General features: G+C 40.0%; 1 protein-coding gene and 1 pseudogene across 4 annotated transcripts; both read left to right on the plus strand.

The window, feature by feature from the left end:
- The first annotated feature begins 11,093 nt into the window (after positions 1-11,093).
- On the plus strand, positions 11,094-15,557 carry LOC107794576 (putative apyrase 7; annotated as a pseudogene).
- Positions 15,558-27,044: 11,487 nt separating this feature from the next.
- On the plus strand, positions 27,045-36,346 carry LOC107794575 (uncharacterized). Of its 4 annotated transcripts, none has more exons than XM_075255006.1 (11): positions 27,045-27,345; positions 28,836-30,339; positions 30,448-30,635; positions 30,741-31,764; positions 31,857-31,934; positions 33,007-33,286; positions 33,368-33,567; positions 33,752-33,828; positions 34,881-34,982; positions 35,800-35,986; positions 36,071-36,346. In XM_075255006.1, the coding sequence occupies exons 3-11, from the start codon at positions 30,583-30,585 to the stop codon at positions 36,155-36,157; spliced, it is 2,088 nt and encodes a 695-aa protein (XP_075111107.1). In that variant the 5' UTR covers positions 27,045-27,345; positions 28,836-30,339; positions 30,448-30,582; the 3' UTR covers positions 36,158-36,346. The 4 variants fall into 4 exon arrangements, with proteins under 4 accessions (XP_075111107.1, XP_075111108.1, XP_016472557.1 ...); XM_075255007.1 differs by having other exon boundaries at positions 27,046-27,345; positions 30,736-31,764; XM_016617071.2 differs by having other exon boundaries at positions 27,046-27,345; positions 30,148-30,339; positions 30,736-31,764.
- The last annotated feature ends 35,743 nt before the right edge of the window (positions 36,347-72,089 follow it).

Here is a 72,089-nt window from a genome sequence, read left to right on the forward strand (position 1 = left end):
CATTCTCATTAAAAATAGCAGTAAGAAAAGCGGTAAAGACTGCAAAACAAGGATAAACATACATAAGCTATGAAGTACAATCCATCAAAAGTGAATCACGTAGAATACTGATTCATAGTAAATTCTAGACCTTCTTGTGGGCAGAGGTTGCAACCCATGCATAGAATTTACTAACTTTATTAGACTAGTAAACCAAAATACATAAAAATTTATCCGTACCTGTGGGCATAAGATAATTTTAACTTAAAGGTTTACTATCTCATTCCAATTAATATCACCAAAATGATTACCTCCCTGTAGGGCCGGGTTACCATTTAATAAGATAACTAGACTAAAAAGATATCATTATAACCTTTAATCACTAAATTATGTGATTAATTAACTCAATTTCTTTTATATTAAGTATTCAAGATGTCGTGACTACTCCTAAGTACATCACATAAAAGAAAACTTAAAATGACATCTATGTAATTAACCTTAATAATCAACTTAAACAAGTGTTGACTAATTTGATATAAGCATAACGCTATACCTAAGGTTATTTCTTATGATTAATTCACACATTATAAAACAAATATGCGTAAAAGAATAAAAAAAGGAACGCAACTCCAAACATAATGGAGTATTGTTCAGGCAAATTGCTTCAGGTAGAAAAACAAATACATCTAATCAATGAATTCAACTTTAATCCAAAATAAAGTTGAAACAAAAAATTGTAAACAAATAAATCAGATCATAATTTATGTACTTAAATCTCTTCCACAAATCTAATAATTTATGATTTAAAATATAGTGAAGTTTAATACGAGAATGAGTCAATGGCCCAACTTCTATTTTAGAGGATATATCATATTTCACATCTCCTTTAGAGCTAAGCATCTTACTTTCGAAAATGCTCTCTAGACACACTCCCACAAACACAACTGTTCAAACATGAATCCCACATACTTCTCGTCTCCATCTCCTCATCCACTCTCCGCCACTACCAGTGATGGCCCCATGAACATTGACCCTCTTGATTCCCCAACACAACCTACTACCCCAAACAACTCCTCCTATCTTAATACACTAATTTCCAACAACACTGCACCACTTCCCCTTCAACAATCATACTCCCCCATTCCAGCTTTAGACCTCTCCGATGAAACTGAAGCTCCTACTGACCCATCTATATTCATTCCACTTTCACAGGAAGAGAAAAACCATCTCTATGCTCCATGGCGACATGTAGTTATTATCAAGGTCTTTGGTCGCAAAGTGGGACACCAATTACTACGCCCAAAAAATCTATGCACTATGGAAACCTACTGAGAATCTTCCTTTAATTGATTTAGGTTCTGATTTTTCCTAATAAAATTCCAAAAGGAAGAAAATAAAATTCGCGCTTTACATGATGGCCCGTGGTTTATATTAAATCACGTTTTATTAGTACGTCAATGGGAGCCAAAATTCATGGCCTCAGAAACGAAATTAATATATTCAGCAATTTGGTTGCGTCTCCCCGAATTACCTACAGAATTTTACGATCTTCAGGTCCTAAAAAAATTGGGTAACACGATTGGGAAGTTGCTTACCATTGATACCTGGACATCCTCTACAACCAGAGGAAGATATGCCCGCCTCTGTGTTGAAGAACAACGAACCACAACATGCACAACATTCATCACCTCACTCATCAACAAACCCTCTATGATGGACTAAACATGCTCTGCACCAGTTGTGGTCATCTTGGTCGTAACACTAGAGCTTGTCCTCACCTCCCCCCAGTACATACTCCTCCACATGTACCTACACCCAACCAATCCCAACCCCAAAACTATACTGCCACCCCTTCCACCAGTATCAACACCCCATCGAACGAAGAGGAATGGAAACTCGTTTAATTCCCAAAAAAACATGCAAAAATCGATAGTCGCCAGACCAATTTCTCCTCCAAGGGTAGAAGAACCCTCGTCGCCGCCTTCAACACCTCAAAGACCCCACGTGACAATGACAGGTATGTCAAAAAACCCTAATGCACTACCTTTTACTAACCTCTCAATTAATACTAACAATAAAAATCTTATAAGCAGTAATAATAACGTATCCACCCAATTTACTAAGGTTAAAAATCAATTTGAGCTTTTAACTAATAATGACTCCCTCAATAAAAATAGTATTTTAATTAATAAAAAATCACAGAATAATCCTATCCCAACAAACACCCTACCTAAATCCACTGTTCAAAAACCCCACTCAGACGAAATCCCAATACCCACATCTCCTCTGCCCCATGCAGATAACTTAGCAGGACACGTTACTTCCCCATACACGATACTTCCCTCCACTAATCCAATTAAATCCAACTCAGCAAACCTATCACATATAGCTACACATAATAACCTAAATCCAAATACTGATACAATCTCCTCCACCACCAATGGCGGCTTATCCCCTCCACAATGCAAACACCTTACGTCCCCATGCATAATCTCAATGATGAATCCTCAAACCCCAACACTGCACAAAATCTTTATACACCCCAAAGGCCTAATGATGAAATCACACACCCCAATATTACACAAAATCTATCTATATCACACATACAAACATCAACCCCTACCCTCCACCGGATTATTGCACCACTAATATCCCCTCCCCTACAACATCATCATCACACATTCCCCATACTACACTGCCACATTCCCAAAATACTTCTAATACCCAAGATGTTCCCAAACCCATTCACTCACCTCCAAAGAAGAACAACGAACCACAACATGCACAACATTCATCACCTCACTCATCAACAAACCCTCTATGATGGACTAAACATGCTCTGCACCAGTTGTGGTCATCTTGGTCGTAACACTAGAGCTTGTCCTCACCTCCCCCCAGTACATACTCCTCCACATGTACCTACACCCAACCAATCCCAACCCCAAAACTATACTGCCACCCCTTCCACCAGTATCAACACCCCATCGAACGAAGAGGAATGGAAACTCGTTTAATTCCCAAAAAAACATGCAAAAATCGATAGTCGCCAGACCAATTTCTCCTCCAAGGGTAGAAGAACCCTCGTCGCCGCCTTCAACACCTCAAAGACCCCACGTGACAATGACAGGTATGTCAAAAAACCCTAATGCACTACCTTTTACTAACCTCTCAATTAATACTAACAATAAAAATCTTATAAGCAGTAATAATAACGTATCCACCCAATTTACTAAGGTTAAAAATCAATTTGAGCTTTTAACTAATAATGACTCCCTCAATAAAAATAGTATTTTAATTAATAAAAAATCACAGAATAATCCTATCCCAACAAACACCCTACCTAAATCCACTGTTCAAAAACCCCACTCAGACGAAATCCCAATACCCACATCTCCTCTGCCCCATGCAGATAACTTAGCAGGACACGTTACTTCCCCATACACGATACTTCCCTCCACTAATCCAATTAAATCCAACTCAGCAAACCTATCACATATAGCTACACATAATAACCTAAATCCAAATACTGATACAATCTCCTCCACCACCAATGGCGGCTTATCCCCTCCACAATGCAAACACCTTACGTCCCCATGCATAATCTCAATGATGAATCCTCAAACCCCAACACTGCACAAAATCTTTATACACCCCAAAGGCCTAATGATGAAATCACACACCCCAATATTACACAAAATCTATCTATATCACACATACAAACATCAACCCCTACCCTCCACCGGATTATTGCACCACTAATATCCCCTCCCCTACAACATCATCATCACACATTCCCCATACTACACTGCCACATTCCCAAAATACTTCTAATACCCAAGATGTTCCCAAACCCATTCACTCACCTCCAAAGAAGAACAACGAACCACAACATGCACAACATTCATCACCTCACTCATCAACAAACCCCTTACTCCCTTCCTCCTCCACAACTACTCGTGGAACCCAACACCACAATATTCACGGCTCAAACACCACATGTAACCACCACTCCAACCTCTTGGTTAGAAGTAGGCCTCCAAAATCATGCACTCACATTCACAATGAAGGTAAACAACCAGGAAGTTACGATCCTCAACAACAATCAGAGGGATCTTGCACAAATCATTACGGAGAGGATGAGCCTAGGGACGGACATCTATGGCAGGTACTATTGGTCTATGATGCAAGCCCCATATCTTGCTCCCTATCAACCTCTCAATCTGCCATACCCAACATGGGACACCACCCACTTCTATCCCAACCTCATTCAAATGCCTTTTTTACCAGCAATCACACAACCTCAATCGACCCCTTGGATACAGCCGTACACCTTTCCACACCCTTACTCCCCTTTGTTGGAATCGTTGACACCAACTCTCACCTCCCTACTACAGTCCCCACCCCCACTCCAAATCCAGTAATACAAGATCATGCATTTCAACAGGAACTCGCAGCAGTAGTAGCCTACAATAGGGAGACACACCCACTTTATGCATGACTCGATGGAATCAAAGTCATTGTCCAGAAGGAGGAATACGAAAGAAAAATACACATTCATTGCCCTCCAAATCACATCACCAGCTCCCTCCGCATAAGACTCACCACAAACCCAGAGGTGAAAAAATATGCCATTCTCCTACTTCCAACACTTCGTCTAAGACCGGGGGAGAACAGTACCACACGGCAGACCCCACATAGCAGCAATCTGCTCACACCAGCTAATAATAATATGAATTTAATAATTTGGAATTGTAGAGGTGCGCAAGCAAATGAATTTCGTAGAAATTTTCGTTCTCTACTTGATTACCATCGTTCTTCACTGTTTGTGCTGTTGGAAACACACTGTACTGCTCATCAAAATTTGAAAGAGGATTTTAACTTCACGGGCATGGCTGAGGTGGCTGCCATAGGCAACTCTAAGGGTATTGTAATATTATGGGATTGTGATGCACTTACAGTGGAACCAGTAGCTACCACCCTGCAAGAAATCCATTGCCACATCCAGGTACATCCTCTACCTTTTAAATGGTTGTTTACTGCTATATATGCTAGTACTAATCTAAAAAATAAACAAATATTGTGGAACAATCTTATGTGTTTATATGATAACTATAAAGGTCCTTGGCTTATCGGCGGTAATTTTAATGAAATAACACACGCTTTTGATAAATTTGTAGGCCGAATGATCAATAATACACGCTCCCATAGATTTTTAGACTGTATCAACTACTGTCACCTAAGTGATCTAGGCTATAAGGGCAGCCTCTACACTTGGACGAATAGTCGTTCAAATAAACACAATATTTTTTAACGTCTTGATCGCTTTTTAGCAAATTATGATTGGGTAAATCATTACCCTGACGCCCTTGTCACCATCTCCCACAGATACATTCCGACCACTGTCCCCTTTTATTACAACTTAAGTACTGCCCCCTGCTTAGAAAAAAAATTCCGTTTAAAAACTATTTGGGCTTCACACCCTACCTTCACTGCCCTAGTTAAACACATTTGGCAAGAAAATACACAACTTCTTCCAGCAATTGATCACTTCACAAAAGTAGTCCAAGAATGGAATAAATTCACTTTTGGCAATATCTTCAAACGCAAGAAATAATTCTTAGCCCGACTAGGTGGCATTCAGACCTCTGTAAACTATCCTACGAGCACCTTCCTTAAAAATTAGAAAATCAACTTCTAACTGACTACAAACTCCTTTTCAAGCAAAATGAGGATTTTTGGAAGCTTAAATCCCGTATCAACTGGTTAAAAGATGGCGATAAAAATACAAATTTTTTCTATTTATCCATTTTAAACCGTAAAAGACATAATCGGATCACTGCCCTCCAAGACCTAGGAGGCAACTGGCTAACTGACTCCCATCTCATCAAAAACAACATTACAAATTACTACCAAACTCTATTCACTACACAGTTCACTCATTCTTGTAAATTTGCTTCAGCACACCCCTCAAATATCTTATCTCATGCAGAACAAACTTATTTGGACCATCCACTACAGGATCATGAGATCCTAAATGCTATCCATTCTTTCAAACCTCTAAAAGCTCCTGGCCCGGATGGGCTCCACCTCTTCTTCTACCAAAAATACTGGCATACTATTGAAAACTCTGTTAAACATTTCTGTTACAAAGTTTTCCTCGAACATCTAATAGATCCTAACATCAACAACACCTTATTGTGCCTAATTCCAAAGAAGAAACACGCTTCTTCCATTTCCCAATTTAGACCCATTAGCCTTTGTAATATCATCTATAAAATAATTACAAAAATTATAGTAAACATGCTTAAACCTATCCTAGAACACATTATTCACCCCACACAATCTAGTTTCCAAAAAAATCGACGTGCAGCAGATAATGCAATCATTGTCCAGGAATTAATTTCCCGATTCCCAAAAATGAAGGGAAAAACTTCTTACATGCTCCTTAAGTTAAATCTTGAGAAAGCCTTCGATAAGCTCGAATGGTCAATTTCCCCCCAAATTTCATTCAACTCATTATGTCCTGCATAACAACCATATCCACTTCAATCATTATTAATGGGAGCCCTATAGAATTTTTTAATCCAACACGAGGCATTCTCTAGGGAGACCCGCTATCCCTGTATTTATTTATCCTTTTCCTTGAAATGTTCTCGCGCACAATAAACACAGTAGTAGACTATCGTACCTGACACCCGATCTCCCTAGCAAAAAGGGGACCCCTCTTGTCACACTTATTTTTTGCTGACGACATTATTCTAACTGCAAAAATCACTCCTACCACTTGTAATTCAATTATTGACACTATCCACCTTTTCACAACCCGCTCGGGCCAAACTATAAGCTTCACCAAATCAAAAAATTTCTTTTCAAAAAATTGCACAACAACTACCAAAAATACCATACTCCACCTCTTCCATATGAAAGAAGGAATAACTTTTGGACGATACTTAGGATTCCCCATCTTTATGAAAAAGCCCACAAAACACGATTTTCAATTCCTCCTAGATAACTTTAAAAACAAACTTGCGGGATGGAAAATAAAATTCCTATCGAAAGCAGGATGTACTACTCTCATTAGATCTACCCTTAACCATCTACCCAATCACCTGATGCAATACATCACACTCCCACACTACGTATTTACCCAACTCACTCGCTATCAAAGGAACTTCCTATGGGGCACGACCCCCCAAAAGAAAAAACTCCACCTCATTAAATGGAACATAGTAACACAACCCTTAGAAGGAGGAGGCCTTGGCATACAAAACCTCGCCACCAAAAATAAAGCTTTACACGCAAGCCTGACCTGGTGACTCTTCCAAAACCCCAAATAACTGTGGGCACAAGTACTCCTCACAACACATATCAGACCCACACAAATGCCCAAGCGCCATGCTTCATCCACTTGAAAAAATATCACTCGTGGATGGTCTTACTGTCGCTTAGGTTATAAATGGAACATAGCCAACGGTCACCACGTCAAATTTTGGACAGACCCTTGGATACAATAAAATTTTCTTCTTTGTTCTTGTATAGTGGGACCTTTCCCACAGCATACAGAACACCAATTAGTCTCTGATTATTATTATAATCATGAGTGGCATCTTAAAAACCTACAGTTTCAATTTCCACATGAACTGACAACCATCATCAAGGATACCTACATTCCTCTAAGCCCTATCACATATGATCGTATTTTTTGGAGTCTTACACGAGACGGAGTTTTCTCTGTAAAATCCAGCTACAACTCGCTAAATCCAATTATAAATTATTCACACTCCTACAAATAGATTTGGAAACTCAACATTCCACCACAAATTTCTTTTTTCCTTTGGTTAATTTCACACAGCCGCCTCCCAACTGCTATGTACCTTACATGCATAGGTTTCCTAGATTCCCCTCTCTGTGTCCAATGCCGCATGGAACCTGAAACGACAACACATATTTTTCTGGAATGCCCCAAAGCAATCCAACTATGGAACAACCTCAAGCTAACCTTTCCACCACAGGCTACTAGTTCAACTCACGTAGACAACATCCAATGGCTCCACAGCCTAATTCATATGACTCTACCTTCCACCCCCTATAGTATCCCTTCCACCATTCTTCTTTATTTTGCACTTTGGCAAATATGGCATATCCGGAACAAAAACACGTTGGAACATAAAAATTTGCTTATAAATGCTCCCTTGGTCATCAATACGGTTGCTGAATACTACTTTCTAACACAAAACACCCGCCCACCCCTACATAAAGTAGCAATCCCCCCCAAGCAACTCCTTACAAACTCAATGTAGATGGAGCCGCTTCGCCCACTCTCAAACACTACGACATAGGTGGGGTTTTTTGCGATCCAAGTGGCAACTGGATTTTGGGATTTGCGGGTACATCACCCTCAACAATCAGTACCCATGCATAACTATATGCACTGCTCATGGATCTGAAACTTGCTATCCGGCGCAACCTCACACCCATCGACATTGAAATAGATGCCCAGGAGATCCTTGGTATGTTTGTCAAGCACAACATGCATTACACTAACATTTAAAATGATTGCAGGTTGTTACTACTACAACTGGGTAGGCCTACTATTCACTATATCTACAGGGAGCAAAATTCTGTTGCAGATAGTTTAGCAAAGTATGGAGCAACGCATGTAACGGGGAACAACAATCTCCTTTTTGCCAATCCACCACCTTTTGTCGAGCCTTTCTACCAACAAGATAAAGCAGGAACCCTACATCGGAGGCTCGTTAAAAAACCAACCACAGTTGTTCCTCCACTATCTAGTTTTTGTAATAGTAACTTTTTGTTTAGTAGTGAACCCCATACGGGGGAGTTTGTAACAACTCACAATATTACTAGCATAACCCCTGTGATGCCTATAGCGCATCTATCTCCCTGTAATGTTACTTGTGTTTAATTTTTAATATAAGTACTTCTTTTATGACAAAAAAAAAAAGATATATCATTGCCTAGTAACTTACAAAATTACAAAAAAAGAATAGCTAGAACCACAACATATTGATCTATTATAAAGTGACGAAAGCATCAATCAAATAGAATTACCTAAATCTGTTTTGAATCATCAGAACAAACAAAGATTATTCTCTTTCTCTTTAAACATGAAATTAAAACATGTCTATAGAGATACATAATGCTCATACATTAAACAGTAACAACAAACACTCGAAATTTGAAAGTTGAAGTTTAATTTGCCGACGGGGGTTCAACTCCATGTTACCAAATTATTGTTACCGAAACATGATAAATTATACTCCCTCCGTTTCAATTTATGTGAACTCATTTGACTGGGCACGGAGTTTAAGGAAAGAGAGAAGACTTTTGATCTTGTGGTCTAAAATGAGGCACATATATTATGTGTGGCTATAAATCTTTGTGTAAAGGTAAATTGTTTCCAAATAAGGAAAGAGGTCATTCTTTTTGGCACGGACTAAAAAGGAAATAGGTTCACATAAATTGAAACGGAGGGAGTATTTATTATAAGTTCTCTATATATTGAACAACATAGCTAAAGGGCAGGCTTTGATATCATATGTTGAAAATTCGAATACAAACACAGAGCCAACGCAGCGGAATATTAATAGGAATTTACCTTCAGCCATGGTTGTTCAAGTGATATAGAGAATTGCCTTTGAAATCTTTAGCAGAAAACCTAGAGAGCCTTCTAGCCTGTGTCTATCGTAGTATGCCAGACTGATGGAGTCACATGCGTATTTATAGGTAGGTTAGGGACTCTTAGGCAAATACTTTAGCCCTAGGGACTTCTCCATAAATTATAATTACCCTAGAAACTCCTAATATATGGTAATTTCTTTCCATCAAAGAAACTACCATATATGTATAAGTACAGAATATTATCTGATATATTATTTCTTTTGAAAGACAAGTTAAATAATTTATTATCTTATATGTGGGTCACACTAAAAGTTTCTAGAAGAGACGGTAATTTCTAACAGAAAGAGAAGTTACAAAAACGTTTCGTAACATCTTTTGCATGATAAAGTGTTTTACATTAATCCCTAATATTTTTTTCAATCAGAACTCCTAACGAGAAACAAAAAATTAGAACTCCTAATAACTAGTCTAACTCTAAGCATATATTTGACATTTTAATAGTACTACATAATTTCCCAAAAAGTTTTGCAACCTTTTTACTCTACTTAAGATTTTAGAAAGACAAGAAAAGAGCCCCTGAAAACGTTTAAAACTTGCGTTGGAGTGAAACTTTTGAGTAGAGAAAGGGAGGGAGGCGGAAGAAGGTGGTGGAGTGGATCAACACGGCAGACCTTTTAGCTGGCGTTTGGTTCGGTTAAAAAAGCAAACCTCCTTTTGGATCTGCATTACTTAAAAATCTTCATAGCGATCTTGCTTCTGTTGGTGCAGCCAAACGAGTCAGTACAGGATGATCCCGACAATCCGCGAGTAACTTTTACCGATAATATTGTATGATGCATTTAGGATCTTAAGTTTTCACGATCAATGCGGTTGTGTTTTTATTTCTTGAAGATCTGCAAACTTCAAGACTTAGCTAATGCTGCAACTCTACTATTTCCTCATTTTGCTGCAATTGTTAATGTATACAAGTGATGATAACTTTATCCAGATTTTGATTTTCTACGATCACAGAATTTGGAAAAATATTATAGAATTGCTAGCAATTTTATGTTATAATACATATATAGATATTCCATACTTGGAAGTTGGAACTGTGCTCAGTTAGTGATGAGTAGTAATTTTTTGTTTGGCTTTCTTAACTAGGGAAAAGGGTCAAAGTTAATCAACTTTGCCCTCTGTTTGACTTTTGGTCTAATATTCATTTTTCCCTTAACCCATGTCTTGTTACTTGTCGGTTTTTTTAATTATTGAGGAATTCCTTGGGCCAATGTCGCATTGTCTGAGACTCTGTGGATAATGGACCGGCCCTCTAACCTTCTCTACTTTCTCTATTTAAATATCTCATGACATGCCTAAGTCTAACCTACACATCACGCACTGCGTTCTTACCGTTAGACCAAAGCCGTGGGGACCATGCCTGATTGTTGTCCTTCTGTATGCATTGATCGTTTTAAGTTCTTCTTTTGGGGGGTTTGTTTTCGGTTGAGTTGACAGTATTATTAAGGTATACATGCCAAATCATATGGTACAAATGAATGATTTAACATTATACTTTATTTGAAGCTTAAATGGAAAAACCTGTGGTGTTTGGTGCTTGGTTCTCCATTTAAGTACACTGTGTTCAAGTGATTCAGTTTCTTTTGTTATGTTGCTAATATCAGTGCGATAATCCCTGCAGGACACTGCTCATTATACGTGATGTCAATAGTACATTCAGTACTAGGATTATGAGATTGTTGTCTCTATTTGCTGATGGTCAATGAGCTTTTCTAGTACGATGTGAGGAACTAGATAAATGTGACTTGAACAGTTTCTCCGCTTGCAATTAGTAAATTCTCCAAATATGGTGCTTAATAAAGTTGCAGCAATTGTTTCTGCTGCCACGGATCGTCTCTCATCCACAAAGACGTCTAGTATTCTGAATGCGTCATCGGGGTTGCCACCTCTCCCTGCTTCACTTAGTAATTACAGCTTAGGTCAAAAGAACAAGTTGAGACTGTCCTCTTCCCTTCAAGATCTATCTGCGTACCGGCGGCTTGATCTGGATGATGGTGATATTAACGCTGAAACAGAGAGGGGTTCAACTAATGCAAACAAGCCAAACTTTTTTTCAGAGAGAAACTGCTCGCGCAAGTTTTTCCAAGGAGAAGGGACCGCCAGTGGTTGCTTCTGCACGAAAGAAATGGATGCGAGTTATCTTTGTATTCCTCTGTTTGTTGTTGTTTGCTTTTCTCCTATATGTATCATATTATTATTTTAACTTGTTCTATCGAGGGTCCAAGTTCTATGTTGTCCTTGATTGTGGTAGCACCGGAACTCGTGCTTATGTATATCATGCATCCCCTAACAATAAAATGGATGACAGTCTCCCTATTGTATTGAGATCACTGCCGGAAGGATTCTAGAGAAATTCAAGATCTCAGAGTGGACGGGCTTACAATAGAATGGAGACAGAACCTGGATTTGACAAGTTAGTGCACAATATATCTGGCTTGAAAGGAGCAATTAAGCCACTAATTAGATGGGCGGAGAATCAAATACCTAAACATGCATATAAGGCTACTTCCGTCTTTCTTTTTGCTACAGCTGGTGTACGTAGGCTGCCAAATTCTGACTCAGAATGGCTTCTTAACAATGCTTGGTCTATTCTGAAAAGTTCGCCTTTCTTGTGCAAGAGAGAATGGATCAAAACCATCACTGGCATGGAGAAAGCGTATTATGGATGGATTGCTATGAATTATCATACTCATGTACTGGGGGCAAAACCTCAAAAGGTGACATTTGGTGCCCTTGACTTAGATGGCTCATCACTTCAAGTTACTTTTGAAAGTAAAGAAAGTGTTCATGATGAAACTAGCTTGGAGCTGAACATTGGTCCTGTTAATCATCATCTCACTGCCTACTCCTTAGCGGGTTATGGCCTGAATGATGCTTTTGACAAGTCTGTGGTTTACCTGCTTAAGAGGCTTCCCAAGATCACTGATGCAGATCTCGCCCGTGGGAACATTGAGATCAAGCATCCCTGTCTGCATTCTGGTTACCAGGAGCAATACATCTGTTCTCATTGTGTGTCTCTACACCAAGAAGATGGGAACCCTTCTGGAAAAAAATTTATAAGTAAAGGAGGGAAACCTGGGGTTCCCGTTAAGCTTGTTGGAGCTCCAAAATGGGAACACTGCAACTCGCTTGCAAAAGTTGCAGTCAACTTGTCTGAATGGTCAGGTCAAAGTCCAGGAATTAACTGTGAGTTGCAGCCATGTGCTCTTGCTGAGAAACTTCCTAGTCCTTTCGGCCAGTTCTATGCTATCTCTGGTTTCTATGTGGTCTACCGATTTTTTAACTTGACTTCTGATGCTGCGCTGGATGATATATTGGAGAGGGGTCGCAAATTCTGTGAGAAGACTTGGGATGTTGCTAGGACTAGTGTTTCACCTCAACCTTTCATAGAACAGTATTGCTTCAGAGCACCATATATTGTCTTTTTATTGAGAGATGGCTTGCACATTACAGATAGTCAGGTAACCATTGGTTCTGGAAGTATTACATGGACGCTTGGGGTTGCTCTGTTGGAAGCTGGAAAAGCAGTTTTAAGCAGGACGGACTTTAATGGTTATGATATATTACGCAAGAAGATACATCCCGTTATTCTTTTTGCAATACTGTTCACTTCGTTGGCTGTTCTACTCTGTGCGCTATCATGTGTAGTGAATTGGGTGCCTAGATTCCTCCATAGGCCATACCTTCCCCTTTTCAGACATAACGGTGCATCAACCATAATCAGTATTCCGGCTCCTTTCAGTCTCAAACGGCGGAGTCCTATTAGTACAGGTATTCTTTTCTTATAAGCACGTGAAACATACCATTCTTTAATTAAGAACTATATTTAAATGGTAATTCTGTAGCTAAAGACATTAATTCTATAATTTGGGACTTAAATCGTTCTGGGTGTATTATCTGATTTTTTTCTATACACAAGTAGAAAACATAAGAGTAGTTAATAGAAAAGAAGAATGTTTTCATATTTGATTAAGCCTTGTTCTCATTTTAGTCTGTCCAAAAAAGAATATCATACCTCCTTATCTAGAAGGAATTTAACTTTAAAATTTGCATTTTATCTAACCACACAAATGTCTATATCTTGTTTTAGACTACAAGTTTTAAAACTCTTTCTTTCTTTCTTAAACTATGTGTCCAGTCAAACACCGTCGCATAAATTGGGACGGAGGGAGCACTAAATTTCAAAAATTAATTTGGAAGAAAATTTGAGAGTTCGAATTATCCTTTAATACCTGTTGTCGATGCATCTCTGGGGTTACTTTAAGGAACTAGCATTTGTATCATCAGAGTATCCAAACTGGATCATTGAAAAGTCTAGTTATTGAACAAATCGGGAAGATTGCTCTCTGGTAACAAAAAAACTGATAGTTAGCTCAATAGAATTTAATCGCCGTAATCTGTCACGTCTACCGCTCTTTCTAGTTCCTGTTACTCGTAGACAGCCTATTGCTAGTTCTTTAGTAATGTTGATTTTGTCTTTGAGGGGATGACTTATTTTAAACTACAAGTTTCAAAACTCTTTCTTTCTTAAATGTCGTGCCCAGTCAAACACCGCCACATAAATTGGGACGGAGGGAGCACCAGTTCTAAAAATTAATTTGGAAGAAAATTTCAGAATTCCAAATTATCCTATAATACCTGTTGTCGATGCATCTTTGGGGTTACTTTAAGGAACTAGCATTTGTATCATCAGAGTATCTAAATTGGATCAGTGGAAACTCTAGTGGTTGAAAAAATCGGGAAGAGATTTCTCTCTGGTAACAATAAACTGATAGTTAGCTGAGTAGAATTTAATCGCAGTAATCTATCACGTCTATCGCTCTTTCTAGTTCCTCTTACTCGTACACAGCCTATTGCTACTTCTTAAGTAGTGTTGATTTTGTCTTTCAGGGGATGGAAGAGCGAAAATGCCACTCAGTCCTACAGTTGCTAGTACTCAACAGAGAGCATTTGACCCTGGGCATGGTTTTGGTGGCAATGGTATCCAGCTTTCTGAATCTTCCTTATATCCATCATCTAGCAGTGTACCACATAGTTTTTCATCTGGTAGCTTGGGGCAAATGCAGTTTGAAAGTAGAACCATGGGCTCATTTTGGCCTCCACGCAGAAGTAAACAGCGTCTCCAGAGCAGGAGATCACAATCGCGGGAAGACCTTAGTTCTTCACTGACTGAGGTGCACTTGTCGAAGGTCTAAACCTGATGGCAATGTATCTTTCTTGAAGAAAGTCATGGGTGATGAAGAATCCAAGCAATTCACCCCAAATTGCAAATTGCTAGGACTAGCGTGTGAATCTCATGAAATATGGCCTTCTCTTTAGAGGCACCATACACCTTAGTACCTTACCTGCAAAAAATTTATTCATCTGACAATACAAAACATAGATTAGAGCCACAGGGCATCGATGTCTAAGAAGAGAACTCCGGCCTCATTAATCTATTTCGTGGCTGTGCAAAGCATCAGAGAACTTGTCACAACTCACAATGTGGATGCTTGACAAAGATTTGCACGAGTGAAATTCGGGTTATTAATTGGACTCTCAATATGATTCAAATTTGCAAGCCCGGTTTTTGACATTATTTGAAGGAGAAATGAAATCACACCATATTGAAACCTTGCGTGGCGGCTATCCAGATGTGCTACTTTAGTAGAAATGACGATAGCTAATCTTGTTGAGGTTCAAAATGGTCGAAAAGAAGTTTTCTCTGACTGGCTAGTTCCTCAAAAAATTTGGATTAGGAATATGTTTCTCCCACTATGTCACAATTCTTCCATGGAAGTACATAGCATCTTACTTTTGCCCCTTGATTCTTTTGTAATATTTTCTATTTTATATATAATATTACTTGCAGCTGCTAATTATAGAATCATGTAAGCGTTGTCTCGAATCTCTTGCCTGAGAATATCAGCTCATGTAATTACAACTACAAGGTGGTTTAATTAACCTATTGCTCATTAGAATTCATAAAGAAGAAAACATTTGTTAAAGTAGTTGGCAGAAATCTTTGTCCCACATCGGTGGGAAATGAATAGTTGGGGGGTTTTCCCCCTATAAAAGAAGGCTTAATGTTTAGGATTTAAACACACCTCTCATTTGCCTTCTCATCTGTTTAAGACATTTGTATCTTCTCTCTTTAGTATTATTTCACTTGTATTTTTGGAGTGAAATAAAATATTGGTTGTGTCCGAGGAGTAGACAAAATTAGCCGAACCTCATAAATTCTGGTGTTTCCTTTATTGTTGTTTTATTGTCTTATTTATTATTTGGTGGCTGTCATAATTTTTGGTATAGTAGTTGTGACTTATTCACACTATATACATTTGGCTTCCGCAACAATTGGTATCAGAGCCAAGGTACTGTCTAAGTATGCTCTGTGGTTGCAGCATAGTCTGATCTTCCACATCAGAAAAGATTTATCTTGGTAACTGAGTCAAGGTTCTGTCTGAGTATGCTCTGTGGTTGCAGCTTAGTCTGATCTTCCACACCAGAAAGAAAATAATCTTGATTTGTGTCGTCAGCTATTAAATAATATTTGTGTCAAAGATGGGAGACAATAAACAAGAAGAATCTACATCAAGTGTCAACAATACGTCATCATTGGCATCTTCGCTTATGACAAGAATTGTGTCAAATGCGAAATTTGCGGTAGAAATATTTGACGGGTCCGGACATTTTGGGATGTGGCAAGGCGAGGTTCTAGATGTCCTTTTTCAACAAGGGCTAGATCTGGCCATTGAAGAAAAGAAACCAGATGTTATTGGAGAAGAAGATTGGAGAATTATCAACCGTATTGCTTGCGGTACCATTCGATCCTACCTCACTAGAGAGCAGAAATATCCATACACAAAGGAAACTTCTGCAAGTAAATTATGGAAAGCACTGGAGGATAAATTTTTGAAGAAAAATAGTCAAAATAAATTGTACATGAAGAAGAGACTGTTTCACTTCACTTATGTTCCTGGTACCACGATGAATGAACATATCACCAGTTTCAATAAGTTGGTCACAGATTTGCAAAATATGGATACAACTTATGATGATGGTGACTTGGCCTTAATGTTGTTGGCGTCACTTCTTGATGAGTACGAGCACCTTGAAACTACTCTACTCCATGGAAATGACGAAATTTCTCTCAGAGAAGTTTGTTCGGTTTTGTACAGCTATGAACAAAGAAAGCGAGAAAAACAGAAGGGCGGAGAAGGAGAAGCACTATTTGTGAGGGGTCGTCCTCAAAGTCAAATGAGGACAAAGAAGGGAAGATCCAAGTCAAGATCCAGACCCAGCAAAGATGAATGTGTCTTTTGTCGAGAAAAGGGGAACTGGAAGAAAGACTGTCCGAAGTTGAAGAATAAGGCCAAACATAACAATGGAAAGGCCATTATGGATTCAAATGTAGCTGATTGTGATGATTCAGACTTCTCATTAGTTACAACAGAGTCATTAACATCATCAGACATATGGTTGATGGACTCGGCTTGTAGCCATCATATGTGTCCCAACAGGGACTGGTTTGTGGAATTTCAAGAAGGAGAATATGGAGTCATCCACACATCGGATAACAGCCCTCTTACCTCATATGGCATTGGTTCAATACGATTAAGGAACCATGATGGAATGATCAGAACATTAACAGATGTTCGATATGTACCAGACTTGAAGAAGAATCTCATCTCTGTGGGAGCCCTAGAATCAAAAGGGTTCAAAATCATTGCAGAAAATGGAGTGATGAGAGTATGCTCCGGTGCACTAGTGGTAATGAAGGCTAATCGGAAGAATAATAATATGTACCGCTATCGTGGCAGTACAGTTATTGGGACAGCGATAGTAACATCCAGTGACGACAAAGAGGCAGAAGCAACCAAGCTATGGCACATGCGCTTGGGACATGCTGGAGGAAAATCCTTGAAAACTCTATCAGATCAAGGATTGTTAAAAGGAGTAAAGGCTTGCAACTTGGAGTTTTGTGAGCATTGTGTCAAAGGGAAACAGACAAGGGTTAAATTTGGTACAGCGATCCATAATACTAAAGGCATTTTGGATTATGTACACTCTGATGTTTGGGGTCCTTCCAAAACACCTTCATTGGGTGGGAAGCACTATTTTGTAACCTTTGTTGATGATTTTTCTCGAAGAGTGTGGGTGTATACAATGAAAAACAAAGATGAAGTGCTGGGAATTTTTCTCAAATGGAAGACGATGGTGGAGAATCAAACAGGCAAGAGGATCAAGTGTATTCGCACAGACAATGGAGGTGAATACAAAAATGATCATTTCAATAAGGTCTGTCAAAATGATGGCATCGTCCGACACTTCACTGTCAGACATACACCACAACAGAATGGAGTGGCTGAACGTATGAACCAGACCTTGCTGGAGAAGGTACGGTGTATGTTGTCCAATGCTGGCTTGGGCAAAGAATTTTGGGCTGAGGCAGTTACATATGCATGCCACCTCATTAATCGCTTACCATCTGCTGCTATTGATGGAAAGACACCATTTGAAAAATGGTATGGAAAGCCTGCTGTAGATTATGACTCTTTGCACGTGTTTGGCTCAACTGCATATTATCATGTGATAGAGTCAAAATTGGATCCAAGGGCAAAGAAGGCTATTTTTATGGGAATTACTTTTGGAGTCAGAGGATATCGCTTATGGTGTCCTATGACAAAGAAAGTAATATTCAGCAGGGATGTTACCTTTGATGAATCTGCTATGGTAAATAAGGTAACAACAGATACCAAACAAAATAAAGGTGCTTCTAAGCAGGTGGAGTTTGAGGGAAAATTTATTTTTCCTACACAAGAAGCAGAGGAGGAAACAAATGAAGATTACCCTCTGGAAGGAGAGCCAGTAGAGTAGATTCCAACTCAGGAACCTCAACAACAACTTGAATCAATAGCAACCAGCAGGCCAAAAAGAACAATAACGAAACTTGTTCGTCTCATAGAGACGGTTGCTTGTGCAACCTCAATTGTAGCTGATGATATTCCTATCACTTATAAAGACGCTGTCCAAAGTTCAGAAGAAGATAAGTGGAGGATTGCCATGAATGATAAAATACAGTCCCTTCATCAGAATCATACATGGAGATTGGCCAATCTCCCGAAGGGAAAGAAAGCAATTGGGTGCAAATGGGTATTTCCAAAGAAGGAAGGATTTCCTAACCAAGTAGATGTTCGCTACAAAGCAAGATTGGTGGCCAAAGGATATGCTCAAAAGGAGGGAATTGATTACAATGAAGTATTTTCTCCAGTTGTAAAACATTCCTCCATTAGAATTATGTTGGCTTTGGTAGCACAATTGGATTTGGAACTAGTTCAGATGGATGTAAAAACTGTGTTTTTACATGGAAACTTGGAGGAGGAAATCTACATGACTCAGCCAGAAGGATTCAAAGTTGCTGGAAAAGAAAATATGGTGTGCAAACTTGAAAAATCATTGTACGGATTGAAACAATCTTCTAGACAATGGTACAAGCGATTTGACGAGTTTATGTTGCGGCAAGGGTACAAGAGAAGCAAATACGATCATTGTGTGTATTTGCGCAAGCTTAAAGATGGTTCCTTTGTATATCTTCTCCTATATGTTGATGATATGTTGATAGCTTCCAAGAATTCGGAAGAAATTGATAAGTTGAAGATTCAACTGAAGAAGGAGTTCGAGATGAAGGATTTGGGTGAGGCAAAGAAAATTCTTGGCATGGAGATAATTAGAGATAGACGTTCAAAGAAACTCTGTTTATCTCAAAAGGAATATTTGAAGAGAGTACTTCAACGTTTTGGCATAGATGACAAGACTAAGCCAGTTAGTACTCCACTTGCATCCCATTTTAAGCTAAGTACTATTATGTCGCCAATGGATGAAGTTGAATGAGAGTATATGTCAAAGGTACCATACGCAAATGTTGTTGGTAGCTTGATGTATGCAATGGTTTGCACAAGGCCTGACATTTCACAAGCTGTTGGAGTTATTAGCAGATATATGCACAATCCAGGGAAGGAGCATTGGCAAGCTGTGAAGTGGATTCTACGGTATATTCATAATACTGTAGATGTCGGGTTAGTTTTTGAGCAGGAAGACAATCAGTCTGTAGTTGGATATTGTGACTCAGATTTTGCGGGTGATCTGGACAAACGAAGATCAACTACTGGTTATGTGTTTACTTTTGCAAAGGCACCAGTTAGTTGGAAGTCTACTTTGCAGTCAACAGTTGCTTTGTTTACAACAGAGGCAGAGTACATGGCTATTACAGAGGCTGTGAAAGAGGCAATTTGGCTTCAAGGATTGCTAAAGGAGCTTGGTGTTGAACAAAAAGGTATCACAATTTTTTGTGATAGTCAAAGTGCTATTCAGTTAGCGAAGAACCAAGTTTATCATGCAAAGACGAAGCACATTGATGTTCGGTATCATTTCGTACGAGAAATCATAGAAGAAGGTGGAGTCACGGTGAAGAAAATTCATACTACGGGAATCCTGCTGATATGCTGACAAAGGTGGTGACTGCGGTCAAGTTTCAACATTGTTTGGATTTGATCAACATTGTTGAAAACTGAAGATTGAAGATGAAGACACAATCAAAATTTGTTATTGAGAGAAAATTGAAGATGTGGAATTTTGCCAAGGTGGAGATTTGTTAAAGTAGTTGGCAGAAATGTTTGTCCCACATCGGTGGGAAAGTTAAGTTTGGGGGGGATTTTTCCCCTATAAAAGAAGGCTTAATGTTTAGGATTTAAACACACCTCTCATTTGCCTTCTCATCTGTTTAAGGCATTTGTATCTTCTCTCTTTAGTATTATTTCACTTGTATTTTTGGAGTGGAATAAAATATTGGTTGTGTCCGAGGAGTAGGCAAAATTAGCCGAACCTCGTAAATTCTGGTGTTTCCTTTATTGTTGTTTTATTGTTTTATTTATTATTTGGTGGCTGTCATAATTTTTGGTATAGTAGTTGTGACTTATTCACACTATATACATTTGGCTTCCGCAACAACATTAACCTTTAGCACAGGAATTCACAAAGAAAAAAACATTAGCTATTGCCTGTGGTAACTCGTTAATTTGATTCTTACCGAAGTCCTTTCATCATTTTTTGCTTACGATATAACTTGTCAAGTATTGAAAGTGGTCATTAATCCGAAATTTCAGTATCATCTCGTCTTCGTTTTCTTTTCTCACGTCAAACGTTTTTTCATCAACGCACCTAAGTCAGACGATTTTTTCATGCACCTAAGCTGAAAATTTGTAGATATCTCGGGCATCTGTAAATAGGGAGACGTGTCTCTCCAATTCTAGAATTCTTTCACCAAGTTTCTCAAATCACTTTGTCTCCAATTTCAAACTCGCAGAGAGTCTTTCGCATACCTAAAAACAACTAGTAAAAGTTGGCCCGGGCGCAGCATTGGGTCGTATATTGTGAACTTTTAACATGGTTGCCGTCGTGCCAATAATGTGTTAACATTGTGAAATTCTTTGCTTGTGTTTAGCTTTATGTCTTTGTTTTCAATTGCTAATCTAATTTAGACATTATAAATTATTATTCGTTTGATATTAAAAATTTGTAAGATTTGAAATTATAAAAAGGTACATTCTTATACATTCTCATTCATAAGATATTTTGACAAACTTAATTTTTCTCGAATACCTTTCTCTCTCTAATTTGTTACAAGCTAGTTGTATTATTTTTCGTAACAGGAAAATTTTCTTTTAGAGTACAACTATAGTGTACCCAATGTGTCTTAATTTTTAGTGTTGCTTATGCCAACTCTCCTTTCTTCTTCTTTTGCTTGAATTAGACAAAAATTGCCCATGATATGAATAGTAGTATCCTCTTAAATATAAAAGTTACATTTTAATACTACACCTGCGGTTTTAAAAGTCGGGATCATATAAAAACTTCTATTGTATACGATTTATAAAGACAACAAGGTTTTATCAATGCGCTTGTCCTTATTGGAAACTTATTTTTCGAGTTTTAAACTACTTTATTTGAACACAATGTTACAGAAAAGTGCTTCAATATTTTCAATAGAAAAAATATCATTCCATGCGGTTCATTCAAATAAATGCATAAAACGTAAATATATTCTATTTTTCTAAAATTTAAAACTTGTTTCAAATATTAGTAAATCATTTGATAGTTGAAGAGAATTATTTTTTCTAATATCACAAAAACATATAAATCAAATAGATTTATGGATATTTTGTAAGTTAATATGCAATTCAACTAACAAAGAGTGCTTTTATTTCTCAATGAGTTGTTTGAATATAAGTCTCTATATTGATTTTTTTCACCATCTAAATTTCAAACAAAATGAGATATTACAAAAGGGGTAGACTTTCTAAAGAAGTATTGTTCTTCGGTCTCCTCGCTCGAATTCACATTCGGTCTCCTCGCCTGAATTCACATTCGGCGACCTCGTCTGAATTCACATTTGGTCTCCTCACCCGAATTCACATTCGGCGACCTTGCCTGAATTCACATTAGGCGACCTCGTCCGAATCAACATTCGGCGACCTCGCCCGAACTCATATTCAGTCTCCTCGCCCGAACTCACATTCGGTCTCCTCGCCCGAATTCACAATTGGTCTCCTCGCCTGAATTTACATTCGGCGACTTCGCCCGAATTCACATTCAGCGACCTCGCCCTAATTCATATTCGGCGACCTCGTCCGAATTCACATTCGGCGACCTCGCCCGAATTCACATTCGGTCTCCTCACGCGGATTTACATTCGGCGACCTTGCCCGAATTCACATTCGGCGACATCGTACGAATTCACACTCGGTCTCCTCTCCCGAATTTACATTCGGCGACCTCGCCTGAATTCACATTCGGTGACCTCGTCCGGATTCACATTCGGTCTCCTCGCCCGAATACAGATTCGGCGACCTCGCCCGAATCAACATTCGGACTCCTCGCCCGAATTCACATTAGGCGACCTCGTTCGAATTCACATTCAGTTTCCTCACCCAAATTGACATTCGACCTCCTCGCCCGTCCAGATCCGAGGACGCGAATGACCTCCTCCCATGCCTCCATCCTTGCCAAATCCGCCATCCTGGCCTCGACGGCCTTCTCCGACTCTACCATCTTCTCGATCGACTCATCACTCGAGTCATTGGCCCTGATCAAACTCTGCTCAAGTTCAACCCGACTTTGACCTAAAGATCGGCACCCTCAGCCGCGATCCACACTAGTCGACCTCCCTATCCGAATTTCTCGAACTACGATAATAAAGTCCGCTCACCGAGCTCGACCAAAAGACGACCTCGATAAGCGAAGGGACTAACTGTTGGGGTCAAAATCAGATCCGAGAAATTCGGCACGCGGAGACAATAGGCCGAGGTCGGACAGTCATCAATAAGGCCGAGGTCGGGCAGTCCGAGGTTGGACTGTCATCAATAAGGCCGAGGCCAGGCAGGCCGAGGTCGGACAGTCATCAATAAGGCCGAGGTGGGGCAGTGATGAAACAACTAGTTTGCTTTGGAATCCTCGAAGGGAATATTCTATATTGAATATTCCTCTAATTGTACTTTTTTAGGATTTTCTATGAATACCTCTTATAAATAGGATGAGTGGACTTCCCAAAAAGGGGGCTCTCTCTTTATCTAGAAAATATGTAAACACACCTCTCTAAAGAGATAAGAGGATCTGTGATCCCATACCTTCATCAGATCCAAAAAGGGTTCTAAGGTTCTTGTATTTGTCTATCATTCATCTTTATAAAATGAAAGAGGATCCGCCTCACTCGAGATTGGGTGAATCTTTTCTTTTATTTGCATTTTATTGCCATTTAATGTTATTTAATGCATCTCTCTTTATGCTATTAAATATGACCATAATCACTGCCAGCATTTATACTAAGCTATGTTTTCTATTCATATTATTCATCTTGGATCTAGAATTAATTATCCTTAACTAGGATTTACCCTTCATCTTCTTATTTAATTAATTTAACAAAAAAAGGTCTCATACTTTTTTTGGTCAAACAAATCCCTCTTGAATTGAACTTGGATATATTTTCTTATACTGCATATGGTTGTAATTCAATGCATAAAATGGTCAGACGTTCTCCTTAAACATGTTTTAAAGTAAAATTATTGAAGACTTCAATCCATAAATTTCGTAAACTATCTTCCAGTTTGACTCAAAAGTTTAACCTTGAAAGTTTTATTGCGTTCTTATAAGTGCACTAAAAGTAGTGAATTCAAAAATAAATAAAAAAAAGTAGGGAAAAACAAAGAAATTCATTAAAATAAAATTTGGTCAGAGACGCAACACAACTAGAACGAAACCTCAAAACCAGTTTGACTCTAAAAGATCTTTTTCATTTTCGCAGGGAATCTTTTTCAAAATGCTACATCTAAAGAGTGGTAAGTTTTTTCTAATGGAAAGTAGGACTAATTTCTCGAAATAAAATTTTTCTTTGTTCTAATTTGTATGGCTCTTCAGATTTTGAGAGTCAAACGAATCATTCTTTAACAAATACACGATCAAAATTAAAAAGTTTAAAATCTAAAAAAAAATATTAAATAAAACTGGGATTGATGGAGAACAGAAGATTTTTTTTTCTTTCCAATTCGTTTGTCATTTAGTTGTTTTTGAGCCGAGAGCCTTCCAGAAACAGTCCTTCTATCCATCCGGGGTAGGGGTAAGGTTTGCTTACACCCTATCTTACCCAAATCCAACTAGTGGGGGATTATCATTGGGTTGATGTTGTTGTAGTTTATTTACTTATATAGAAATAAAATTTGAATTTATTGACCTCACAAGTCACAACGCATCACAATCCCTTGCAATTTTGTTCATTATGCCTATGTATGTACTTATTCCAAAAAAAGTTAAAAAAAGATTGAACAGATAAAAGCAAACAGTAGCAAATATGACCAAATGTTGAATCCTAAGGGGCCTATAGAAATGACAAAAAATGAAACAGAACCGGCGTACAGGGATTTCGAGGTTAGTACGGTCAATTCGCGAAATTGCATTTAAGCTCACCTCCTTAATAAGTAAACTAACTTTTGAGCAGGAGTGCATAGGTCGGGTTGGTTCGGATTTTATAATTATAAAATCAAACCAATTGTATCGGTTTATTAAATCTAAAGACCAAACCAATAAAACTTGAGTTTTTCTATCTCAGTTTTTCTCGGGTTTTCTCGGTTTTTCGGGTTATTTGGGATTTTTTTCTGGTAAAATCTTCGTAGAACAAAACATATAATTTGTGTTCAAAATATTTTTTTAATCCTAGTAAGATACAACTATATAAAGTATTTTCAAGAAAATAATACAAAATATGAGATGTGTCATGACTTATCCTAAAATATTCAACAATAAAGACAATAAAATTATGTAATATAAATATTGCTAATTAAAAAGCTATAATAAAAATAAACATAATCTTAAAGTACTAAGTCATGCTAAAATAAGTAGACTAATAAGGGAGTATTAATTACATGATTAAACGCTAAAGAAAAAAAATAAAAATAGGTTATGCATTTTTATTAAATTATTGCAAAACAAAAAATAGATATTCAATACATTCCCATTCGTAGTATTGAATTGAATGTTTTTGTTGGCATTAGTATTGATTTGATTTTGGTTTGGGCTTTTGTTAGCATTATTTAATTTACTAATATTAATGGCTATAAAATTTATTGGAGCATTCAAAAGTTCTAAGTCTAACCTTGAAATAATACCTTAAAAGATAAAATTATGAAAATTTTTAAAAAATATTTATAAATTACATCACAATAAGTATATTTATATATTAAATATATCTAAAATTTCTATATATGTAATGTGAGATTAATTTGGTTTCGGTCTAAAATTTCTATATATATAATGTCGGGTTGGTTTAGTTTCGGTTTGACTTTCTTTAGTTAAAACCAAACCAAACCAATTATGGTCGGTTTTTTTCAATACCAAACCAAATCAAACCAAACCATAGTCGGGCTTTTTTTTCTCGATTTGACTCGGATTATCGGGTTGATGCGATTTGTCGGTTTCCTTCGTACACCCGTACTTCTGAGTGTTGGCACATGCCCATGTTGTCCAGCCAAAGGCCCAATGGCCTAATCCTATTCTCTTTTGGTTTCCATTTCTATTTGGAATTGGAATCAGTTTATTCCTATTTTGAATGAGTTTTGGCTTTAAGAGAAAGCACCACTCAACAACAACAACAACAACAACAACAACAACCCAGTATAATCCACTTAGTGGGGCCTGGGGAGAGTAGTGTGTACGCAGGCCTTACCCCTACCCTGGGGTAGAGAGGCTGTTTCCAAATATACCCCCGACATCCTTCCCTCCAAGAACTTCCCACCTGCTCTTGGGGAGACTCGAACTCACAACCTCTTGGTTGGAAGTGGAGGTTGCTTACCATCAGAGCAACCCCTCATGATCTATAAATAGGATAACCTTGGAGAATTATTCTATGCTCATTGATACAAGTCTTTGAAAGACTTAAGCACATAAGAGTGATTTTTGAGAGAGCTTTCGTCAAGAGAGAAGAGAGAAGAAAAATATTTGTTTTGCTGCAGATTTTTATTCCGACCAACCAACTTCAAATTACGTTTTTCGATTCGTTAATCGTTGGATCGGGCTGAAATCTTGACTGCGTGTTCGTAACATCTTGGTCTTGAATTTGAACGATGGAGATCGGATTTGGAGGCTCGTAACATCTGGTTTCGAGCCTCGAACATCAGCTTCGTTTTTGTGGATTATACTCTTTCTTCAATTGATTATTTGTTGCTCTTGTTGCTCCGTGTCACTTGTTGTGTAGCCAATTTGGAGAACTTTTGTAATTCTTTTATTGTTATAGTGAAGCTTTTTGGATCTTTGTGATCCCGTAGTTTTTACCTTCAATTTGAAGGGTTTTTCACGTTAAAATTTGGTATTCTTTATCTTCTTTATTTTCGGGTTTGCCTATTTCTCGACATAACACTGCATAAGCAAGTAATGGACTTATTATCTCTCATGCGTATTTTGGAATGCTTTTAACGATCCGCAATGCAGAGCGTTTCCGCGTTATGAAGGTAGTTGAGAAATCAATTATAAGTAATTTTTATAGTAAATACAAACCACGGAGTAAGTCATTTATTACACTATTTAGTTTGATTATTCTTATAAGTTGTTTAAGATTTAACACACCTAGTAAGAAATTATTTGATAGCATAAATTATAACGAGCATTTGACTAAGTTAGTCTTTTTTTTTTTACTTAAATGAATAACTGTGACTATATATGCCATTTAAAGTAGTAAGGTTGGAACCAATCCTAGCTAAATAAGAGTAATTTCTAAGGTTTTAAAGTGCCAAATATGTTTGCTCAACTTTAAAAAGGATGAGAAGAAGCATTTAATGGAAGAGTAAAAATCTTCTAAAGTATACGTAATTCAACTCCTTTTGATTCCAATAAACAGAAGTACGGTTACAGGCACCCCTCCTCTCACACCTCTGCACTCAGTGTCTCTCCACTTCGTTTTCTTTCCTGAACTCTAGAGCATTAAATATCATTCTAAAAACTTTCATAAGTTGTTTTCGCTCTGATTCTTCAAGTTTTCTCTAAATAGTCACACACAGAGTCACACTCTTCTCACCAGTTTCACTCTCTCGTCCTTTTGAAGGTTTCTTATCATACATACTTCTCTTCTCACTTGAATGTGAAGAGGTAACTTTTATTATCAATTTCACGCTTAATGATCGCTTCTTGTGTTTTTCATTGAACGATTATGTGGATATTTTCAGAGATATAGGTGTTTAATACGTGATCGTCTTCGAGAATCTCTGTATGTTACTGTTTGATGCATTATTGTTTGAGTGCTGATGTATTTTCACTGTTCCTGGAAGCGATTAAGCGAGGAGTTTAGTTTTCCCCTTTTAACACTGCTTTTCCTTTAACTTTCTATTGGAGTATCTCTATAATGCTGTTTTCTCGGTGTAGTTTTTGCTATTCCTTTGCCTGGTTGTAGGTGATTTTTTTTTCCTGCTGTTTGTTTCTAATTTTTAGTGCAAGCTCTTATTTAGACTAATACGAGCTTTTCCTCTTAAATTTCTGTTAATTTTTTTGTCATCCGAATCATGTCTCATTTTAGAGAAGCAAAACAATTTTTTCCTTTCGCGTTATGAAACTATTTCACTTTCAGGGTGAATTTTTTTCCAAACCTTCAGAAAGAAATGTTTTCCGCTAGATTTTGATTAGATTTCGGGTTTTGCTTTCAATTTTGGCTTTGAAATGGCAAAGTAAGGGTTTCGTAGTAGGTGCTTCTGCTCTAGTAGGAGTTATGTCTTCTGCAGCATACATTTCTGTGATTTGTAGATGCAAGTTACATCGAATTAGTCAATATCAGGTGGTTCAGTTACGTTTTGTTTTTGACTTTGTTGTTTCTGTTTTATTTGAGCAAATCGCATTTAGTTGATTCCAAAAATTTTGCTCTTATTGCGAGGCTTTTCGTATGTTCCAGTACTTGTCTAATGTACAAGATATTACTAGTGATGTTGTACTGCTGCCTCAAGGTATAGAGCTGGACATTATTGTCTAATCTACACATTGCAGTTTAGCTACAATTTGTTTCCTTTTTTTTTTTTTTTTTTGCTTAGGTATCCTGTGAAGTCATTATGGGTTGTTTGAGGTTAGATTTTTCAGTCTTGAAAGGAAGATTGTTTTTCTCAAATCTTGTGAAATATTTTGAGTTTGTCAAGCAACGGAGCAAGAAGACCAAACCATTTGAGTTAAGATTAATACAACCAGTAATAATTGCAAAATATAACTCATAAAAGTTCTAAGCATTATGACTCCATAAGCTTACGAAGACTACTCTTGTTAACTTATGTTGCAGTTGTAAAATGTAGATTTTGGCCTACCTCTTCCTTTCTTACTTTTTGCTCCCAAGTTACGTTATTATCCTTGGCACATTGTCCGTTGTTCTGTTTCTCTAGAGCTGCTCAAAATTTCTATGAACTGTGTATTTTTTTTGGCTCCATTGCTTTTTGTTTTTAATGCTATGACCTGTAAGTTTCTTTGTAGATAAAGGTTGTACTTGGAGGCCTTAACCCTCCACGGTCTTTCACTAGTTGCTGTATTTTCCTTTGCTTCAGTGATCAGTACTCTATTTCCTGTGGTTTGTGTAAGTAATAATCAACCTTCCCTTTGTTTTACAGCAAGGAAGTTCTTTCAAGAGCAGCACAATCAGCATAATCTTGAACTTAAGTTAATCTTTGCATTTATCTTTAAAAAGGGCAGCCTGGTGGACTTTGGTTGCCTTGAACAGGACTTTACATAAAATAGCTTTGAATAAATATGAAAGCGATGATTCATGCTTTACATGCGTAGCATGATACTTCAAACCCACTGCTACAGTTTGTCAACTCCAATTTTGCAATATTAAGATAGATTCCTATGTTTCACGCATCAATCATTCTTGAACTCATCCTTTTATAGAGGCTTTTTCCTTAGGTTGCTTGTAAGCTTCCATGGCTTATCATTGGTATCTAGGTCAAATAAATTATATCGATAGATTCCAGAAACTCTAGCAATAAACTTTTGATCGACAATTGAAATATTTCAGCAGAGAGTCTTATCATCCTATTAGATTTTGTCTCAGCCACATTCTTTTCCTTGGTAACAACAATTACCATGGGATTGTACTTACATATTCTCCCAATTTTCCCCCTATTAGCTCTTCCTACGCACAAAATGTTTCTCTTGGTTACTTCTTCCTTTCTGTGTTTGTTCATATGATGCACTTAACTACTGATTGGGTTTGTGATCTCAAGATAGTACATGTACTCCTTATGCCTAGATTGAGAAATTTTCTCAATCTGGATTCTGGACATCTTTGTTTACTCGTTTTGGTCATTAAAACACATAGGAATACATTGTAGAACCTCTGACATTAATTACTAGTGATGTTACTTTGTTTTTCTCTTCTACTACAAAGCACTAACATTTATGAAGTCGGCGTTATACAAAGTTTCCTAAATGCTATCACAAGTTAATGCATCATCGTGTATTTCGAATTTCACACTGATGATAAGCTTGTAATTCTTCCCAAAGCCCTTAACAGGAAGGCCACCTTTTGTGCTCATAACAAACAAGTATCTGCTATTTCATCCCTAAATGTCTTTCGTGGCATGCTTTTTAACATTCTTAATGCTCATAAAAAGTACTTGAACCTAGTATTCCGTCCTTCATGATTGCATAGAAACATTTTAACATACTTATTATATATGTGGATTTGACACTGGATTGCATCAAGTGTTTTTTTTTGTTCTCATCAATACTTTTATTCTCGAAAATAAAGAGTTAATGATAGAGGCAGAAGCGAGCTTTACTTAGTGTGTGATCTTTAGTCTTTTCTGGTAGTTGTTGAGTGCTAAGTGGTTCAGATCAAGCTGTGCAGGTTTGACAAGAATTATCATTACCAACTCTTTCAAGTCATAGACTTCAACATCATTGCTCCTCGACTGGCAGGTCATTTATGTTAAAAAAGAATGGGGGCTGGGAGAAAGACAACAACACTCGCTCTTAAGGAGAAAACCAAATCCATGTCGACAGTTAACTGTAGTGCATCAGCTAGGAATCTGAGAAAGGCCGACCTTGGAGCAGTAATTTTTGGATGCACGCATGCCACGCATAAGGAATGCCTGCAAAAACAGCTGTTTGGTTAGTTTTCTATTATCAGACTCTTGTATCGGTACTATTTTATCTGGTGAAGATTGCACAACAGTTAGATGATGTGGACATTTATTTTTTACTTGACCTTGTTAACAGGTTTACCAGAACCTCATTTCTCATATGTGAAGAAAATCAGCATGGGTTTAACACTATTCCTATTCAACTATAGTGATCGTAAGCTGCATGGCATCTTTGAGGCTGCTAGCCCTGGACAATTGAATATCAATCCATATGGGTGGACTTAGACTTCTGATGGATCAGAAAGTACAGCATATCCAGCACAGGTACAATAATTTGTCCTACTTACTTTGGTTTGCTAGTTTTTCTGGTAATTTACTAGCAAATCCAAGTTACTAACCCTGCTGTGCTCTCTTCTTTGAAAAGCTAAGAATCCGAGTGCGACAAAGATATTCTCCCTTGAGTGAAGATCAGTTTGCCTCAATCATTGGCGACAACTATTATGCGCGAGGGTTCTTTTGGTTTGAGCTGGATCGAAGCCAAACCAGAAGATTGGTTGACTTGTTTTCATCTTTGCCAACCTTAGATGAGGCTACTCGCCTGCTAAAGTCATCTATGTGGAACAATCTTTTCAAAAGCCTACCAATGACTAGACCAGTAGATGCAGTAGGCAAAATGAAAGACCGGGATTCAGAGGAAAGACCGGATCACTTGGATCACAGTGGTCGGGCAGATGCTTCCATTGGTACCATTAGGAAGCTAAATTGTGGGAATTCTGTGCTAGGAAGCACTAGTGCATCTGCACCAGTAGTTGAACCCAAGTTTTATACACAGAAGTTGTGGAGTTCATTGTTTAAATCTTCAGCTTCAGACATGGATAAGCCAGATGCAACTTCTGACATGGACAAGATAGATCCGATGCTGAACTCATCTTCAAGTCCCACTTCACCACCCCCAGATAAAAATAGAATGGATTGGGAATTATGCCTTGCATCTTCTGTTGACAAAGAAGGGCATAAGTATCAGGCGTGGGGCTTAGCGGATCATGAAGAACCTGTTGAATCTACATCGAGCTTTATCTATTCTTCACTGCAGAACGAGTCAATCTCCCCCAGTCAGCAGAGCAAGTTGTTTGAAAGGCAATACACTGAACAGGAGAGTGAGCATTCTGAAATCACTATTTCTGAGTTGAATCTTCAGCAGATGAATGAACTGAAAATTGAATGGGAGTCATTGTGTGGAGAAAGTCAGAATTCAGAACCCTCTACGGGCAATGATAATGTCGAAATGCCGGATGATGGACCAAAAAGTCTGATGGGCTTAAAGGAGGAAGGTCAAAGAGATACTTCTCAGACATTTTTAGCTGTTAACATTGGTTCTGAAGACAGAAATTCCGAAGTGCTGGAGATACCCCAACAAGTGGACCCTTCTGAACTTTTTGCCGTTGTAGATAAGGTAAATTAAATTGTTCCTTTGACCAGTCTGGTTTGCCTGAACTTTCCTCCCTTTTGCTGCTACTAATAGACTATAATGAATTATCTTTGAAGTTAATGGGAGAAGTGGAGGGATTGAAGAGGTCTAAGTTGGAACAAGACCTGAAAATCATGTCTTTGGAGCAAGAGCTGGTATGTGCATGCCACTCTCTGAGACCTAATTTTTTATTGTGCTGGTTCATTTTATGCTCAAATATGTTTTGTTCTAGAATCCTCCTTTTACCTTCTGTTTTAGCTATGAACTCTTTTGGTTGGGGATCTCCTTTTTCTTAAGTGAATAATTCTTTTGGATACTAATTTATAATTTAGTACTAAGCCTAAGAGATGTAGTATAAGATGTTCTCCTGTAGTATACTGGAAACTGTTTCCAAAGGCCATCGTTTACCCTTCTTATGCAACCCCTTTCCTATTTCATTCTCAAAACACACAAATGACTCGAAATGTTCCCCAAAAGATAATAAGAAATTTAACTCTTCTTTTAATAGTCCCCTCAGAAAAAAATAAGTCGTATGTCAAATTAGACGGTTAAAATGGCATGGAGTGTACTTCTCTCAAAAAATAATAAAAGGGGCCATGGAGTGTCATTTAGTATCTTGTAAAGGATACATATTAATCTACATGTTACCTTTTGGTTTTTAGTAATAAAATAGGGGAAAATAATTGATATGAAGAGTATTTTGGTTTACATGGAGCTTTTTTTTGTAGGATGGTTTATTCTTATACCTTGAGAAAATGGAAGTTATTTTGGCAGAGAAGAGGAGACATCGACATTAAGTTTGAATCTGAGGCAGCTTGGGCGTTGTGTCTCCATGGATGTTTGTATAGAGAATCAACTGCAATAATTTATAGGGTGTCACAGACGTTTCAGGGCTTTTGAGCTAACCAATACCATGTTAATGATGCACTAAAATCAGATACTTCTAGAGAAGGCTTCCAAATATTTTCATGGTTTACTCTAGTTATGTTATGGCTTATTTACTGAAATGTCTCCCTAATTGGTGCTTATGTCCGTAAGTTGTGAACTTTGCCTAAAATTATCTATTTGTATCTTTGTGTTGGTTCATAGTTCAGAGAGGTAGCAAACAGAACGTAAAAGTAAGAAATTTCTATGCTAATGCTAAACCTGGTATAGTGAATTGACCTTTCCCCTTGAATTATATGAGCTTTCAGTTCCTCAAATTTATGTGCTTGTTTACATTATCAGGTTCATTCCAAATTGGAGCTTCGACGGTTGATGAACATGCATAATAGATTGGAACCCGAGCCATTGTATTCCTCAACGAATTTTGAGGAATCTGTGGTCATTGTAGGAGGATATTATGGTTCTTCATGGCTTCCATCCTTGGATTCCTACTTCCCTTTTCACGATCGTGTGGAAACACTTAGCCTAATGACCTTTTCAAGGTCGCGTGCATCGTCAGTGAAATTAAATGGTGAAATTTTTGTACTTGGTGAGGTATATGGTGATGTATGGTTCAATACAGGTATAAGAATCCGGATTGTTTTTTCCACTATTTTTGTCTGTTTACAACAGAAATATGTTAACAATATTTGCTCATTTCTAGTTGAATCATACAATCCATTGAGAAATCAATGGATACAACAACCTTCCCTGAAAGAGAAGAAGGGGAGCTTAGCTGGAGCTTCTTTGAATGATAAAATTTTTGCTATTGGTGGTGGAAATGGTGCTCAATGTTTTTCAGAGGTGGAAATGTTTGATTTCAACATTGGAAATTGGATCTCTGCTCGGCCAATGATGAAAAAGGTATCATACAGTTATTTACAGCTTGTGCTGTTGTACATGAGTAATTTATGTTGGTAGCACCAAGCATGTTGATCTGTTAACTAGAAGAGTGGTTTTTTTTTCCTTGGATAAGCTAGACGCAAGTATTGATATATCCTGAAGTTTGCTCAGTTAAACTGACATGGGTTGTTTGCATCTTTTGCAGCGGTTTGCTGCTGCAGCAGCAGATATTCATGGTGCTATATATGTTGTTGGTGGTTATGATGGGAAGGCTTATCTGAAGTAAGAATCAGTAGCGTTGCTAATTTTTATCTTTTGTCTTTCAGTCTTCCTTAAGCCTCAAGTTCCCGTGATTTTCCTGTAATTCATTGTAGTCAGCCATTTGTTGCATGCGTCAAATCATATCCACTTTCTTGTGTAGCACGTCTCTATGAAGCATCTGTGCCCCCCCCCCCCTAAAGGTAAGTCCATACCTGTGTTTTTATGTATCCAGTTTTTTTAGAAACTCAGTTTATGGGTAACCCTGTCATCTTATGTAGGAAGGTGTAATTGTGTAGGTTAAATCCCTTTGTCTTTTCTGATCAAGTAAGATTTATTCTTTTTACGTTAACTAAGCTTGTTTTGTATCTATAGTAGAAGGCCGAAATAAAATTCAGAATATCAATTTTCTACATAAAACAAGTAACATCCTTACGCGTTAATAGACTAGCATTGCATTTCTCTTAGTTCCATAAGTCCGCTGTGATTACCTCAATAGTGAAGCATACATAGATTTTGGGAAAGTCATACACTCTGCTTGGTGCACATTTTTCCCCGTATGGCATTTTCAGCTCCTAGTTAGAAGGTTAACCATTCATGAGTTTTTGTTTTCCATGCTGTAATTTGAACCTATTTTGAAGAGTTATCACGTCTTAGTCTTGGAACCAACAATTACTAAGCTACTAGCATATTCACTATAAGAAGTTCCAAGTCTTAGAGACATGAAATGGACGAATTGAAATACCCTCTCCAGTTTGAATAAAACAAAGCTGAAAATTTATAAAGTGCTCATGTGGTGCATGAATTCAGGGGAGAAAATCTTGATGTTTATTGGTCTATACATATATTAGCAATTATGGAATTCTATTACACATCAAAAGTTTATGTGGTGGTTTTTTTTGAGTAACTGGATGAACTAAACGGAAAAATGTGATTGGTAATGCTTCATATTACGATTTTATTGAGTGTGGATGTATGACCATATGGTGCTCTTACCTAATAGTGCCACTTACTTTGATTTAGATTCTGTTCCGAATCAATCTGTGTCTGACTGTGATATTTTGTGCCACACTTAGTTCTGGTGAAAGATTCGACCCGAGGGAACAAACATGGGCTACATTTGGAAGCATGAAAACAAGGAGGGGATGCCACTCTTTGGTTGCCTATAATGAGAAGTTGTCAGTCCCATTTCTGTTAGACGCCTCTCTTGGGCATGTTATTTTGTCATCAAACTCTTTTACTATGTTTCATGGTCCTCAAATAATAGTTAGATGGAAGGTGATATTTAGCATGGTGATTTTGTCCCTTCTTGTGGGTTTTTTGTTTAAGGTAATGGGTGATACCAGAAATATTTGGGACGGGTAAGGGTGGTAGGATTGGGCTTGTGCCTATTAACTGATTTTCTGGGAAATCTATGCGGTATGCCCATTGGAAGCACCAGTTAACACCATATACTATTAAAATATTTATTTTATTCAGTATACCTACTTTAAAAATATATTTTACCCTGTATATTTACTTTATAAATTTATTTGACCCTATACCTACTGTATAGTAATGTTGATTATTTAGTCGGTGTTGAAGACATTTGGAATTTCATCTCTGATGATACTTTTTTAGTTAGTGATAGGAATGGTGACAATTATTTCATCTATTTTGATATTGAAAATCAGATTTTTGAGATTGACAACGACCATTCTTTTTTGAGTGAACTAGAAAGTTCTTTTCATAGTTATCGAAACTCGAGTTATCTGAATAATGGATTTAGGGGCGAATGAAATATTGTATTCTAAATTAGAATATTGTGGCATGTTTGGTTTGGACACTTGATTCCAAATTAGAATATTGTATTGTGTTTGATCTGAATATTGTATTTCAAATTAAAAAATTGTGGAATGTTTTGTTTGAATACTGGACCTCAGAAGGTCCTGATTTTATGGTTGTATATTGTTCTTGGAGATCATTATAATCGGATATATAAACTTATTCTTGCAGATATGCCTTGGGCGGTTATGATGGAGACAACATGGTCTCATTTGTTGAGATTCTTGATCCGCCATTTGGTTCATGGGTGATGGGAGAGCAGATGAGCAGTCCCAGGGGTTACTCTGGAGCAGCTGTGGTGGGAGGAAATATATGGGTAATTGGCGGAGTGAACGATCATGAGGAAGTTCTAGATACGGTATATTACTTTATTTATCACTTCGTCTTGATTTAGAATATCTATCCATTCTTTGCCTCATAAGTTGCCTGCAATTGATGGCAGATTGACTGCTTTGAAGATGGATACGGTTGGCAGATGACTAACTCAGGGTCTTTAGGGAAGAGATGTTTTTTCTCTGCCATTGTGTGACGGATTTGGCAAGAATATTTGAACATTTTGGTGCTAATTCAAATAGCTAGTGGTAATGCTGTTACCATGATGCAGGCTATGATGATATCACTGCACATATTTCTTATCTAGGACTGTAAATGATATAAGTACAATCAAACTTCTCTTTAACGAACATTCTCTATATCAAAACTTTATTATATTTGCCAAGTTTTCTTTGCAGTCGATTTTTCATGTTAAGTTATAATATATATTCTCTATAACAATACTTCACTATAGCAGTCAAAAAATGCTCGGACAAATAAAGCTATTATCGAGAAATTTAACTGCATATAGTTATATACACACTGGTGCACAAGCATGCTATGCTCATGTGTGACAGTGTGATTGTCTTTTAACTCCATGTTTGATATTCTGATATACACATTACTGCATTCTCTTTGCTAGATGCAGTCGGTTTTCGTGAAATGTAGGATGATCTTTTCATATTTCAGAAGATTCCAGCTTCGAATCATGTGCTTGAAGTGCAACACTATTAATGGTCTCTTGTCACTTTTCTTTTGTATTCATTTATTTGTATGTGTAATGTTATGCTGCGCCTTCCTGAGATTCCTTGGAAGGTCGACGTAAGACTAAACAACCGATGTCCGTGCTGTTATTATCCGCCAACTGGGGTCCCTTTCGTACGCTATACGAGACTGTTAGTGCCTTGCAGGAAAACCAATATTAAGAGCAACTGAGAGAACAGAAAAGAGAAATGAGAATGAAAGAAAGCTTGATTGCATTAATGAAAGCTATTACAGAAAGGAAACGCGATGTTGAGGGGGAGAGACACCAGTACAGAGAATTGTTTGCTTGCTAGAAAGTTTGATTGCTTGATCCCCCCTAATAATACTTAAAAAAAATAAGCTAGAGAGACATAATGGAAATACAGGAAGTAAAACTACTCTATATTTACGATGAAAATGACTTAGATTCTTACAAGGTAGAAGCAGGTTCGTTGGTAGCAATCTTGTCTTTAGCATCAGAGTCTACGCGCGTGGCGCTGTTGGCATCTGCCTGGGCGCTGACAAGGGCTATCGGTGGGGCGACATAGGCACAAACACACTTGTCACTTGGCACGGCCAAGACCACAGGGTCGTCCATTGCGCTAGGCACTAGGAGGCTTGCCAGGACGCCATGGGGCGTGTCCAAGAGGTCATGGGGCATGGCTAGAAAGCCGCCCATGACATTCTCCCCCACCTGGGTTGGCGATGTCCTCTGCGCCTTGCAAGATAATCATCGATCAGGCTCTTGTAGGTTTTGAGGTTTGTTCCCCTCTCCCAAGTATTCTCCTATGTATCACAACCCTGCCATTTCACCAAGAACTCTTGATGATCTTTCCTTGAAGCATGAACTACTCGATCATCGAGAATAGCTTCTACATGCCTTTTTTCGGTTGAATTAGGGCATCGAATACTGGGTATTATGAGTTGGATCCATGAAGGATCCTCCATGCCTTCTCGAAAAGGTTTCAGAGGGCTGACATGGAAGACTGGATGAATCTTCCACCAGGCTGGGGTATCCACCCGGTATGCAACTTTCCCAATGTGCTTCTCAATGGACAAGGGTCCAATGTACTTTTGCAACAGGCGAGGGTCACATACCCCTGCAAACAAGTATCGCTTTGAGATTTTCACCATCACTTGTCTCCTACTTGGTATTCAACAAAGCGACGATTTTGATCAGCATGTTTTTTCATCCGCTTTTGGGCTTTGACAAGATAGCTTCGCACTATCTCCAAATTTTTCTTCCTTTCCTTCGAGAGCTAGCAGCTCGAGGAGATTTCGATATGTTTGGGGCATTCACAGTGTGTGGGAGTAGCGGTTGTTGTCCGGTAATAATTTCAAAAGGGCTTTTGTTTGTACTAAAGCTCTTTTATGAATTGAAACACAATTGAGCAGCATCCAGAAGTTTCACCCAACTCTTCTGTGATTCAGTAACAAAATGGCGGAGGTATTCCTCCAGCATGCCATTGAACCGCTCTGTCTGGCCATCAGATTGCGGATGGAAACTTGGACTATGACTCAACTTTGACTTGAGCACTTAAAGAGCTGAGTCCAGAAGTTGCTAGTAAAGCGAGAGTTGTGATCACTAACGATGTCTTTAGGAAGACCCCAATATTTGACAACATGAGAGAAGAAGAGTTGAGCTGTATCTTCTGTTGATATATGTTTTGGGGCTGCTATAAACGTAGCATACTTGGAAAACCGATCTACCACAACTAAGATAGTTGTAAGATCTCCGACCTTGGGCAATCCAGTGATGAAATCAAGTGAAATACTTTCCCAAGGTCTCTTTGGAACAGGCAATGGCTCCAAGAGTCCCGCTTGTGTCAAGCGGTCTGACTTGTCTTTCTGGCATACTAGGCAAGTCTTCACATACTGTGCAACATCATCAGCCATTTTAGGCCAATAATAAGCATGACGCAACAACTTTATGGTGCGTTCTTCACTGGGTTGACGGCCCACAAAGTATCACGGTATTCCATCAGAAGAGTGCTTCGTAGATCGCCTCTTTTAGGAACATAAAGTCGGTTCCCTTTCACCTTCAGGAACCCATCTTTCACGTAGAACTGGCGAGTCTTGCCTTGTCCTACCAAATCGACTAAATACTGTGTAGCAGAATCCTTGGTGAGTAGATCCTATATCTAGTCTTTTATAGTGGTGGTCACCTCGCTCCCCCTTAGGGTGGCGAATAGGCATACCGATGCTAGATCAGCCCTCTAACTAAGCGCATCAGCAACTTAGTTGGTCTTTCCACTTCGGTACCCCAGGTTGAAGTGAAATTCCGATAGGAGTTCCTGCCACCTGGCTTGTCGGCCATTTAGCTTTGGCTAGGTCATGCAATGGATAACATCTTTATTGTCTGTCTTGACCACGAATGGAGTTCCCAACAGATAGTGCCTCCAAAGGCGTAAGCAATAGATGACAACCAATTATTCTTTTTTCGGGGGCGGCATAGCGCCGTTCTGCATTCTTCAACTTCCAGCTCTTGTACGCCACTGGATGATCCTCTTGAAGCAAGACTAAGCCTAGAGCATAGTTAGAGGCATCTGTTTGTACTTCGAACAGCTTGGTCAAATCAGGTAGGGCCAAGACGAGGCTATTAGACAAAGTCACTTTCAATGCGTTGAAGGCCTCCACTCGTCTGGGACCCCAATCCTAAGGCGTGGATTTATTTTGGATTTCTGTCAATGGCACTGCAATGAGATAGTAATTCTTCACAAACTATCGATAAAAATTGCATAGGCCAAGGAACGCTCTCAAGGCGTGGATATCCTTAGGCGGCGGCCAATCTGTGACAACCTGAATCTTCTGTTGGTCCATCTTGATCCGCTCTTGCTCGATGACATGTCCGAGGAAGTCAATATGTTTTTGGGCGAAGGAGCACTTCTATAGCTTCACATATAATTTGTGTTCCCGCAGTCGGGCTAGGACTTTCCGCAGGTGCTCCAGGTGTTCCTCTAATGTTTTACTATATACCACAATGTCGTCCAAGTAGACCACTACGAATTCATCAATATACTCTCGGAAGACTTGGTTCATCAGGGTGCAATGTGGCTGGAGCATTAGTCAAGCCGAATGGCATGACCAGGAAGTCGTACGACCTATATCTTGTCACACAGGTCGTCTTATGTTCATCTCCCTCAGCAATCTGGACTTGCCAGTAACCTGTCTTCGATTCTATTTTTGTGAACACTATAGCACCACCCAGTCTATAAAACAAGTCTGCTATTAGTGGGATAGGGTACTTGTTCTTCATGGTGATTTTGTTTAAGGCCCGATAATCCACATAGAGTCGTAGGGTGCCATCCTGTTTCTTTTGGAACATCATAGGATACCCATTAAGGGACTTCGAGGGCACAACTATCTCCGTGTCCAGAATTCTCGTCAACTGTATCTGAAGCTCGGTGAGTTTGAGTTGTGACATTCTGTAAGGCGCCCGGGCAAATGGCTTCGCACCCGGCACCAACTCAATCTCATGGTCTATAGTGGGCCTAGGTGGGAGTCGCTTTGGCATGTCCTATGGCATGACGTCTTCAAACTCCTTTAGCATCTCCTTTACGGGTGCAGGAATGAGACCCGAAGAGTATTCAATATCTTCAATTTAGAGGGTATCCAGGAATGTAGGTTCATGTCTTTTGACTCCCTTCTTCAACTGTAAAGCCGATATGTTCTCCGCGGCCATCTTTATGGTTGTGCATGGGATAATGCAGGGCTTGGCCCCATTTGTTCCCATCATCAGTAGCATGTCTGCATAAGGTACATGAATTTTGTTGGTTTGCCTCATGAATTCCAGTCCAACTATTAGCTCGAAGTCACTTATAAGCACCACATGCAAGTTGACTTTTCCTTCATGAGGACCAAGCTTCACCGGCACCCTTTTGGCTATTCCACCCACTGGCTGGGGCGGTGATTTGACAGCCTTAACACGACCTCTGCCTTTTCCCACAACTAGACCAAGGCGCTTTAACTGAGTTGAGGCTAAGTAGTTATGAGTAGCGCCTGTGTCTATCATCGCCTGAATCGTCTTGTCATTAACTTTTATTTCGACGAACATCAAGGGTATTCTCTTGGTTAAGAGGAGGCACCTCATCCGCCTTCTTTTTACCTTTCTTGTTGGACGGGCATGGGTCCTTCTTCTTGCAGATACCGGCCTTAGTTCCCGCTAAGGCCTTAGAAATAGAGCAAACAAGTGCATTGAAGGCACCTATTGGTCTATCTGTCAGCATCATCTGTGTCGTTATCCGTCCCATCATCAAAAGTTTGATGGGAATTCATTTATGCGTGTGAGCATTCATTGTTCCAATGTGGCCCACCACAATGACGACATCCTGAAGGGGGTTTCCTCTCCCAATCGTTGTTGTGAGACACAACACTATTGCTGCCTGAGGAAGGAATCTTAGATTTGGTTGCACTCTGATCTCCTCCACTTCTGCTAGGGCCACCATTGCTAAGCTGACCCCCTTTGTATCCTCCACAGACAGGCGATTGAGGCCTATCCTTCCGAGCTTCCACTTGGTAGTCCCTAAGGCATTCCGTTGCTTGGTTAGCCTTGGGTAAAGTGTCTACCCTTTGTCTTTGTAGCTCCATACGGGCATAAGGTTTCAAACTTTCCAGGAATGTAAAGAGTTTGTCTTTGTCCCCCATATCCCATATGTTCAGCATGAGCGTGGAGAATTCCCGCACGTAATCCCGCACTGACTTGGTCTGGCGGAGCTCCCGTAGCTTTCTCCATGCATTGTATTCAATATTTTTGGGGAAGAACTGTAAGCGTATGTCTGCCCAAGTCTCAAGAGTATCTTCACCTGCCACCAGAGTTTAGCATCATCCTGAAGATACATGATAACAATTGCTACCTTTTTTGCTTCTTCTAGCTCTCTCACAGCATCGAAGCATTGTTCTATGTTGAAGATGAAGTTCTCCACTTCCTTGGCACTTCGAGCCCCATTGTAGGGTTTTGGCTTAGGAATCTTCAGCTTTTATGGCACATGGGTGAGGTTCACAACACCCTCGATGTGGTTTCCGCCGCCTCGAAGCAGGCCTTGTAAGGCAGCATTGAAAACATTGAGCTAGCCCATTATGTTTTCTGTGGTTTGCTGTATGGTAGTCACTCTGTCTGCCTCTTATGCCCTATAGTCTGAATTTTCGGTCCTCTTCTATTAGAGGCCCTCGAATTTTTCAACATTTCGGCTACCTTTGTAGCTGCCATTTGCCGGTCTATTTCAGAGTCGCGACTGATATTCGCGATGTCACCTTCGGCTTGCCGCATACTACGGTCCAGGTCGTCCAACCTTTTTACTAGGCTGGTTCTTAGATCAGGCACCGTATTCACAATGGGTTGTGATACGTTAACCGTCTCTTCAAAGGCCGCAATGCGGTCCCCATGATTCACCATAGTTAGAAATGGTAGTAATGGCAATGTCTTCCCTCGTCCGATATTAAGCCTAGGCTCTAATACCAACTGTTACGCGATACCTTCTTGATATTCCTTAGAAGGGCGACGTAAGTCTAAGTAACCGATGTCCATTCAGTTACTATCTGCTAACTAGGGTCCCCTCCGTATGCTAGACGAGACTGTCAGTGCCGTACGGAAAAACTAATGTCAATAGAAATTGAGAGAATAGAAAATAGAATTGAGAGTGAAAGAAAGATTGATTGCATTAATAAAAGCTATTACAGAAAGACAACACGGTGTCGAGAGGGAGAGACACTAGTACAAAGAATTGTTTGCTTCCTTGAGCGTTTGATTGCTTGATCCCCCCTAATAAGGCTTAAAAAAATAAATCAAAGTTACTGTACTTGACCTAACTAAACTAGAGAGACATAATGGAAATACAGGAAGTAAAAATACTCTATATTTACAATGAAAACGATTTAGATTCCTACAAGATAGAAACAGGTCTATTGGCAATAATCTTGTCTTTAGCATCAGAGTCTAGGCGCGTGCCGCTGTCTGCGCGCATGACACTGTTGGCATCTGCCTGTGGCTAGGCACTAGCGAGGGCTATCGGTGGGATGACATAGGCACAGGTGCGCTTGTCACTTAGCGCCGCCAAGACCACGGGGCCGTCCATGGCGCTAGGCATTAAGAGACTTGCCATGACTCCATGGGGCGCGTCCAAGGGTTCATGGGGCGTGGCTGGAAAGCCTCCCATGACAGTAAGAATAGAATTTCGTCACATGTACTCTTTTGTAATGTGAGATAGGTTTCGTCAATACCTCTAGAAAAAAGAGACAATTACTTGTTCTAAACATTTTTTCTCCGCAAAAGCTCTTTGGTGTAGCGGGTTTTCCCTAGAGTCTGTCCACTGCTCTACGCTAAATATTGCAGTACTATTAATTTCACTAGTTTTCCTTTTAAAAAAAAACTAAAATTAACTTACTGAAGTAGAAATGCTTTTAATCATTACTGATCATTACTTCTTAGTGTTACTATAAAGAAATTGAATCGACCTTTGAAGCAAGATAACTTTATTAGTTCTCCTCATAAAGTTTTGGTAAAAGTCGTGAGCACGTAGTTTTTTAAATTTAGTCATAGCTGGGGTAAATTTAAAGCATTTGGGGAAAAATTAAATAAGAATACCAAATTATCTTTTAACCTTATCATTTTGCCTTTTAATGTTTTCATAAATTGCTATGAACTATATGGGCATCTTGTCTAGCTTAGTATCGTGGCGATATGTTTACATTAGGAAACAAGAGCACCTGAAATACTTAATTTCTTTTTTCCCAGATGTTCTGTATCTTTTTATTTTTCCTTATTTTTTTCTCTGGTTTTAACTTTCTAATTATTTGCCGAACAGATTCTTCTGAGAGCTTCCATCTTAACGTACAAAAACTTCATCTATTAGATTTGCGGTTATTACTACAGCATTTGGTTAGACAACTGATCCCTCATCCAGTGAAAAGTGAACAATTTTCTTACCAAAATATGAATTCCCTTTAAAGTATTATTGCTTGAAGTGAGATTTTTTCCTCTCCGCTAAAATCCTGGCCAGCTTTTGGGTTTTTTTTTTTTTTTTGATAAACTAGGAATTTATTTCATAGGAAATTTCATATTACAATAGTTTTGATCCTGTGGATCATTACAAAAGGAGGACAACCCATGCGTAGCATGCTGGTTACCAAGATTTGCTAGGTGCCTACAACCATCGATAGTAACAGTTTTAACATGAACATCTCCCACTTTGTCCGCCAACATCCTGGTCCTGACGTCAGTTGGAGAATTAACTAGATGATATAGTTTATTGATAAAGGGAAGCATGTATGCTTGCTTTGCCAAAAGGTGAGCCACTTTATTGCCTTGACGGAAGTTATGATGGATCACTACCATGTCCATTCTGGAAAGTAGCAACCTGCATGTATTAATGATACAGTCATAAGTTATGCAACCATTATTAATATAGATAATTACCTATGTGGCATCTGTTTCCACTTCTAACGGTTGCAGCTTCATTTCATGAGCAAGATATAGTCCTTGGTAGAGGGCTTGTAGTTCGGTTTGGATGGGTGAATTTGCATAAGATTTCATTTGAAATCCTAGGACCCAATCCCCACTAGAGTTCCTAAATGCTCCCCCTACTCCTCCATATGTACCCCCTCTTTGAAAGCCCCGCCTATATTTAATTTGTACCAACCTCTACGTGGTGCTGACCAACCAAATTTTACATGGACCTGTCTATCTAGATTAATCTCACAGTCAGTTAATAACTTGTATTGAATGGTTTGATTTAATATAAAGATTATGGATAATTCTTTCCAAGTGTTATTTATGTTATTGTTATTTCTATTTAGTTAGATATTCCAAATGACAAATGGGAATACATTAGACCAATAGATGTGGTTATTGGATATGCTTGGAGCTAGTTCCTTTAGGTAGTTTAGCCAATTGTTGTTGTTTGGGCAATTAGTCACTATACCTAATTGTTGCCATAAGTTTTTTGCCACGAAGCATCCCATAAATATATGGCTAATATCTTTAGTATCCTTTTGTTAAACTGTACACAGATTGTTAATGTTCATTCCTATATGTGCCAGATGGTATCTGCATGGTAATCTATTATGGTGACTGTCACAATCCTGGTTCGCCCTATGTGAACTATCGTGACGGCACCTAGTCTCTACGATTAGGTAAGCCTAACAATGCGAAAAATAAACCAATTTGCGGATGAAATAATAAAAACCAAAATAGTGAAATAAAATAGTGTTTAAAAATGCCGCTCGTCATACACAATATCAACTCTCGAAAACTAAATACATTTCCCAAAATCCGGAATCTCATGATCACAAGCCTTTGAATGTCTACAAGTATCTAACTCTAGAATATCTAACGAAGGAAAGAAAATACAGAAGGGCTAATACTTAAAAGGGAGAGTAGAAAGGAACTCTTCGGTCTACAGACGTGAAAGATATACCTCAGAGTCTCTACAAGCGCCTCGTCTCAAGCGTGATAAGTCTGAGTGGAGGTACCTGGATCTGCACATGAAAAATATATACAGAAAGGGCATGAGTACACCACAACGGTACCCAGTAAGTGCCAAGACTAACCTCGGTCGGGTAGTGACGAGGAAGGTCATGGCCCTATTGAGATTAAATAAAATATAAGGTATGACATCATAAGATAAAGCAGTACAGTTGAAAGTTAATAATAAGAATTAAATACAGGATAACAAGGATAACAACAACTGAAACAGAGGCAAAACAATCACAAGGAATACCGCTCTTCACAAGATAATAACTGGGGATCTCTCAGTATCCCGGATCTCTTAGTACCCTCAATATATTCTAGGGATCTCTTGGTATCCCGAGGATCTCTCGGTATCCTCAATGTATGCTAGAGATCTCTTGGTATCCCGAGGATCTCTTAGTATCCTCAATATATGCTACGGATCTCTTGGTATCCTCAATATGCGTGCTGGGGATCTCTCGGTATCCCGCACTTCAGTTCAATCAAATACGTACAGGGGATCTCCCGGGATGCCGTCCCGTAGTCCCAAAGTAGAGTACATAGCAATAACACAAAGAATACTCAATTAAACTCAACTTCATACCAAGGTAAAACAGGTAATTCTAAACTAGCATGCTTCACATAATACAGTTAAGGCAGTTTAAGCAAATAAAGCAGTTAAGTCAATTAAACATGCTTCTCTAAGCTAACAACAGGCTTAAATTTCAAGTAATGTAGGCAGGAAAGGAAAAACATAATTAAAGCTACTTTAGTGAAAATAGGATTTTCAACAATTAGCACAAGTACGCACTCGTCACCTCACGTACAAGGCATTTCAACTATCATAATACCAATCCTAAGGGGAATGTCCCCCACACAAGGTTAGGCATGCCACTTACCTCGAACCAGCTCAAAATCAACCCGAAACTATGCCTTTGCCACGAGTACTCGACTCCAAATGGCTCAAATCTATTCAATTCAATTGCATAATATAAATAACACTTCAAGTAACTGATTCTACAAATAAATTCTAAGCTAATATGCGAAATTAGGTAATATGACCAAAATGCCCCTCGAGCCCACATCTCGGAATCGGGTAAAATATACATTTTCAGAATCCTCGCACTCTCATGAGTCTATACATATCAAGAACACTGAAATCGGAATTCAATTGGCTCTCAAATACCCATTTTAAGGTCTCTAAATCTCATGCCCTAATTACCCATTTTGCACTGATTTTCCCTAATGTTTCACCACTAATTAGACCTTTAATCACATATAAACGAGTTATGAAGTTAAAAATGTTACCTTCAAGTGATTCCCCTTTGGTTTCCTAAAAAATCTCCCTCAAAAGCTTCAATCCCGTTCAAAAATAGTGGAAAAATGAAGAAGGGTCGCGGATGAGCTATTTAAATACTGCCCAGATTTAACCCTATGCGATCGTAGAAATACCTATGCGATCCCATAAGACAACTTCCTCAAAACAATGCGATCGCGACCAGCTCTACGCGATCGCATAGAGCAATTCCATCACCCCATTGCCACTCCAAGTCCTTCTACGCGAACGCAAAGGTCTCTATACGAACGCAGTGACCAACACTGCTCACCCTATGCAATCGCACTCCTACCTTCGCGATCGCGATTCACAAAAATTGCTTGGCCTCAACTTACTCTACGCGATCGCAGATGGACTCACGCGATCGCAATGAACAAATCACTGCTGCTAAAATACTAGAAAACCAACAATCTCCCAAAGACCAAAAGTGCATGTTTGAGCATCCGAAATACAACCGAGGCCCCCGGGACCTCAACCAAATCTACCAACATATCCCATAATATCATTCAAACTTGTTCCAACCTTTGGAACACTCAAAACAACATCAAAACACCAATTTAGCACCGGATTCAAGCCTAAGAACTTTAAAAACTCTCAAATACGCTTTCGATCAAAAAGTCTATCAAACCTCGTCCGAATGACCTGAAATTTTGCACACACATCATATTTAACACTACGGAGCTACTGCAACTTCCGAAATTCCATTCCGACACTCGAATCAAAATCTCACTATCGAACCAGAAACTTCAAAAATTCAACTTTCGGCATTTCAAGCCTAAATTAGCTATGAACCTCCAAAACAAAATCCGAACACACTCCTAAACCCGAAATCACCTAATAGAGCTAAAGGAACCATCGAAATTCCATTCCGAGTCTGTCTTCACACTGTTCTGACTAGGGTCAAATTTCCATAACTTGAGCTCTCATTCAAGGACTAAGTGTCCCAAAACTCTCTGAAACTCCAAATAATTCCTCCCAGCAACTCACAATAGCGGAAACAACCATGGGAAAAATTGTTAATAGGGGATCAGGGCATAAATTCTTAAAACGACCGGCCGGGTCGTCACATCCTCCCACACTAACATTCGTTCGTCCTCGAACGACCATAGAGACATACCTGAAGTAGTGAAAAGATGAGGGTAACAGTTGCGCATATTCTGCTCGGTCTCCCAGGTCGCATCCTCGACCGGTTAACCCCGCAACTGAACCTTCACTGATGCAATATTCTTTGACCTCAGCTTCTAATCTGCCTGTCCAATATCGCCATTGGCTGCTCAACATAAGATAGATCATTGTCCAACTGAACTAAACTGAAATCCAACATATGTGACGGATCACCGTGATACCTCCGGAGCATCGAAACATGAAATACCGGATGAACTCCTGCCAAGCTGGGAGGTAAGGCAAGCTCATAAGAAACCTCCCCAACACGCCGCAATATCTCAAAAGGACCAATAAACCTCAGACTCAACTTCCCTTTCTTCCTGAATCTCATAACGCCCTTCATAGGCGATACCCGGAGCAGAACCCGCTCTCCAACCATATAGGAAACATCACGAACCTTTCGGTCCGCGTAACTCTTATGTCTGGATTGTGCTATACGGAGTCTATCCTGAATCACCTTAACCTTCTCCAAAGCATCCTGAACCAAGTCTGTGCACAATAATCTAGCCTCCCCCGACTCAAACCAACCCACCGGGGATCTACACCGCCTACCATATAAAGCCTCATACGGTGCCTTCTGAATGCTGGACTGATAACTATTGTTGTATGCAAACTCCGCCAATTGCAAAAACTGATCCCAAGACCCTCCAAACTCAATCACACACGCACAGAGCATATTCTTAAGAATCTGAATAGTGCGCTCGGACTGTCCGTCCTTGTGAGGGTGAAATGTTGTACTCAACTCCACCCAAGTACCCAACTCATATTGAACGACCCTCCAGAACTGTGATGTGAACTGAGTACCTTTATCTGAAATGATGGAAACTGGAATACCATGTAGACAAATAATCTCCCGGATATAAATCTCCGCTAGACGCTCCAAAGAATAGGTAGTACACACATAATTGAAATGCACAGACTTGGTAAGCTGATCCACAATCACCCAAATGGCATCGAACTTCCTCAAAGTCCATGGGAGCCCAACTACAAAGTCCATGGTGATCCGCTCCCACTTCCACTCTAGAATCTCTATCTGCTGAAGCAACCCACCCGGTCTCTGATGCTCATACTTCACCTGCTGACATTTGAGGCACCGAGCTACAAATCCAACTATATCTTTCTTCATCCACCTCCACCAATAGTGCTATCTCAAATCCTGATACATCTTCGCAGCACCCGGATGAATGGAATATCGTGAACTATGGGCCTCCTCTAGAATCAACTCCCGAAGCCCATCAACATTGGGTACATAGATCTGACCCTGCATCCTCAATACCCCGTCATCACCAATAGTCGCATCTCTAGCATCACCATGCTGAACCTTGTCCTTAAGGACAAGAAAATGAGGGTCATCATACTGACGCTCCCTGATACGATCAAATAAAGAAGACCGAGAAACCACATAAGCTAGAACCCGACTGGGCTCCGAAAGATCCAATCTCACAAACTGGCTGGCTAAGGCCTGAACATCCATCGCCATAGGCCTCTCCGATGCTGGTAAATAAGCCAAACTCCCCAAACTCTCTGCCCAGCGACTCAAGGTATCAGCCACCACATTGGCCTTGCCCGGGTGATACAAAATAGTAATATCATAGTCCTTCAGCAGCTCTAGCCATCTCCTCTGGCACAAATTAAGATCCTTCTACTTGAACAGAATATCAAGGCGTGAACAACGGCAGCTAACTGAAGGTCATGGACATGGTAATTCTTCTCATGTACCTTCAACTGTCTGGACGCATAGGCAATCAACCTACTGCCCTGCATCAATGCCGCTCCAAGGCCAATCCTCGAGGCATCACAATAGACAATATAAGACCTAGAACCTGTAGGCAATATCAAAACTGGGGCTGTAGTCAAAGCTATCTTGAGCTTCTAAAAGCTCGCCTCACACTCTTCCATCCACTGGAACATAGCACCCTTCCGGGTCAGTCTGGTCATCGAGGCTGCAATCGATGAAAACCCCTCCACAAAACGACGATAGTAACCCACCAAGCCAAGAAAACTGCGGATCTTTGTAGCTGAGGATGGTTTGGGCCAACTCTGCACTGCCTCTATTTTCTTCGGATCCACTTGAATACCCTCACTCGATAACACATGGCCTAAAAATGCCACGGAATCCAACCAAAACTCACATTTTGAGAACTTAGCATATAATTTCTTCTCTTTCAGAGTCTGAAGCACAGTCCTCTGATGCTGCTCGTGATCTTCCTGACTCCGGGAATACACCAGAATGTCATCAATAAAGACAATGATGAACGAGTCAAGATATGGACGGAACACACTGTGCATCAAATGCATAAAGGCTGCTGGGGCATTGGTCAACCCAAATGACATAATAAGGAACTCGTAATGACCATACCGAGTCCTGAAAGCAGCCTTTGGGATAGCTGGCTCCCGAATCTTCAACTGATAGTAACCTAAACGCAAGTCAATCTTAGAAAATACTCGTGCACCCTGAAGCTGGTCAAACAGATCATTAATATGAGGCAAAGGATAACGGTTCTTCACTGTAACTTTGTTCAACTGGCGATAATCAATACACATACGCATAGAACCATCCTTTTTCTTCACAAACAAGACAGGAGCACCCTAAGGTGATATACTAGGCCGAATAAAACCCTTATCAAGCAATTCTTGCAACTGATCCTTCAACTCTTTCAACTCAGGAGGAGCCATGCGATACTGAGGAATAGAAATGGGCTGAGTGCCCGACAACAAATCAATGCCAAAATCAATATCTCTATCAGGCGGCATGCCCGGAAGATCAGCTGGAAACACATCAGGAAAATCCCGTACTACTGGGACTGAATCAACTGAAGGGGTATCAATACTAACATCTCTCACATAAGCTAAATATGCGTCACACCCCTTCTCAACCATTCGATGAGCCTCAAGGAAAGAAATAAATCTACTAGGAGTGTAATCTAATGTACCCCTCCACTCAATACGTGGTACACCTGGCATAGCCAGCGTCACGATTTTGGCGTGACAATCAAGAATAGCATAATGGGGCGACAACCAGTCCATGCCCAAGATAATATCAAAATCTACCATGCTGAGTAACAATAAATTGGCTCTATTCTCAAAACCACTAAGAGCAACCAAACACGACCGATAAACGTGGTCCACAATAAGAGAATCTCCCATAGGAGTAGAAACATAAATAGGGGAACTCAAAGAATCTCGAGGTACACCCAAATGCGGAGAAAAATAAGAAGACACATAAGAGTAAGTGGAGCCTGGATCAAATATAATCGATGTATCTCTGTGACAAACCAATATAATACTTATGATGATAGAATCGGAGGCAACAACCTCGGTACGGGTAGGAAGGGCATAGTATCGGGCCTGGCCTCCCCCTCTAGGGCGGCCTCTACCTCCTCGACCTCAACCTCTAGCTGGCTAAGCAGGTGGGGTAGTAACTGGAGTTATAACCATAGCCTGAGAACTCTACGGGGTGCGCTATGGTTGAGAAGTCTGTGGAGGAACACTCCTCCTAAGTCTAGGGCAATATCTCACCATATGGCATGTGTCACCACACTCGAAACAAGCTCTGGGAGGACATGGCGGCTGTGACTGGCTCGGGCCAGGTCTGCTGGACTGACCTCTGAAAGCACCCCACGTAGGAGGCGCGCTAGATACCGGAGGTGCATAATAAAGCCCCTGAGGCCTAGGAGGAACTGGAATACCACTGGCTGCTGGAAGAGCTGAATGAACAGGGCGACTCATATAACCCCTACCATGATGTCCTGCAGTTGGGGCACGAGCACCAGAATAATGGCCCGACTCTCGAGACCTCTTAGCCTCCCTCTCCTCCCTCTCCTACCTCTCCTCCCTCTCCATAGTATGCATATCCTCAATACTCCTAGCAATACTCACCACCTACTGATAAGAAATATCCATCTCCAACTCACGAGCCATGCTAGACCTGATACTGGGAATAAGCCCCTTAATAAACCGGCGATCATAGCACCCTAGCGCAAATGCTCAAACTCTGCGCTCCATACGTCTTTGAGGCTCTGAGGAACATACTCTCTCAGGAACAGATCTGAAAACTGAGTCCAAGTCAGTGAAGCAGCCTCATCTAAACTGTCTAACTCATAGGTGTGCCACCACTCATAGGCGACTCCTTGAAGCTGGAAAATAGTGAAGGAAACCCTGCTCTATCCTAATATACCCATGGTACAACGAATATGGTAACACTCATATAGAAACCCCAGAGCATCATCCGATGCTAGACCACTGAATACAGGAGGCTTGTACTTCATGAACCTCTCAAGCCTCAGCTGCTCATCCTCGGAAATCCCCGCCCTATCCTCGGGCTGATCTCGGACTGCAGGCTATACAGGAATAATCTCGGGAACCTACTTAACATGCACTCACTGCTCAGGAGTGCAGGTGGTGAGAGTCTGTGCTCCTCCCCCGACCTGAGATATAGCTGCAGCAAGGGGAAGCAACCCTACCTGAGCCAAAGTGGTGTACATGCTCATGAAATGTGCTAGAGTCTCCTAAAGTGCTGGAGTAGTAGTAGCAGTAGGCGTATCAGGTGCCTGGACTCCGGCTGGAACTGCTGGTGGTACCTCGGTGGTAGCTCACGCAGGTGCTCTGGCTGCACTATGTGCGCGTCCTCGGCCCCTACCCCGACCCCAGCCTCTGACGGCTACAGTAGGGGGCGCGGGTGCCTGATCATCTTGGGTAGCACGTGTCCTCACCATCTGTGAGAGACTAGAAGATAGGAGTTTAGAATTGTGATATCAAAATCTCGCACGACAAGGAAATCAAATGAAGTGGAATTTTCCTAACAGATTCATGGCCTCTCGTAGATACATACATACGTCTCCGTACCGATCAACGAGTCTCTAATAAACCGGCTTGTGATTCATGACTCCTATGAACCTAGAGCTCTGATACCAACTTGTCACGACCCCGGTTCGTCCTCCGTGAACCATCGTGATGGCACCTAGTCTCTACGACTAGGTAAGCCTAACAATGTGGAAAATAAACCAATTTGCGGAAGAAATAATAAAAACCGAAATAGTAAAATAAAACAATGTTTAAAAATGCCGCTCGGCATACACAATATCAACTCTTGAAAACTAAATACATTTCCTAAAACCTGGAATCTCATGATCACAAGCCTTTGAATATCTACAAGTATCTAACTCCAAAATATCTAACAAAGGAAAGAAAATACAGAAGGGCTAATACTTAAAAAGAAGAGTAGAAAGGGACTCTTTGGTCTGCGGACGCAGAAGATATACCCCGGAGTCTCTACAAGCGCCTCGTCTCAAGCGTGATAAGTTTGAGTGGAGGTACCTGGATCTGCACATGAAACACATGTACAGAAAGGGCATGAGTACACCACAACGGTACTCAATAAGTGCTAAGCCTAACCTCGGTCGGGTAGTGACGAGGAAGGTCAGGGCCATACTGAGATTAAATAAAATATAAGGTATGAAAGCATAAGATAAAGCAGTATAGTTGAAAGATAATAATAAGAATTAAATACAGGATAACAACAACTGAAACAGAGGCAAAACAAACACAAGGAATACCACTCTTCACAAGATAATAATTGGGGATCTCTCAGTATCCCAAGGATCTCTTAGTACCCTCAATATATGCCAGGGATATCTTGGTATCCCGAGGATCTCTCGGTATCCTCAATGTATGCTAGGGATCTCTTTGTATCCCGATGATCTCTTGGTATCCTCAATATATGCTAGGGATCTCTTGTTATCCCGAGGATATCTTGGTATCCTCAATATGCGTGCTGGGGATCTCTCGATATCCCGCACTTCTGTTCCAATCAAATACGTACAGGGGATCTCCCGGGATGCCGTCCCGTAGTCCCAAAGTAGAGTACACAGCACTAACACAGAATACTCAATTAAACTCAACTTCATACCAAGGTAAAACGGGTAATTCTAACCTAGCATGCTTCGCATAATACAATTAAGGCAGTTTAAGCAAATAAAGCAGTTAAGTCAATTAAACATGCTTTTCTAAGCTAACAGCAGGCTTAAATTTCAAGTAATGTAGGCAGGAAAGGAAAAACACAATTAAATCTACTTTATGAAAACAGGATTTTCAACAATTAGCATAAGTACACATTTGTCACCTCACGTACAAGGCATTTCAACTATCACAACACTAATCCTAAGGGGAATGTCCCCTGTCACACCTCCTTTTTGCGCGCCCGCCCAGAAGGGTTAAATGCGCGAGGGGAGTTTTTCCAATTAAAGTGACAATATTCGAAATGGGATTATTTATTTAATTCAAAGTCGCCACTTGGGAAAGGTTTGGCTTTTGGTATCCCAAGTCACCGGTTTATCTTGAATCCCAAATCGAGGAAATTTTCGACTTTTCCAAATGAAGTCTGCGAACCAGAAATTCTAAGTAAGGAATTCTGTTGACCCGAGGGAAGGTGTTAGGCACCCTCGAATCCCGTGGTTCTAGCACGGTCGCTTAAATTGTTTAATTGCTAAATATCTGATTTAAATACATGTTGTGACTTATGTGCTTTTATTAAGTTTAAACCGCTTTTGTTATTATCATTTATTTTTATAGAATTGCAACGTCGTGAAAAGGCATCTCGAACCACGTCACAATCAATGCACCCGTGGTCGTCGACACATTTTGACTCCGTTGAGATTTAGATTTGGGTCACATCAATGTGCACTCGAGTTTAAGAATGTAATTTAATTAAGCCGCGCCTAAAGGGATTAACGCGTTATTATCTTTGGGGAAGACCATGAAATTCACTAAACGGCCTGTCCTGAATTCTAAATATTTATTATGTTTAGTTATTGAGGGCCCCGCAATTGGCATTTTTATTTGGCGAGGCTCGTCTCATTATTTTAGAAAAGGATATCCTGAAGCGACTACATTTCTATTACATTTGTCTCTAAAAAATAAAAGAGAAAGATACCAAACTTACTTGTTTAAGCAACTAACATACTAAATTTCTACTATGTGTGACGAGTCCGAATTTTGCTTGATTACCTAATTGGTTGTTTATGAGGTGAGAATTATTTCATGCCTTGTCTTCAAAGAGTGAATAAGCTTTGTTAATTTGATAAGGGAGATTGCAAGCAAACAAATAACACATACTAAATTTACATTAAACAAACCTTAAGTTTGAATTTTAAAATTAACTTATTTAGGCTTGATAAATGAAATCGGCTATTTATTAAGAAAAACTACTATTAATTGGATTCGAAAATGCCTATTAGTTTTCCTCAAAGGTCATCGCATTATTTCGAAACAATGAATCTATATTGAAGCCCATATCGAACCTATATAGGAACAAGTAATCTAACAAGAGGGTTGGCATACATTATCACCCTGTTAACGTAACAATGCATGAGAATTAGTTTGGGGTACACTTATCTTGAAATTAAATGGAACCAAATATAACAGATTTGACAGTTCAGAGATCTAGACAAAAATATATACAGATGCTTGCTACGATTCTATGTTATAATGTCATAACTAAAACAAAACCTAATGGTTGTATGCATTAAAACACATCTGATCTAACAAGCAAATGCTATCTAATAGTTCATCTCAAATCAGAATGTATGTTAATTCATACAGAGTATTTGCAATTTGAAGTTAAACAAATACAGGCTAAACTAACATTCGACCTATTTTGAACACAAGTATTATAAAGTAAACAGACATTTGTTTCCTTATTTCTGCTTCCAACTTCAAACTTTCAACAACATATGGTTTCAGAAGTTGTGTACCTGGAAGTGTTTTACAATTGAAGAAAAAAAGAGAAGTCAGCAGAGTAACGATGGCAACAAATGCAGCAGCAGTAACAACAAGTAACCAATAGAACAGCTCCCAGTGCAAGATACAGTTAGAACCGATGGAAAAATGGCAGAAAGATAGCAGCAAACAATGCAGTAGAAACAAAACTCTAAGACAGACCAAATCCAGGAGAAACAATCAATGTGAATCAACCAATGAACTCAGCTGATACTTGAAAGAAAACAGAGTTGATTGAACAGGTTGAACAAACTGAGAATCACACAAACAAGGAAGAAACAATTGCTGATTTTCTGTATATTTTCCTCTCTTGTAGGTGTCTGTATATATCTAACAATCAAATCTCCAAAAGTCTGAGTTTAGTCTAAAGATCTGCCTGCCTTTTCCTTTTTTCAAAATTTTTTGTTTTCAAAATCAATCCAGTCCCCCTTTTCTAATGGAAGTTCTTCTCTTTTATAAGCCTAAAATCACCCCTTTAACAGCCTGTTAGACAATCAGAACACCCCTCTCATGTGCTATCTTCTTTTCAGTTTCCACTTACTTTTAAATAAAAACACACCCCCATGATATTCCCTAGCAGACTTACTTTTGAGTAAGGTTTATTATTCCTGAAACTAAAGCAGAGTATGGGCAACAGAATGTAATCTGACAGCATATGCTGTCAAACTATTTTAATTCAAAAAAGGGCCTTTATGCACATGTTGTGCACAAGTGCACATGCCATCAATTCAGATTGCAATTACAGACCAAACCTTAGATTTCTGAAATCAAATTAACAACTATAAGTAACTAAACTCAGTTCCTAATTGATTCAGGCAATGCTTAACAGAAGCAGGTCAATTGGTTATTGTTCGGACAACTGAAACTAATTGACGACATATGTCGACTCGACTATACTAATCATAACATGTACCATCGAAACCATGATCAGACATTTAACAGTATCGAACACATGATTCGAATTGTACTGACTAAGCAAAATTGTACTTGAGGAATCAGTTAATCAGTCAAATTTGAAGTTCAACTAATTGCACAACACACACACATATACGCATTATCAGTGAATAGAAGAAGGACTTAATCAAACACATAGGTTCAGGAAAGGTGGACAGGACACAGTTGGTAAATTCAAAACACAAATTAAACAAGACGTTTGGCCATACGAATAGACCTTTAACAAACACACGAACTGAAATAAAGAAGAGAAAACAACTTACCTTAAAATCTTTGAAAGAAAAAATCAGAAAAATCAGCTTGTGTTTGAACAGACCCTTCTCAAGGTTGAACAGACTTTAATCAAAGTGTTTCTCAAATGAGAAACACTTCGATTAAGGTCCATTAGACCCTAATCTCTTGGCTTAAACAGACACGGACCAGGCTTGGGGCTTCTAGGGTTCGTAGATGGTAGATTTGGGACTTGGGCTTCCATGGTTAGATTCGGACCAAACCAAGCATGGTTTGGTCACGAGGGGGGTCCGGGGACTATCTGGTATGAAACTGGAGTGCATCGGTGTGGATCGAGTTTTGCTAGAATCTTCAAATGAAGATTCGAGAACCTAAGGGATGATTCGAACTAAACGGTTAACAGATCCATGTTCAGGGGGGATGAGGCGGTCCTATGGTGTTAAGGTGAAGGCCACCGGCGTTCATGCCGCCGGAATTAATGGTGAGGAATAAGGGGGCGGCTAGGGTTTCGTGGGGAAGGGGATGAGGACGAAGGCGGGGTCTTGGATAGGGGGGCAGGGTATGGTAGGAGGTTTATATATGGAATGGGTGGATTGATCTCAGCCGTTGGATGAGGCACGATGAAGGGCCAGGATCCTTCAACTAACGGGAAACAGTGTCGTTTTAGACCTAAAGGGATTGGGTCGGTCCGGGCGGAATGGATCGGGTCTGTTCATGGGTTAATGGGGAAGTGATCTTGGCCGTTGATCAATCTGAGATCAACGGCCTAGACCAAACTAGGTCTCTACGACGTCGTTTGGAAGTTCTTGAAGTGGGCTGGTCTGGACCGGGGCAAACACAGGTTTTGGGCTGGGTTGTTTGGGCCAATTTGTTTAAAATTGGACTGGCCCAAGTCCGAAAACTCTTTCTTCTCTTTTTTTTTCTTTGAATTTCTTAAATTAATTTACCAAATAATACCATATAAAACCATAAACAACAATTTACATACAATTAACATTTAATCACTTAATGACAAAAATAAAAATGAAAGATGCATATTTTTTATTTATATATTTTTTGAATAAAATAAACACGGACGAGATTATAGATAACTAACAAATATGCCACATAAAATCCAAAACTTGTACATCAGGACCATTTGTTATTTTTTATTTCTTTTGGAGCGATTGTCGCGTAAAACAAAAATCACGTGCTCACATCCCCCACACAAGGTTAGGCAAGCCACTTACCTCGAACCAGCTCAAAATCAACCCGAAACTACGCTTTTGCCACAAGTACTCGACTCCAAATGGCCCAAATCTATTCAATTCAATTGCATAGTGTAAATAACACTTCAAGTAACTGATTATACAAATATATTCTAAGCTAATACGCGTAATTAGGTAAAATGACCAAAATACCCCTCGAGCCCACGTCTCGGAATTAGGTAAAATTTACATTTTCAGAATCCTCGTACTCTCATATAAATATCAAGAATACTGAAATCGGAGTTCAATTGACCCCTCAAATACCTAATTTAAGGTTTCTAAATCTCAAGCCCTAATTACCCATTGCACATTCGACGTGAGTGGAGGCCGATTCGAGAGGCAAAGGCGTTGCGAGCTAGATATTTAAATCGGCTAGAGGTGAGTAATAATTGTAAATGTTGTCCTGAGGGTACGAAACCCCGGATTGCACATCGTTGTGCTATATTGAGGTGACACACATGCTAGATGACGAGCGTGAGGTCGTGCACTGTTGGGAATTGTGACTTAGTCTGTCTCGAATGATTATTTTACCGCGTATTTGATTGAAAACTAGTTGCTATCATCATATTTTGGGCCGAATGCCATATTTGGGCCTCGTGCTAGCTATTTGAACCCTTAGGGGATTTTTGCTGATATTTCCTCAGTATTTTGACTTTATACTTGAACTCAGTCATGCTATATTCTATTGTTTTCATAACTTAGCCATGTTTACTTTGTTTTAACACTTAAATGAAATTTTAAATGATATTCTGGGCTGAGTATCACGTTTTACTGTTGCGCGAATGGCTTGTGAGATTCTGACTGAGTAAGGCCGATGACCTATGTTGTGAGGAAACACTGATTATGATTATGCGGCCGAGGGCCTAAGATTTGTACGCCACGAGGTGGCTTGTTGATATGATGCCGAGAGCCTAGTGATGATGCCACGAGATGGCTTGATATTGCGCTTGGGCCGTAAGGGGCCCCTCCAGGAGTCTGCACACCCCCAGTGAGCGCGGGTATCCATTGTGATGTGAGATATAGCCCGAGGGCCTGATGTTGTTCTATGATATTGCCCAAGGGGAGATCCTTTATATGTTTATCTTTTCCTAGTTGCCTATCATTTACCTGCTTAAATTGTTAAAAAATCATTTTATGAAGTTTAAACTGAACTAAGATGACTTTACATATCTTTACTGCTTCACTGCTTTTACTAGCTTTTACTGCCTCCTTATAGCCTGTTATATGCCTTACGTGATTTCTTACTTCTCAGTCTTTATGTATGATTATTACTCATTAAGTCAGAGTACTCACTTTACTCCCTGCACCCCGTGTGCAGATTTAGACGCATCAAGTCCCGCTACCGAGTGTTGATCTTTCCAGCTCAGGCGGATTCGAAGATTCTCTAGGTAGCTAGCGGCATTTGCAGCCCAGAGCTTCTTCCCTTATCTTATTTTCTCTGTTTTAGATCTGTATTAGACTATGTAGACTTTCCTTGTCTTTATCCAAATTATAGATGCTCATGACTGGTGACACCCTGGTATCGGGCTGTGTTGGTGTTATTTTCCACAACTGTACTGTTTCACCTTATCTATTTTGGGATTTTATTATGTTTAATAACTTAAATTGTACTATTCTAAATTGCTTAAAATGAATGGGGATGTGTCGGCTGGCCTTGTCTTCACGAGAGGCGCCATCACAACCGGGTTCGGGTTTAGGGCCGTGACAAGTTGGTATCAAAGCCTAGGTTACATAGGTCTCACGAGTCATGATCAGGTTTAGTAGAGTCTCATGGATCGGTACGAAAATGTCTGTATTTATCCTCGAGAGGCTGCAGAACCTTTAGGAAAAACTTCACATTCTTGAAATTCTTGTCGTGCGAATTTGTTGATCCGAATACTAAACTTCTATTATTCTATTCTCTCACAGATGGTGAGGACATGCGCTACCAGTTAGGATGGACAACCACCAGTGCCACCAGTTGTGGCCACTAGAGGCCGAGGACGCAATTGTGGTAGGGCAGCACCTATAGATCCACCAGCTGCCCCAGTTTAGGATCAGGTCTCAGTTGTGGATGCTCCAGCAGTACCAGCTCAGGCACCAGCTATGCCCATTGTGATTCCGGGTCTTCAGGAGGCCTTGGCTTAGATTCTATCGGTATGCACTAGCCTAGCTCAAGCAATTTTAGTTACTACAGCCGCAACTACCTCTCAGGCGGGGGGAGGCACTCAAACTCCCACCGCTTGCACACTTGAGCAGGTCATGAAGGGACTTCAAACACCGGGGGTGCATCCAACCCAGTCGGTTGCAGCTGCTCAGGATTATGTAGTTCCTACCATGCCATAGGACGAGCAATGTAGGTTGGAGAGGTTTGGTAGACTTCAGCCTCTGACCTTCAATGGTGTAGAGGGCGAGGATGCCCAGGGTTTCTTGGATAAGTGTCAGCATGCTTTGTACAACGGGTATTCTGGAGACTAGCGGGGTCACTTTCTCTACTTATCAGTTTTCTGGAGCTGCCTTCACTTGGTGGGAGGCTTTTGAGAGGCATAGGCCTATTGGTGCAACACCCCTTACCTGGCAGCAGTTCTCTGTTTTCTTTCTGGAGAAGTATGTGCCGCAGTCTCGCAGAGAGGAGCTACGCATGCAGTTTTTATGGTTGCATCAGGGAGAGATGACTGTGACGTAGTATGAGATGAGGTTCTCTAAGTTAGCTCGCCATGCAATTTGGTTGGTTCCGACAGATAGAGGGAGGATTAGAAGGTTTGTTGATGGCCTCACTTATCAGCTTCATATTCTTATGACCAGAGAAAGGGTGACTGGTGCTACTTTTGAGGAGGTTGTAGACATTACTCGAGAGATTGAGTCAATTTCATCACCAGGAGCGAGAGGAGAGGGAGGACAAGAGGCTTCGAGGATCTGGTAGCTATAGTGGTGCTCCTTCGATAGGTTAGTTTCAGTATGACAGAGGCCATCCATTCAGGCATGCTCAGCCAGCTCGCCCAGGTTATTGTGGGGCGTCATCGGGTCATGGTTCTCACAGTTCTCATTAGGGCCAGTCGTCACTTAGTGCCCTTCTAGCTTAGAGTTCATCCCGTGATCCATCAGTCCAGGGCTCTTCTATGCCAAGTGCATCTGCTAGTCATTCGGTGCTAGGGGTTCCCTTCAGTCCCTTTCTCCAGCACTTGGGAGTTGTTATGAGTGTGGAGAGATAGGTCATATGTGGAGGCAGTGTCCTCGTCGTCTTGTGGGTTCATCTCAGCAGAGGGGTCAACCATCAACTTTAGCGCCAATTACTTCATCATCACCCACCCAGTCAGCTAGGGGTGGAAGTCAGTCAGTTAGGGGTTGCCCTAGAGGGGGAGGTCGATCAGGTGGTGGTCAGGCCCGTTTCTATGCACTTCCAGCTAGACTTGATGCTATTATTACAGGTATTGTTTCAGTCTACCATAGAGATACCTCTATATTATTTGATCCAGTTCCACCTTTTCTTATGTGTCATCATACTTTGCTCGTTATTTGGGTACGCCCCATGAGTCTCTTGCTTCACCTGTTCATGTATCTACCCCGGTGGACGATACTGTTGTTGTAGACCATGTGTACCGGTCGTGTATGGTGGCTATTGGGGGTCTGGAGACCAGAGTGGATCTTTTATTATTGTGTATAGTGGATTTTGATGTCATTTTGGGCATGGATTCGCTATCTCCGTGTCGTGCTATTCTGGACTGTCATGCTAAGAAAGTCATATTGGCTATACCGGGTGTGCCATGGATTGAGTGGCGAGGTTTGTCTGATTATGCTCCCAGTAGAGTGATCTCATTCTTGAAAGCCCAACGTATAGTTGGGAAGGATTTTCTTTCGTATCTAGCCTTTGTGAGGGATGTTGGTGCAGAGACTCCCAACATTGATTTTGTTCCAGTTGTGAGAGATTTTCCCGATGTGTTTCCTACAGACCTACCAGGCATGCCACCGGACAGGGATATTGATTTTGGTATTGACCTGGTGCCGGGCACTCAGCCCATTTCTATTCCGCCGTATCGTATGGCACTAGCGGAGTTGAAGGAGCAGCTTCAGGAACTCCCTGATAAGGGGTTCATTCAGCCTAATGTGTCACCTTGGGGTGTGCCAGTTCTATTTGTGAAGAAGAAGGATGGCACTATGAGGATGTGCATTGATTACAGGCAGTTGAACAAAGTAACAGTTAAGAACAAGTATCCTTTGCCTCACATTGATAATTTATTCGACCAGCTTCAGGGAGCGATAGTGTTCTCTAAGATTGATCTCCGTTCAGGTTATCACCAGTTGAAGATCAGGGACTCGGATATTCTTAAGATGGCTTTCAGGACCCGATATGGTCATTATGAGTTCTTGGTGATGTCTTCTGGGCTGATCAATGCCCCAACAACGTTCATGCATTTGATGAACAGCGTGTTTCAACCTTATCTTGACTCGTTTTTCATAGTCTTCATTGATGATATTCTAGTATATTCGCATAGTCAGGAGGAGCACGCGAAGCATTTGAGAGTTGTGTTGCAGAGATTGAGAGAGGAGAAGCTTTATGCAAAATTCTCTAAGTGTGAGTTTTGGCTCAGTTTAGTTGAAGCCCCATGAGAAGAACTACCCCATTCATGATTTAGAGTTAGCCGCCATAGTTCACGCGTTAAAGATTTGGAGGCATTACTTGTATGGTGTGTCTTGTGAGGTGTTTACTGATCATCGCAACCTCCAGCACTTGTTCAAACAGAAGGATCTCAATTTGAGGCAGCGAAGGTGGTTGTAGTTGCTTAAGGATTATGATATCACTATATTGTATTATCCGGGAAAGGCCAATATGGTGGCCGATGCTCTTGAGCCGAAAGGTAGTGAGTATGGGGAGTTTGGCATATATTCCAGTTGGGGAAAGACCTCTTTCAATTGATGTTCAAGCCTTGGCCAATCGGTTCGTGAGGTTAGACATTCCGGAGCCTAGTCGGGTATTGGCTTGTGTGGTTTCTCGGTCTTCCTTATATGATTTCATCAGAGAGCACCCGTATGATGATCCGCATTTTATTGTCCTTAAGAACAGAGTTCAGCATGATGATGCTATAGATGTGTCCATTAGTGATGATGGGGTGTTGAGGATGCAGGGCTGGATTTGTGTGCCCAATGTGGATGGGCTTTGGGAGTTGATTCTGGAGGAGGCCCATAGCTCACGGTATTCCCTTCATTCGGGTGCCGATGTATCAGGATTTGAGGCAACACTATTGGTGGAGAAGAATGAAGAAAGATATTGTGGGATTTGTAGCTCGGTGTCTCAATTGTCAGTCAGGTGAAATATGAGCATCAAAGACCGGGTGGCTTGCTTCAGCAGATGGATATTCCTGAGTGGAAGTGGGAGAGGATCACTATGGACTTTGTTGTTGGACTTCCATAGACTTTGAGGAAGTTCGATGCTATTTGGGTGATTGTGGATTGGCTGACCAAGTCCGCACACGTCATTCCTGTGTGTACTACTTATTCTTCAGAGCGGTTGGCAGAGATCCATATCCGAGAGATTGTTCATTCGCATGGTGTCCCAGTTTCCATCATTTCAGATATGGGCACTCAGTTTACTTCGTAGTTTTGGAGGTCTATGCAGCGAGAGTTGGGTACTCAGGTTGAGTTGAGCATAACTTTTCACCCTTAGACGGACGGGCAGTCTGAGCGCACTATTTAGATATTGGAGGACATGTTGCATGCTTGTGTCATTGATTTTGGAGGGTCATGGGATAAGTTTCTACCACTTGTAGAGTTTGCTTATAACAACAACTACCAGTCAAGTATTCAGATGGCTCCATATGAGGCTTTGTATGGGAGGCGGTGTAGATCTCCAGTATGAAGGGTGCTATGAGATTTGGGAAGAAAGGGAAATTGTGTCCTCTGTTCATTAGGCCTTTTGAGGTGCTTCAGAGGATTGGGGAGCTGGCTTATGAGCTTGTCTTGCCACCCAGCTTATCGAGTGTGCATCCGGTATTTCATGTTTCTATGCTCCAGAGTATATTGGAGATCCATCTCATGTTTTAGATTTCAGCACAGATTGGTTGGATGATGATTTGACTTATGATGTGGAGCCAATAGCTATTTTGGGTCATCAAGTTCGAAAGTTGAGGTCAAAGGATATAGATTCAGTGAAAGTGCAGTGTAGAGGTCGGCCCATGGAGGAGGCTACTTGGGAGATCGAGCGGGAGATGCGGAGCAGATATCCTCACATGTTTGAGGCTTCAGATACGTTTCTTGATTCGTTCGCGGACGAACGTTTGTTTAAGTTGGGGAGGATGTGACGACCCGACCAGTCATCTCATGAGTTACCGCTCCATTTTCCCCATTTCTGCTTCCTTATGCTTTGTTTATCTATGTTATGTGGTATTGGGTTGGTCGGATCGAATCTGGAATGATTTTAGCAAGGTTTGAGACACTTAATCGCTTTTAAGGAAGCTTATGTTGGAAAAGTCAACAAGATGTTGACTTATATGTTAGAGGGCTCGGATGTGAGTTTCGATGGTTCGGTTAACTTCGGGAGTTGATTTGTGACTTAGGAGTGTAATTGGAATAAGTTTTGGAGGTTCGGAGTAGATTTAGGCTTGAATTGGCGAAGTTGATATTTTGACGATTTTTGGTTGGTAGGCGAGATTTTAATATAGGGTCAGAATGGAATTCTGAGGATTGCAGTAGTTTTGTTGTGTCATTTGGGATGTGTGTGCAAAATTTCAGGTCATTCGGACGTGGTTTGGTTGGGTTTTTGATCAAAAGCGGAATTTGAAAGATTTTAGAAAATTTGGCTCGAATCCGATGTGTTTTGGTTGATTTGATGTTGTATGAGGTGTTTTGAAGATTGGTACAAGGTCGAATAAGGTAGTAGGCTATGTTTGTGTTTTTGGTTGAGGTCCCGGGGGCCTCGGGATGATTTCGGATGGTTAACAGAGAAGTTTGGACTTTGTTGCAGCTGCTGAATTTGCTGCTTCTGGTATTTCCGCACCTGCGGATTGGGGACCGCAGGTGTGGCGCCGCATAAGTGTGAGAGTGGTCGCAGAAGCGAAATATGGAGAAGTCGTCAGGAACTGCAGAAGTGGCTAAGGGGACCGCATCTGCGAAGTCTCAGATGCGGATAATGGATCGCAGAAGCGAAAATGCCTGGAAAGGCAGGGACCGGAGATGCGGTTGATGGACTGCATCTGCGAAGGCGCAGGTGCGGAAGGTTAATCGCAGAAGCGATTTTGGTTCATTAAGTGATTTCCGCAGAAGCGGAAGAAGAACCGCATATGTGGTACTGCAGTAGCGGGTATTGTGCCGCAGATGCGAAAATGTCTAGGTTGAGAACTTCATTGAGGTAAGGAATTTGGACCTAAAACTCATTCCTATGCTATTATTACATGGATTAGAGCTAGAAATCATGGAAATTAAGAGTGAAAATTGGGGAAACTAGGGCTTGGAAACTTAGACCTTTGATTGAGGATTTGAAGGACCATTTGAGGTCGGATTGCAGAACTTTTGATATGTATGAGCTCGTGGGGAGATAAGGAACCTATTGATGTAAAAATTATTAAATTCCGAGATGTGGTCTCGGGGGTCGGGTTTTGGTAATTTCGGGATTTGTGTTATATATTGATTGTTTTCGCTTGGGCTTCATTCCCTTAGCATATTTTGACGACCTCGTTCTGATTTTGGTAGATTCGATGCGAGTGGAGGCCGATTCGAAGGGCAAAGGCATCGCGAGCTAGAGATTTGACCAGTTCGAGGTGAGTAATGATTGTAAATGATGTTCTGAGGGTTTGAAACCCCGGATTGTACATCGTAGTGCTATATTGAGGTGAGGCACACGCTTGATGACGAGCGTGGGGTCGTGCACTATTGGGGATTGTGACTTAGTCCATCCCGGATGACTATTTTTACGCGTATTTGACTGAAATCTATTTGCTATCATCATGATTTGGGCTGAATGCCATGTTTGGGCCTTGTTCCAACTATTTGAACCCTTCGGGGATTTTTACTGGTATTTCCTCACAATTTTGACTTTTACTGAACTCAGTCATGTTATATTTCACTGTTTTTCGTACTCAGCCATGTTTACTCTGTTTTAACACTTACATGATATTTTAAATGATATTTTGGGCTGAAAAACATGTTTTAATACTGCCCGAGTGGCTTGTGAGGATTTTTGACTGACTAAGGCCGAGGGCCTACGTTGTGAGGAAACATTTGATACTGATTATGAGGACGAGGACCTGAGATATGTATGCCATGAGGTGGATTGATTGATATGAGGCCGATGGCCTAGTGATGATGCCATGAGGTGGCTTGATATTGCGCTTGGGTCGTAAAGGGTCCTTCCAGGAGTCTGTATACACCTAGTGAGTGCGGGTACCCATTGTGATGTGAGATTGAGCCCGAGGGGCTAGTATTATTCTGAGATGTTGCCCGAGGGGCAGTTTTGTTGATATAGTGCCCGAGGGGCAAACCTTTACGTGTTTATTTTTACTCAATTGCCTATCAACTATCTGCTTACTTGGTGAAAAAGGATTTTACTTATCTTTTAACAGGTTTACCGTTTTTAAATGATTTTACTGCTTCATTATAGAATGCCTCGTGCCTTACGTGTTTTCTTGCTTTCAGCCCTTATTTACATTTGTTACTCACTAAGTTGGAGTATTCTCTTTACTCCCTGCACCCTGTGTGCAGATTCAGGCATAGCTGGTCCCGCTCCCGAGTGCTGATCATTTCTAGCTTCAGGCGGATCCGAGGAGTCTTTAGGTAGCTGTTGGCGTTCATTGCCCGGAGCTCCTCCCTATCTCTTTTCCTTTATGTCCTTAGTTCTGTAATAAACTCTATAGTTACTTTGGGGTATTATGTGCTGTTAGATGCTCGTGACTTATGACACCCCGGTATCGGGCTGTGTTTGGGTTGTATTCCGCATGTTATACTATCTTTTGCTTAGACTTCAATTTATTAACTCATTCTTAGACTGTTTATTACTATTTAACTGCTTAAAAAGTGAATTGGGTTTAATTGTCTGACCTTGTCCTCACGAGAGGCGCCATCACGACCCCGTTCGGGTTTAGGGTCGTGACACTTCTCCTTGATGGCATTAGTATTACTGCTTGTTTCCCTGCAGTTGGATCTTATGGTGGTCGTATGTGATTGAACATTTGTACATTGTGCTTGGGCAACTGAAGATGTACTTCTTGCTCCACAGATCTGGGAAGAGAAGTACTTTTACTTCGTTTAGGCTTGAAAACTCCACACTCGGTTCCATACCTTGTTGTGGGAGTTCTTCTTCTTCCCTCACTGGATTCTGATTTGGTTCTTATGCATTGTGTTGGGGATCGGGGTGCATGTTGATTGGGTGGTTGTTTACTGTCACGATCCCAGTTCGCCCTCCGTGAACCATTGTGACGGCACCTAGTCCTCTACTACTAGGTAAGCCTAAATTACGGAAGATAAGCAAAGTGCAGAATAAAAACAAATTAAAATAGAATGAAGAGTGATAAAATAATGTTTCAAAGTGCCGCTCGGCATACACAGTATTTAACTCTTAGAAACCAATACATACGTCCAAGACCCGGAAACCCATGAATCATAAGCTAAGGATCACTACACAGTACTCTAACTCCAGAATATCTAACAAGGAAAAGAAATATAGAAGGGCAAATGTTTAAAAGCTAGAATAGAAAGGGATTCCCCGTTCTGCAAACGTGGCAGATATACCTAGAAGTCGATTCGAAAGAGAGTACTTGGGTTCTCCCAATAACTAAAAAGTGTAGCATGCCTGAATCTAACTGGGGTTCGCGTTGGTGGAGGAACTGGATCGGAAAAAAGAGGGATTCTAGTTGTAAGATATCTAATACTGGAGCAGTCTCCTCACCTCAAAGGTGATAGGACTGAGTCACAATACCTGGATCTGCACATAAAAACATGCGCAGAAGGGGCATGGGTACACCACAACGGTACTCAGAAAGTGCCAAGCCTAACCTCGGTCGGGTAGTGACGAGGAAGGTCAGGGCGCTACTGAGATAAGATAAAGAATATAAGACATGTCAGTATAAGATAAGCAGTACAGTTGAAAACTAACGATAAGAATTTAATACAGGAAAACAAGGAATTCAATAACTGAAATAGAGGCAAAAACAATCACAAGGAAATAACCGGGAATCTCTCAGTATCCCGAGGATCTCTTAGTACCCTCAATATATGCCAGGGATCTCTTGGTATCCCGAGGATCTCTCGGTATCCTCAATATCTGCTAGGGATCTCTTGGTATCCCGAAGATCTCTCAGTATCCTCAGTATGTACTAGGGATCTCTTGGTATCCCGAGGATCTCTTGGTATCCTCAATATACGTGCCAGGGATCTCTCGGTATCCCGCTCCTCAGTTCAAATCATAAATACGTATAGGGGATCTCCCGGGATGCCATCCCATAGTCCCAAAGTAAAACACACAACATCAACGCAAGAATACTCAGTTAAGCTGAATTTTGTATCAAGTAAAGAGGTAATTCTAATCTAACATGCTTCACATAATTCAATTAAGGCAGTTTAAGCAAATAAATAGTTAAGTCAATTAGACATGCTTTTCTAAGCTAACAGCAGGTTTAAATTGCAAGTAAAATGAAACAGGAAAAGGAACACAATTGAAATTACTTAAAGAAAATCGAATTTTCAACAATTAGCTCAAGTACGCACTCGTCACCTCACGTACAAGGCATTTCAAATATCAAATATACCGAATCCTAAGGGGAAGGTCCCCCACACAAGGTTAGACAAGCCACTTACCTTGAACCAGCTCAAAATCAACGCGAAACCACGCTCTTGCCATGAGTACTCGACTCCAAATGACCCAAATCTATTCAATTTAATTGTATGATGTAAATAACACTTCAAGTAACAGATTCTACAAAGAAATTTTAAGCTAATATGCGAAATTATGAAAGATGACCAAAATGCCCCTCGGGCCCACATCTCGGAATCGGGTAAAATTTACATTTTCAGAAACCACGTACTCTCACGAGTCTATACATAACAAGAACACTAAAATTGGAGTTCAATTGACCCCTCAAATACCCATATTAAGATCTCTTAATCTCATGCCCTAATTACCCATTTTCCCAAATTTCTCACCACCAATTAGGTCTTTAATCACATATAAACGAGTTATGAGGTCAAAAATATTACCTCCAAGTGATTTCCCTTGAATCCCTCTTCAATCCCCTTCAAAAATCCTCAAAATCGCCCAAATATTGTGGAAGATAACCACAAAATCGCGGACCAAATGACTATTTAAACATTCTGCCCAGGCATCAAATCCTTCTTCACGAATTCGGTCAATGCCTCGCGTTTGCGAATCACAAATTTACTTTGACTAAAATTCCTTCATCGCAATTGCGACACACAGCTCACAAACGCAAAGGCTTAGCTCTCATACTCAAAGCAAACGCGATGTCCCCTCCACGAATGCGAATGACAAATCAACCTCAACCCAGCCGCCCAACTTTCCTTTACGCGAACGAGGCATAACCTCGTGAATGCGATGCACAAGACCCTAGCCCCTTCGCAAACATGGAGACTTCCTTGCGAACTTGAAGGCCAAATTCTCAGCCTCACCTGCTAACCCTTCGCGAATGCTAGGGCCTACTCGCAAACGCTAAGGTCATTTTCCTACAACACCCAATAACAGTTTTCTACAGCTTTTCACTACTTGAAATGGTTCGATTGACCGGCCGAAACACACCCGAGGCCCCTGGGACCTCAACCAAACCTGCCAAGCAATCCTAAAGTATCATTCATACTTGTTCCAACCTTCAGAACGTTCAAAACAATATCAAAACACCTATTTTTCATCAGATTCAAGCCTAAGAATTCCAAAAACTCTAAAAATACGCTTTTGATAAAAAATTCTATTAAACCTCATCCGAATGACCTGAAATTTTGCACACACATCATATTAAACACTATAGAGCTACTCCAACTTCCGAAATTCCATTCCGACCCTCGGATCAAAATCTCACTTTCGAACCGAAAACTTCAAAAATTTGACCTTTCGGTATTTCAAGCCTAAATTAGCTATGGACCTCCAAAACACAATACGAATATGCCCCTAAGCCCAAAATTACCCAACGGAGCTAACAAAATCATCGTATTTCCATTCCGAGACCGTCTTCACACTATTTCAACTATGGTCAATTTTCCAATACTTAAGCTCTCATTTAGGGATTAAGTGTCCCAAAACTCTCCGAAACTCAAAATCGAACATCCCGACAAATTAAAATAGCAGAAATAAACTTGGGGAAAGCAGTTAATGGGGAATCAAGGCATAAATTCTTAAAACAACCGGCCGGATCGTCACATCTACTTGCTGTGCTTCTTCCTAATTTTCATGCATGTTCCAGGTCATAAATATTGGGTTTATGGTCGTGTTCTCCACCGATGGAAAGAAGAAGAGGTTTATTGGTAGATGTAGTGGAAAGTGTTGGTTGGTAACTTGTGGGATATTCCATTGAGATTGCATAATCTTTATCAGTGTGTGGTTCATGTTGGAAGCTAAAAGATTGAGTATGTTGTTGATCCATATATGATTTGTGTAATTGTTCAAAGCTAGATGCATATCCTCCGAGATAAGTTGGGCTAGATAACGTGTATTTTGGATTATTATCACCATTTCTTGCCCATTAATTTGGATGTTGAAGGTGATGGCCCAGAGCCCCGTTTCTAGCCACAATGTTGGTTGATAATTCTGTGGTGGAGGAGGAGATGTGAAGAAGAGTGGTTGTTTTGGTAGGTGAGGCGGGAATGGTTGAAGATTGTCCATTGTTTGGTTCCTCTGTTGATGAAAGATATGGACTAATCTGAATCTCCTTCTCGAAATGAATGATAGCCTTGTAATCTTTATTGATAATGAAGTTTATATTTTGGTTTTTGATAGGAGGTGATTATGATGTTGTAGGGTTATTGTTATTATCCTTAGTAGGATCAATTTGCATGGAAGATGAGTAGAGTAACATATGGATTTTAAGAAGATTATTAGTAGATTTATCTTTTGCCACATGTTAAATTTTTGCTTCCATTTGGTAGTGGGCTTGTGCATGCATGACCAAGTATTTTTTGGACTGATTATTGTTCGGGTTGTTGCTAGTATTGTTAAGAAGAATGCTGGATAAGTTTGTAGGCGGAATTAATTTTTTTAATATTAGACGAGTTGGTAGTAACATTTTGTTTTAATAATTTTTGTTCCGATGATTGAGTTCCAATTTCCAATGTTTCTCCAGTTGGCTCCACGTGTAAGGACTTATCTTTTAGAATGTTCATCTCCGTTTGCATGCATTGGTTGTGTTGATACCCAATTTTTCCCTATTTATTTTTAATATACACACATATTTTTAAAATAGCATATATATGCATATATAAGCATGCATAAGGTTTTTATAATTTTCCTATAATTTTAAAGATTTTAAATTGATTTATTTCCTTCCCTTTTACTCATAAAATCCCCAATAATTATCTCTCAAATTATTGTTGCGGTGATTTAGTCATGTAAATTCTATATTTATACCAAAATATTGTTAAAATATTTTTAGTGCATTTTTATAATTGTATTTTGCATTTTAAAGCTAAATTACATATAATTGCAATATTAGCCTTATTATTGTATAATTACATTTATATGCATAAAATTGATCTGCTATATTTTTAAAATGTTAAATATCTATTTTAAATCATTTTAGTGTACAAAATTATTTTCCAAAAATTATCTGTTATTTATTATAAATTATATAGGGATAAATTGGCTATTTAAAATATAGCCAGATTGTATTTCAATCATAGCCTCAATTATGCCCAATACCCAGCCCAATTCCTAATTAAACTACCCGACCCAGGACCTAAATGAAATTACCCGACCCAAGACCCGTCAAATCCTGGTCGTTGATCTAAAAGATCAACGACCCCCATTCGTTCTTTCCTTTTTTATTCCAAATGACCCCAACCCTAAATCATTTTCCAAATCCGTCGCCTATGTATTCTCTCATCTCCTCTCCTCTTTCAGTAACTCAACCAAACCCTAGCCCTTCAAACCGCCAATCTCTCTTCTCCGGTCTTCTCTCATTGACTCCTAAGCCTCCAATGGCTTCTCTAATGACATGCTTGCCTTCTCTAAGGTCTTCAAGAGCCCGGGGCCATGCCGACTTGCATCTAGGGTTTGTCACTTGTCTATTATTGGCTACTCTAGTGTGATTTCGAGCAAAATCACGCCGTATTTGTTACGTTCCTTCGG

The sequence above is a fragment of the Nicotiana tabacum genome, chromosome 6 (assembly GCF_000715075.1).
Source record: "Nicotiana tabacum cultivar K326 chromosome 6, ASM71507v2, whole genome shotgun sequence".
In the NCBI taxonomy this organism is placed as follows: Eukaryota; Viridiplantae; Streptophyta; class Magnoliopsida; order Solanales; family Solanaceae; genus Nicotiana; species Nicotiana tabacum.

Bases quoted from the DNA above. Each gene is read 5' to 3' on its own strand.
- LOC107794575 (XM_075255006.1), top strand. From the start codon at position 30,583: ATGGGTGGACTTAGACTTCTGATGGATCAGAAAGTACAGCATATCCAG. The intron at 31,935-33,006 runs GTATGTGCATGC...TTACATTATCAG, and splicing joins TGTCTTTGGAGCAAGAGCTG to GTTCATTCCAAATTGGAGCT. The intron at 34,983-35,799 runs GTCAGTCCCATT...TTATTCTTGCAG, and splicing joins GTTGCCTATAATGAGAAGTT to ATATGCCTTGGGCGGTTATG.